The sequence below is a fragment of the Rutidosis leptorrhynchoides genome, chromosome 8, assembly GCF_046630445.1.
Source record: "Rutidosis leptorrhynchoides isolate AG116_Rl617_1_P2 chromosome 8, CSIRO_AGI_Rlap_v1, whole genome shotgun sequence".
In the NCBI taxonomy this organism is placed as follows: domain Eukaryota; kingdom Viridiplantae; phylum Streptophyta; class Magnoliopsida; order Asterales; family Asteraceae; genus Rutidosis; species Rutidosis leptorrhynchoides.
The window spans coordinates 320336282-320408370 of record NC_092340.1 but is presented as its reverse complement, the minus strand read 5'-3'; the positions used below and the strand labels follow the sequence as shown (position 1 = coordinate 320408370).

The following is a 72089-nucleotide window of genomic DNA, read 5'->3' as shown; positions in this document are numbered from 1 at the left end:
GACAAATCAAGATCGTGTCATTATAATATCTTTCTTAGAACATTAACTATGTTCATCCAAAACTCCATACCTACGAATTCTGGACCATTATCCACTTGACTTAAGGTCGGGAAGAGAAAACGAAAGCATGAAGCTCCGAAATATAATGGAGAATATAAAGACCGATAACAACCCCGAAATTACAAACCGTGTATATCAATGCGTATAGCAATATAAAGACACGGGAGAATGAAAAATACTATAACCCCAAGGTAATAGTAGAAGAAAATAACTTCCTCTTGTGGCAGATGAAAAAGAAGAATGAAGGATACGATAGCCAGGAAAATATCAAGAATTAGAATTGGATTAAGCATTTTCACAATCTATTGGGATGTATGAAATAAGAAAGAATATTATAGGAGTGGTAAAAATAAATGAAACAGAAGAGGTCAATTAATAACGAAATATCAGACATAGCAATCGAGGCAGATTACGCATTTAATCAAAGGAAATCCTAATTTCCTTAAATTCCGAAGAATCAAATCTTATTTAAATTATGAATATTTTCTATTCCTTAAATTCTGGAAATCAATCGTTACTACATCAAGAGATAAGACGAATCTCTATTCTCCATTTCACTCTATTACGATAACTTCTCTCATACGCTTCGAGTAATCGGATTGTTTTATCTGTATTATTCAATGGTGATAAAATTCTATTTACCAACTCATATTCGTCATGAAAACATTTTTATTGTCAGCCATGACAGCCTCACTCAAATTTTGGGACGAAATTTCTTTAACGGGTAGGTACTGTGATGACCCGAAAATTTCTGACCAAATTTAAACTTAATCTTTAACGTTTTCGACACGATAAGCAAAGTCTGTAAAGTTGAATCTCAAAATTTTTGAACTATTCAATTACCTTTCGATTGTTCTCAACGATTCGCGAACAATTTTATGTAAATAGATACATATATATACCATAACTTGAAAACGTAACAAAGTGTTGAGTATATGATACTGTGCATTAAACTTATTGGTTTGATTATCTGATTGATATATTTAGATACAGAGTTAAAAGATTATGCCAAACGATTGAATTAAAAGATAATTATTGAGTCCCTTAAAGATTATGATATTATTACGGGTCTCTGTTGTAAGGTCCACGTTGATTTGGGAAATCATTCATTATTAACGGTATTCGGAATAAATGGTAAAGTGTTTGTTTAAATAACGTAATTTGGACACATACAATAATAAGGAATATCAACTGTTGGAATTAGATATATGAATAACTTGCGATATGTATTTTAAAACGTGTTTATTAATATTGAAAATATATATTTAACAATACGATAAAATATAATATTAACTTGGTCATAAAAATGAATTGTTATTATATATATATTAACAAATAGCGAGACGATGATTTATAGAAGTAAATGATCAAAATACTCGAAAGTTTAAGATATACTTTGAGTGGTATAGTTTAGGGATAATTTAAGGCTATATTTTGACAAAGGTACGTGACACGAAATGTAAAATACAAGTTTTCTCAGCGTACGAAAGGACATTTGAAAAACCGGAACTGGGACATAAGTCGAGTGATGACGTACGACTTATCGGAACAAAAATTACAAGTCAACTATGCATGTGAATTTAATATAATATATAATTAATTATATAAATTAAATATATTATATATATTATATAAAATTATGTCGACAAACAAAAAGTTAAAAGTTTGTGAGCTGGATCAGAGGGCCATGCGATCGCATGGCCTTGAAGCACAAATCCCATGCGATCGCATGGGGTACTTTTTCAGAAAAGGTTCTATAAATTGCACGATTTCAGTTCTGTTTTCTCACACTATTAATATTACTCAATAAGTATTTATTATTATTATTTATATTATTATTATTATTATTATTATTATTATTATTATTATTATTATTACTATTATTATTATTATTATTATTATTAAGATTAATATTATTATTAATCTTATTATTATTAATATTATTAATTAGTATTATACATAAAATACTACGACGAGGTCTTGAGCGTGTCACTTTCAAAATGGTTTTCAAGCGGGATAGAGCTAAGAAAATTATGGGTAATGTTCGGGGGTATATTTATGAATCAAACCAAGTGTTTATCATCTCCGTTACGTCTACGTACTTTTCTGAAATATTGAATCACAATATTGATACGTAAGCATTTATATTTTATCTTTTATATACTAATAGTGTATCCATGTCTAGTGTTCGAGTATATATATTTATACAAGCTTGTATGCTAAATTTCATCGTTAAACAGTTTATAATGAATCACGAATTAAATACATTACTGGTAAAAGGTATATGATATACATGTTTTTGGAAAGCTGGCGAAAAATCAATAACTTTTCATTTAGATATCGAATAATTTCGATGAACGGATTAAAAGATATGATCAACTGAATTATGATTAACGTTAATTGAAATTGCTTTTGAATTTATAATTAAGATTTAAACAACTTGTTTACGAGATTGATAAATTAGATTTTTGAACATTACCAACCGAGTAAATGAATCCTTATATAAGGTACGTCTCGTTTTGTTAAACAACTGTCAAAATTGACTTTTTGAAACGAATTTGGATAACTTTTGTATGTCGATATCGAGCATTAGGATTGTGATACACTATGACCTGACCTAGCTTGATACACATTTATTGACCAACATATGTTCTCTAGGTTGAGATCTACGGTTATTTGGTAATCCGAGTTTTGGTCACATTTTGGTGAACGACTTTATATGCTGCTAAGGTGAGTTTCATTGCTCCCTTTTTAATTGCTTTTGCAATCTATATTTTTGGGCTGAGAATACATGCAATTTATTTCAAACGCAATGGATACAAGTACATACTAAATTCTACACTGAGTTTGAACCGAAAATCCCTTAGCTTTAGTAACTAGTAGCTGCTAGTACATAGGATATGGACTGGTGGGCGCGAATAACAGTATATGGATCCATAGGGCTTGACATCCCCGTCCGAGCTAGAGCGCTAGCCTTTTAACGGACGTGTGTTATTTGAGTTTAGGACACGTTGGTTTGCGTGTATTAAAACGAATGGGGTATTTATCATTATAACGTTAAAGCTTAGTTACCAGGGTGCTCTGTTATGTAGAATCTATTGATAAATGTTTCTGGATGAAACAACTGAAATCTTGTGATCCACTTTTATATACAGATTATGCGAAACACTAAAACTTTGAACTCACCAACCTTTGTGTTGACACTTGTTAGCATGTTTATTCTCAGGTTCCTTAAAGGTCTTCCGCTGTTTGCTTAAATGTTATACAAGCTATGTGCATGGAGTCTTGCATGCTTTATTCAAGAAAATGTTGCATTCACAAAATCATCACCATGTATCTTATTTTGACTGCATTGTCAACGGAATTACTATTGTAAACTATTATTTACGGTAATTGTCTATATATAGAAATCATCATATGTCGAGAACCGTTGATTTAAATATTCATTGATGGTGTGCCTTTTCAAAAGAATGCAATGTTTACAAAACGTATCATATAGAGGTCAAATACCTCGCAATGAAATCGATGAATGACGTATTCGTCCATATGGATTTGGAGTGATCGTCACAATTTTATTCCCACTTTCTCTTGACTTGCTTCATTTTGGCCTCCTCGGCCGCCTGCTCTTTAACTCTCCCCTCAATCTGGTTTATGAGTTTGTGAGCCAATTGACTTGCCTTTTGTATGGAAGTGGGCTCGTTTAAACTCACATCCTCCTGAATCCTTTCTGGTAACCCTTTTACAAACGCGTCAATATGCTCTTCTTCATCTTCGAACACTCTTGGACACAATAGGCACAACTCTGTGAATCGTCATTCATATGTGGTAATATCGAATCCTTGCGTTCGTAGTTCTCTAAGCTCTACCTTGAGCTTATTGACTTCATTTCTGGGACGGTACTGCTCATTCATCAAGTGTTTAAATGCTGACCACGGTAGTGCATAAGCAGCATCTTGTCCCACCTGTTCAAGATAGGTGTTCCACCAGGTTAACGCAGTACCTGTGAAGGTATGCGTGGCGTACTTTACCTTGTCTTCTTCAGCACATTTGCTTATAGCAAACACAGATTCGACCTTCTCGGTCCATCGTTTCAATCTGACTGGTCCTTCAGTTCCATCAAATTCCAGAGGTTTACAGGCAGTAAAAGCCTTGTAGGAGCATCCTACACGGTTTCCTGTAAAGTTAACTCCACTGCTAGACCCTGAGTTATTGTTGTTGTTTTGCATTGCAACCTGTACTGTGGCTATGTTTGCAGCAAGGAATACACGGAAATCTTCTTCGCTCATATTCAAGTTCTGTCGAGTAGTCGGTGCCATTTCCTTCAAAAATAGCCAAAAGGGTTAAGTTAATCATATAGAATATTAGGAGTAGTCAATAGTATTTCGTAGCATAATATGAACTTATTTATAAAAACCTTTTCTTCATATTAGCATTTTATAATTTTAGTTCGGGTAGTACCTACCCGTTAAAGTTCATACTTAATAGCTAGCGCAAAAATTAGCTACTACTATCGAAATAATATTCTATCATGAAAAACTAATTCATTAACACTTCACGCTTAAACTTTTGATACAATATTTTACAATCATACCATACCGCTATTTTACATGTAGCATAAAAGTACAAGCACGTTATCATACATATATTACACAGTATGATTATAACTCTTTATTCCGAATCACTTGTTTCTTCTTCCTCGGACTCGGTTCGTTTTGCTAATTTCCTAGGGATACATGGTGCTCCTCTAATACGAGCCGTCCTTTTCACAAATGGTTTAGAAAAACCTGGTGGCTTAGATGTTCCCGAGTTATAGTTAAAATTTAAGAAATACGGGTGTTTACGGTACACCCCCATCAGGGTATTTCATGTTAACATAGACTTCATCGGGGTTAGGATCAGGTTTCTCTATTTTGATGGCTTTTCCCTTATTGTTTTCTTTTGCTTTATTAAATTGAGCCTGGGTAATTTCTATAACATCATCGGAATCCTCATCGGGATCCGATTCATCAGAAATTTGGTAATCTTCCCAATATTTTTCCTCCTCAGCGGAAACACCACAAACCATTTTTAGTTTTGGTCCATTGGTTGAAGATTTTCTTTTATTTAACGGTTTTTCTGTGATTTTCATCATTTCCTCCTCCGGAACTTCTTCTTCTTCCGGTTCCTCTTCTTTCGGTTCCTGTTCTTCTTCCGGAATTTGTGAATCTTCCCAATATACATTCGACTCTTCATTATTATTAGGTGAGTCGATGGGATTTGTACTAGAGGTAGACATCTATCGCACAATATCAAACATGTTAAGAGATTAATATAGCACATAATATTTACATGTAAAAATATATAGTTTCTAACAAAAGTGTTAAGCAATCGTTTTTAAAGTAAACACAGTCGAAGTCCAGACTCACTAATGCATCCTAACAAACTCGGTTAGACACATTAATGCAAATTTCTGGTTCTCTAAGACCAACGCTCGGATACCAACTGAAATGTCCCGTTCATATCGATTATAAACGTTTCATATTAATTGGTTTCGTTGCGAGGTTTTGACCTCTATATGAGACATTTTTCAAGGACTACATTCGATTTTAAAAACAAACCATAACCTTTATTTTATCGATAAAGGTTTAAAAGCATAACGTAGATTATCAAGTAATGATAATCTAAAATATAACGTTTTACACACGACCATTACATAATGGTTTACAATAATATTACACATCGATTTAAATCTCTGAATGCGGTTTTTAAACAATATTATACAAGCATGCAGACTCCAATTCCTGCCTTTATTTAGCATGCAACAGCGGAAGCTCTTAATAATCACCTGAAAATAAACATGCTTTAAACGTCAACTAAAATGTTGGTGAGTTATAGGTTTAACCTATATATTTATCAAATCATAATAATAGACCACAAGATTTCATATTTCCATTTCTCATAAACATCATGCATGCATAAAGCAATCTGCATAAAAATCATTCATACGATGAACACCTGGTAACCGACCTTAATAGGATGCATATAGAATATCCCCATCATTCCGGGACTCTCATCGGATATGATAAATCGAAGTACTAAAGCATCCGTAACTCGGATGAGGCTTGTTGGGCCAAATAGATCTATCTTTAGGATTCGCGTCAATTGGTGGCAATTATAATAAACATCAATTCTTAGACTACCAAGCTAAAAAGGGGCATATTTGGTTCGATAATTCAACATAGAATGTCATTTCGATTACTTGTGTCTATTTTATAAAACATTTAAAAAGAACTGCATGTATTCTCATCCCAAAAATAATAGATTTTAAAAGTGGGACTATAACTCACTTTCACGTATTTTCACTTCGTCGAAAAATAAGACTTGGCCACGGGTCGATTCATGAACCTATAACAAATATATATATATATATATATATATATATATATATATATATATATATATATATATATATATATATATATATATATATATATATATATATATATATATATATATATATATATATATATATATATATATATATATATATATATATATGATCGAAATATATTCACAACATATTTTATTACGTTTTAACGATTTAAGTTGTTAAGTTAGCAGTCCAACGTTAGTAGTCCGCAATTAGTAGTCCACAGTTAGTAATACATAAATCAATATATTTTCTCGAATCAATCCACGACCCAGTGTAGACAAGTCTCATACTCGATCACAACTCAAAGTATATATATTATTTTGGAATCAACCTCAATCCTATATAGCTAACTCGAGCATTACCGCATATAGAGTGTCTATGGTTATTCTAGATAATATATATAGATGACGTCGATATGATATGTCAAAACATTGTATACGTGTCTATGGTCTATCAAGATTACATAATATATGTTAGAATACATGTATAATACAATATAAGTTAGTTAAGTTATGGTTAGCATAGATTTGTTATAAATTTTCACGTAGCTAAAACAAGCAAAAATATCAAATTTTGTTTTACCCATAATTTCTTAGTTTTAAATCCGTTTTGAGTGAATCAGATTGCTATGGTTTCATATCAAACCAAAGATTAATAATCTAAATAGAAAAAGTATAGGTTTATAGTCAGAAATATAGGTTACAAGTCGTTTTTGTAAGAGGTAGTTATTTCAGTCGAAAGAACGACGTCTAGATGACCATTTTGAAAAACATACTTCCACTTTGAGTTTAACCATGATTTTTGGATATAGTTTCATGTTCATAAGAAATATCATTTTCTCAGAAGAACAACTTTTAAAACAAAGTTTATCATAGTTTTTAATTATCCATCCCAAAACAGCCCCCGGTTTTACTACGATGGCGTATATATTGTTTTACGGTGTTCTTCGTGTTTCCAGGTTTTAAATCATTAAGTTAGCATATCATATAGATATAGAACATATGTTTAGTTCATTTTAAAAGTTAAGTTAGAAGGATTAACTTTGTTTACGAACAAGTTTAGAATTAACTAAACTATGTTATAGTGATTACAAGTTTAAATCTTCGAATAACATAGTTATATATATATATATATATATATATATATATATATATATATATATATATATATATATATATATATATATATGAATCGAACAAGGTTATGAACACCATTACTACCTCAAGTATAGTAGGTAAACCTTCTGGAAATGATGAAAAAATAACTTGAGCTTTAAAGGATCTTTGATGGCTTGGAAGTTCTTGAAGTAGAATCATGACACAAAAATAAGTTCAAGTCAGATTACTACTTGAATTATGATATTTATAGTTATAGAAATCGAATCAAAGTTTAAATAACAAAGGTTTTTTATCTTAGATGATTGCTTGGAATGGATTAGAAAGCTTGGAAGTAGACTTGCAAACTTGAAAGTATTCTTGATTTTATGAAACTAGAACTTTTAGAATTTATGAAGAACACTTAGAACTTGAAGATAGAACTTGAGAGAGATCAATTAGATGAAGAAAATTGAAGAATGAATGTGTTTGTATGTGTTTTAGGTCATGGTATATGGATTAGATATAAAGGATATGTAAGTTTGTTTTCTTGTAAATAATTCATGAATGATTTATAATATTTTTGTAATCTTGCTAACTAATTCATACTAGATTACAAAGAATGGTTCCCACATGTTTGATGACTCATTAAGGCTGCTAAGGAGCTGATCATTGAGTGTATATACCATTAGTATATACAACTAGAAGCTGGGTATTGTACGAGTACGAGTACCGAACGAATACGAGTAGAATTCTTAATGAAAATGTATGAGAATGCTGTAACCAGTTTTGTTAAGTACAAGTATTTTGATATGTGTCATGAAGTCTTTCAAAAGTGTATTAACACATCTTAATACACTACATGTATATGCATTTTAACTAAGTCATTAAGTCATCGTTAGCCGTTACATGTACATGTTGTTTCGGAACCTTTAAGTTAACGATTTCGTTAAATGTAATAAATCCCATTGTTATTATATCTAATGAGATGTTAAATTGTTACATTATCATGATAACATGATGTACTAATATATTTTAATATGATATATAAATATTAAGACGTTATTACAACGATAATCGTTACGTATAGATATCGTTTTGAATTTCTTAAGTTAGTAGTCTTGTTTTATGTATAAAGTTCATTGTTAATATACATAATGAGGTACTTAATTATCATTTCATCATTTTAAACATATATATATATATATATATATATATATATATATATATATATATATATATATATATATATATATATATATATATATATGTTCATATATATAATATCATGTCATATACAAGTTATAACGTTCGTGAATCATCGGACAAACTGGGTGGTCAAACGTTAACACAAAATCCATTTCAATTAATCAAGTCTTAACAAGTTTGATTGCTTAAAATGTTGGAAACATTTAATCATGTAAATATAATTGTCATTTAATATATAATCATGGAAAAGTTCGGGTCACTACATTAGTATTACCGGAAGGTGTAGAAGATATGACGGTTTATTGTGATGCCTCATTAAATGGAATCGGGTGTGTTCTAATGCAAAGGGGTAAAGCCATCGCTTATGCCTCTCGACAATTAAAGGAGCACGAAAAGAGATACCCAACTCATGATCTTGAATTGGAGGTGGAGGTACATGCATTGAAAATTTAGCGCCACTACTTATATGGTGTCAAATGTACGATTTATTCGGACCATAAAAGTCTAAAGCATCTCTTTGACCAACGAGATTTGAATTATCGTCAACGAAGTTGGATGAATGTGGTAAAGGATTATGATTGTGAGATACTTTACCATCCGGGTAAGGCGAATGTGGTCGCGGATGCGTTGAGTCGAAAGAGTCAACATCCGGCGATACGAGTAGGATCGTTACGCATGATTATTACTAACGATTTTTTTGTAAAGCTTGGTGAGTTCCAAATTGAAGCTTTTGTTAACAACAGGCATGAGGAACGAATCGTGGGGCAAACGGAGTTTATTACCTTAGGCCCGCATGGTTTGTTGTCCTTTCAAGGACGAGTGTGGGTGCCTAGAATGGGAGATTTCTGACAAGTGCTACTTGATGAAGCACATAAGTCAAAGTATTCCATTCATCCGGGTGCAACAATGATGTACCTTGATTTAAGAAAAGAGTATTGGTGACTGGGCATGAAACGTGATGTTGTAAAGTATGTTGAACAATGCGTCACGTGTTTGCAAGTTAAGGCCGAACACCAAAAGTCGTATGGTAAGTTACAACCGTTGGAAGTCCCGAAATGGAAATGGGAGCACATTACCATGGATTTCATTACCAAGTTACTGAAGACGACAAGAACCCAATTTGATACGATTTGGGTGATAGTTGATCGGTTGACGAAGAGTGCTTTGTTTCTTCCCATTCGGGAAACGATATCGTCGGAGACCTTGTCAAAATTGTTTATTAAGTAGGTGATATCAAGGCATGGGGTTCCTATATCTATCATTTTGGATCAAGATACTCGTTTCACTTCTCGGTTTTGGAATAAGTTTCATGAAGATATGGGTACACAATTGAGAATGAGCACGGCATACCATCCTCAAACGGACGGTCAAACCGAACGTACGAATCAAACATTAGAGGATATGTTACTAGCCTGTATTATCAATTTCGGTGGTAGTTGGGATGAGCACTTACCTTTGGTGGAATTCTCGTACAATAATAGCTATCATGATAGTATTGGAATGCTACCGTATGAGATGCTTTATGGGCGTCGGGGTCGAACTCCCATAGGTTGGGGTGAAGTGGGGCAAAGAGAAATCGGGAGTACCGATTTGGTTCTAGAAACGAATAATAAAATTGAGATGATTCGGGCTCAACTTAAGGCGGCGCAAGATAGGCAAAAATCCTATGCAGATAAACGAAGGCGGCCGATAGAGTTTCAAGAAGGTGACACGGTGATGCTTAAAGTTTCGCCATGGAAAGGTGTTATTCGATTTCGAAGACGAGGAAAGTTAGCTCCTCGGTTTATTGGTCCTTTTAAAATTTTGGCTCATGCTGGTGAAGTTGCGTATCGTTTGGAATTACCCGAAGAGCTTGCGGGGATCCATAATACATTTCATGTTTCCCATCTCTGTAAATGTCTTGCGGATGATTTTTCATGGGTGCCATTAGACGAGATTGAACTAAACAACAAGTTAGAATATGTTGAGGAGCCGATTGCTATACTCGATGAAAAGCTGAAAAGGTTGAGAAACAAAGAGATTAAAATCTACAAAGTTTAATGGCGTCATCAAAAAGGTTCTGAGTTTACATGGGAACCCGAAGAGTTTGTATTATTGTACCTTCCGGCTTGTCATGCGGCTTGGATCGCGAGGACGCGCTTCGATTCAAGTGGGGGAGAGTTGTAACACCCCGTTTTCCTCATACATGGTATAAAGGTACGCATTTTACCTTGTAAACGTTTAATATTAACCGCGGACGATTGTATATAGTTTAAATGTTAGAAAATGTAGAAATGGGTGATCAGGCCTCTTGTCGCGTTCTGAGGCAATGTATCGCGTTTTAACACGTTGCGATATGCGACAGGTCAAACTGGAACGCGACGGCTAAAAATCCTTCGACTGTCCAAGTTATCGCGTTTTAAGGGTGTGTGTCGCATCCTGGCATCGCGAAACGCGACCATCTGTCGCGAAACGCGACAAAGTCGTTGTATTGACTTTTTTAACCCGTTTTTAATGTGATCTTTTGGGGTGTTTTGGTCTTTTCACTTGTGGTCGGTTTGGAGGACTTAAAAGCTGATGAAAGCTTACCCTAACCTCATTAAACACTTCTTCATCCACCCACATTCATTTTAGAGAGAGAGATTGAGTTCTAGTGAGAGAGAGCTCACTTCGAGGAGGAAGAAGACCAAATCTCGCCCAAGTCCACGTTTTAAAGTTGTTCCCTACGTCCCTAGCTACGTTGTGATTGTATTGGTAAGTCGTAACTCCGTGTTTTGAGTTTTAATTGGTTTATGGCTAGGGTTTGTTTCATTTGAGATTTGTAAGACCCATTTGGGGGTTAAATGGGTAAGTTTGGGTTAAATTGATGAAAGGAAACCTTAATGGTTACAATCTAGGGTTTGGTCATAAAAATTGAGGTTGTAGGTGCTAATTGTGTTGTTAGACCACTAATACACTTGTGTAATGTTGAAAGGTTGTTAATGAGTCTAAGTTTGACCGAAATTGTAAGTCTAAGTGTTAAATTGGGTCAAATGGGAAATGGTTGACCTAATTGGGTGTGATGGGTATGAAGTACCCTAAGTTTGTGTTAGTTGGTGTTTGTAGACCTTAATCGCTAGCTTTTAGTAATTAATGATGAGTCTTGGCCTTAAATGGGCGGTTTTGGTGTAAATGGGTCATTTAATGCATTTGAGTCATTAGATGCTCAAGAGTTAAGTGTTGGTGGTTGGTTCCACTAGTTTGTATGTTGACTTGGGTACTTAATGAATTAGGTACTTCGCTTGAAGCTTACGGAAGTGTTTAATCACCACCGACGTGATAAGGTGAGTGGAATAATTATGCGTGTACGTATATAATGTATTTATTTGTGTAGCGTGAAATGTGGGATAGTCGCGGTGTTTAAGACACCACATTCTACGTAACAAGTGGGATAGTCGCGGTGTTTAAGACACCACTCATGGGTTTATTTGACATGTGGGATAGTCGCGGTGTTTAAGACACCACATTGTCATGGGAGTGGGATAGTCACGGTGATTAAGACACCACTCATGGATTTGATTGACATGTGGGATAGTCGCGGTGTTTAAGACACCACATTATCATGGGGGTGAGTTAGTCGCGGTGTTAAGACATCACCCGGGGGATTAGTGATTACGAGGTGTTAAGTACGCTAATGGATGTTATGAACTCCGACTGTCTTTCGCGAGTACCGTTCCCTTGTACGATTGGTTAACCATGGTTGTGTGAATTTTGTATTAGCATATTAAATTGTGAACTATATGCTATTGGTCCTGCTAGCTTATTGTGAATTGCGGATAGTAGTTTATGCATGATGTTTGCATGGCCTTTGAATTGCTAACTTGTATACTGTATTGTGTAAGTGATTGCAAGTAAGTAGGTTATATATGTATATGTATAATTATTGCATTCACTAAGCGTTAGCGTACCCTTCTCGTTGTTTACTTTTTAGATGCAGGTGCGGAGAAGGGGAAAGGGGTTGTTGGGCACTAGATTTCCCTTGTTGGATGCTTGTTGAAGCTTTTGGAAGTCGACCTAGTGTTTTGAGTAGTTTAGCCCCAAACCATGCTAGGGTGTTGTTTGGATTAAAACTATCATGTTAATGGGTCGAACTTATATTACATATGATTAAAGGCCTTCGTGCCTCTTTGTAAACATTAAACTTGTTGTATTGTTTAAATGGGTTGTATGGAACGGTTTACGTTTTGTAACCATTTAATTGGGCATTAATGGTCTATTAATTCAAAAAAAAAAAAAATTGTCGTGTTAAATACGGGTTGGGTTGTTACATGTTAATTAATACTCATAGCATCAACATACATATGTTCATTACCACAAATTACATGTTAAATTGTTAATTATATGAAACTGTTCACATGTTCAGAAACAAATATGCACATGTGAACGAGAAACTATATATTTGATTATACAGGTAAAATATAAGTTTTTTCATATTATTTTAAATTCATTATTACTCTCCATAAACATTTATAGGTGATTCAATCTAAATACATGTGAAAATCTTTATAAATTCAAAGTTCTCGCAGTTCTCGATTTTTTTATGGTTCTCGTTTAAACTTTTGACTATATATATATATATATATATATATATATATATATATATATATATATATATATATATATATATATTATCTTTCATTTGGTAAAATGTTTATACCAATAGTTGATGTACAGATTGTCAACTACTGAAACAAAGTTTAAGGTGTGAAGCAAAATCATTTCCTTTAGCAACGCGCGGAGCCAGACTCTTTATTCGTTACTCCTACTACTATAAGTTAACTGCAACATTTTTTTAAATATTATTTTGGTTGTTGAATGTCTTCTTTAAAACCGAGTATATTTAATATACTTTTACAATTATTTTGTAAATCATCACTAATCTAGTCTAGTGCTCTGCTGTTGGTGTACATTAAAATCGAGTCAAAAATTAGGTTCTAAAAGTTTGAACACGATTACTGTACGCGGTCAGGTGGTGCCGTGGTGGTCCTAGTACTCACGTGCCTATTCTCTTCGTGGGTCACGTGACAAAGACTTTCTCTTTCTCTTCTTTTTAGGGATTTCCTTGTGAAATTTGGACTGAATAATCTAAGGGTCCCATAATCTAATCTAATCCTAAAATTCTAATACTGTTTTGTTTAGCCCAAAAGTTCTGCTTATGGGCTTTTATTTAGTTGATAGGCCCATGGCTGTTTTATTGGGCGCTTTTATGTTGTTTTTGTTTTAGATTATATTATACCAGTGAAATGACCCATGGAATCACGAGTTTATTTAAGCGAAATAATTTAATGATATGTTTTAGGTATTAAGTGAACGTTAATGCTAAAATTATTTAGTTTAATGACTCGTGGAACCACAGAGTCCGACTAAGAAACTCGTCAGCTGAACATTTCATCAAACACCTAAAATGCATATTAAACAATCAACATCCAATAATAAGAGATAATATTGGTTGTCATTTTATTTTAAAAGTGTAAATTAAAATATAAAATTAGAATTGGTTTCCTTATGTCTAGCTTTTATACCTTCTCGTACTCAATTCAAAATAATTAATTAAAATAATTCAAAATTATTTAATTTTAATAATTAAAATAATTATCAATAAGATTTAATAATAATAATTAATTAATTTAATTCAAAATTATTTAGATTAATGACATCATCCACCATACTTATATTTTTTTTCTTTTTAATTTTTTTAACAAAGAAATTAGCCTAATAATGACATCATCATTATAACATTTTAATATTAACTATAGATAGATAATATTAAGAGAAATTCTAGAAACATAAACGTTTTACTAACATTTTTTCACAAACTGACATGGAATGGTGAGTTGGCATCCCACTCATCTAATTCTCTATTTTATAATTAAATATTTAATTAATTTAATACGTATTTACATAGTCTTTAAATATGGATAATATTTACTAAATAATTAATTGTTTTTTGATAGCTAATATTACGTACGTAGTTTAACACCCTAAACCACCGTCTTTTTCTTCACGCTCGCAATTCATCGCCTTAATATGAATCGATCTTCATCTTCTTCACTAAACATAGATGAGTCATCTTACACATCTTCTCCTTTACATGATGATGGATTGTCATCGGGTACACAAGAATCTCTTAACGAAGAAAACGAGTAAGTCTCGTTATTGTTTTAATTGAATTCATAGGTATTTATAGTCTTTTTTCTGTTATTTTGCATTCATGTTGTAATTGAAAAGGGTTCATGAAAACCTGGATGATGATGATGATGGAAGTGATACTAGTTTTTGTGATAATGATAATAAGAATAATATGGATTTTCTTTCATTGATTCTAATATATAAACTTTGGTGACTGTAGGCATACGTTTACTAGCATTGAAGAAAAAGAGACATATTGTGAATTAAACTTAAATGAGGATGAATGTCATGAAGAAATTTCTCCTGAAGATAACCAAGGAAACAGTGATCATTGTGATCAAAATACTGAATTTGAAAGTCAAGAAGATGTCAATGTTTAAGAAAAATTTGAAAAAAATATGCACCATGAAGATAATATTTTAGAACCAAAAGTAGGTATGGTATTTGACACAGTTGAGGAACTAGCCAGCTTTTATGCAAATTATGGTAAGAAAACAGGATTTGGAGTTTCTAAAAGGTCTTCCCGAAAGTCTCTTGAGGATGAGGAGAAAAGGTATGCTACAATTTCGTGTCATCGAGCTGGAAAGTCACAATCAAAAACAAAAAATAGTTTAAATCCACGTCCTATTACGAAAACAGAATGTGGAGCGAGAATTAATGCAAAACGTGGAAGTGATAATAAGTGGTATGTTTCAAAAGTTCAACTTAAGCATAATCACCCCTTTAGCCCGAGCAAAGGACGATTTTATCGATGTAATCGGGTCATAAATGCTCGTGTGCGAAGGCAACTTGAAATCTTTCAAAGAGCAGGAGTAAGAATGAATAAGGGTTTCAATACATTGGTAGTGGAGAATAAAGGATATAAAAATATACCATTTACCGAAAAAGATTGTCGCAATTACATTGATAAAGTAAAACGGTTAAAGTTTGGGGAAGGGGATGCCGAAGCAATTCAAAGTTATTTTATGAAAGTTCAATCTACATTCCCTAACTTTTTTTATGCATGGGAGTTGGATGATGAAAATCGGTTGAAGAGTTTGTTTTGGGCAGATGGAAGGTGTAGGGCAGCTTATGAAGAATTTGGGGATGTTGTCACCTTTGATACAACTTATTTGACAAATAAGTATCACATGCCAATGGCTCCATTTGTAGGTGTAAACCATCATGGACAATCCGTATTGCTCGGTTGTGGATTGGTTTCAAATGAAGATACTAAGTCTTTTATATGGCTTTTTCAAACATGGCTTACATGTATGTATGGACGTGCTCCTGCAGCCATCATAACAGACCAAGATCAAGCAATGAAAAAAGCAATTGAAGTTGTATTTCCCGCTGTACGTCATAGGTACACCATTGAACATATGATTATGTTTCAAATTTTTAAAAACAATACTACTTATTTGTTATCTATAATTGTAGAATGAAATTAATACACTAGTGCATTTGATCATGTCATACTTGCAGGTGGTGTTTATGGCATATACTTAAAAAGCTACCTGACAAGCTTGGTAGGCATAAGAGATATAAATTAGTTAAGTACAAGCTTAAAAAACTTGTGTATGATACTTTTACTCCTGTTGAATTTGAAACCGCGTGGAATAATATGCTAGAAAAGTGCCACCTCAAAAATAATAGGTGGTTGAAAGGTTTGTTTGATGAAAGACAACGTTGGGTCCCTTGTTTTGTGAAAGATATTTTTTGGGCTGGGATGTCTACTACTCAAAGAAGTGAGAGCATAAATTCATTTTTTGATAAATATGTAAACAAAAAAAACGACATTGAAGCAGTTTGTTGAACAATATGAAAATGCATTAAGGGACAGGGCCGAAAAGGAAAATGTAGAAGATTTTAATTCTTACAATTCGTGGTATTCGCCAATCACCCGTTATGCCATGGAAGAACAAGTAAAGGCTGTTTTCACAAATTCTAAGTTTAAAGAGTTCCGAAATGAGTTAACGGGAAAAATGTATTGTGAGATTGGTTCTTCAAAATTAGAAGAGGAGTATTTACAATATGAAGTAGTTGAGGATATTATGATTGATGAAAATATAATAAAGAAGTTATTTACTGTTAGGTTGAAAAAGGCTGATTGTGTGGAAGAATGTGATGTTAAATGTGTTTGTCGTTTGTTTGAGTTTCGAGGAATGTTGTGTAGGCATGCACTTAAGGTACTCATTGGTAATAACATATATTCGGTACCAACTAGATATATCCTAAAAAGATGGAGAAAAGATGTGAAGAGGAAGCATATTAAGGTTAAGGTAAGTTATAGTGATTGGGAGGGCTCAGAAGTTGGAAGTCGTTATGATAAAATGTGTAGTACTTTCTCTGAAGTGGCAGACTTGGCATCAGAGTTTGAAGAAAAGTGCAGTCTTGTACTTAATAGAGTCAACGAATTAAAGAAGGAGGTCTTAGATGGAAAAAGTAATGATGGTAGTTTTGTCTCTACTCAAAAGGCGAGTCCTTCTAAGAAGGATAAAGTTACGATGTGCCGGTTCGGGGAAAAGGTCGTCCTCCAAATAGTAGGCTTAAGTCCAAGTCTGAGAAAGTCATTACCAAAATGCAGAAGAAAAATAAGGTATTATAACTATATTTTTCAATTCACTTAATTGTTTTCGAGTATATTGATAAATGCCCAATTGCAATTGTAGAAGTCACAAGGTTCTGATCATAAAGAAGTTGGTGGTTTTGATGATAATGGACCAGTGAAGAAACGCACAAAGAATGGGAAAGAGGTAATTTACTAACGAAGTAAATATGTACTATTAAACTTGTTTTATAGTACACTGACTATAACAATCCACCATGTTTTATATCGATTGTAGGCTATTCAAAATGTCTACCATGTTGAGAATGAATATAGTCATACGAAATATGCTAACTATCCGCATCACTATGGTGGATTTGTTCCGCATTATGCTAGTCAAGAGCCATACTATCCTTTGCCAATGAATCATATGTTTCACCAAGTATCACAACTACAACATTTAGGCGTCCAAGTGCAACAACCTTCACAAGTCAACTCTCTGAATGCAGCCTTTAAAGATCCAAATACGACATTTATCTATCCAAATACATCTGAATTTTTCGGTCCATAGTTGGAGTCTTGTTATTTAACTCGTATATTCAATATGCCACAATTTCCATTATAGACTGCTTTATTATCTACCGTGGATATTGTCTTGTGTGGATATTGTTTTTTATTTGTTCTAATCTTTGAGTTATTACTAGTTTATCATCTTGTAAGTTCATGGATCTTTATGGTCTCTGTTATTTAAAGTTGTTCTAAAGTATTACTCCTAATAAACACTTGACAATAAATGTATATGAGCTTGTAATATGGATGTTGCACTATAATGTACACCATAATGTAGGTACATGTATGAATATGATCTTATAATGAAGGTACTAATCCCTCAATTGTTTCCTGAATTTTCAACATAAATAGGCAAAAAGATATATATTGTGACATTTCATCAAACATGTAATGGGCACTAGAAAATTATACAGTTAGTTATTAGTGTGTTTGTAAACGATCCATATGACTAAGAAAGTTCAACAACAAAGTTATGAACTAATGAAGTGAACTGACGCTATTACGAAAATAAAAAAATAGTTTAAATTAATTAACCTACTTATACATGTGAATAATCCCAGAAGAAAGTTTCAAACACCATGAATTAATGTCTCCATTGATTAACAAATTAAGGTAATGTTTAGCTTCAGAATGATTCACAAATTTAACCCAAAAAAAATAAAAATCGTAGATGTTAATAATCGACTGTGACTCAAGAGTGTGTATAAATTTGGAGAAGAAATGTCCAAGTGGAAATATATAAGAAAATAAGAGAGATGTTATTTTATTTTTGGTTAATAGAATTAGTGGGATTGCCAACTCACCCTGCCATGTCAGTTTGTATACAAGTGTTAGTATAAATTGTTTATATTTCTAGAATTTCTCTAGACTGAGAAATTCTAGAAACACAAACGTTTTACTAACATTTTTTTACAAACTGACATGGAATGGTGAGTTGGCATCCCACTCATCTAATTCTCTATTTTATAATTAAATATTTAATTAATTTAATACGTATTTACATTGTCTTTAAATATGGATAATATTTACTAAATAATTAATTGATTTTTGATAGCTAATATTACGTACGTAGTTTAACACCCTAAACCACCGTCTTTTTCTTCACGCTCGCAATTCATCGCCTTAATATGAATCGATCTTCATCTTCTTCACTAAACATAGATGAGTCATCTTACACATCTTCTCCTTTACATGATGATGGATTGTCATCGGGTACACAAGAATCTCTTAACGAAGAAAACGAGTAAGTCCCGTTATTGTTTCAATTGAATTCGTAGGTATTTATAGTCTTTTTCTATTATTTTGCATTCATGTTGTAATTGAAAAGGGTTCATGAAAACCTGGATGATGATGATGATGGAAGTGATACTAGTTGTTGTGATAATGATAATAAAAATAATATGGATTTTCTTTCTTTGATTCTAATATATAAACTTTGGCGACTGTAGGCATACGTTTACTAGCATTGAAGAAAAAGAGACATATTGTGAATTAAACTTAAATGAGGATGAATGTCATGAAGAAATTTCTCCTGAAGATAACCAAGGAAACAGTGATCATTGTGATCAAAATACTGAATTTGAAAGTCAAGAAGATGTCAATGTTCAAGAAAATTTGAAAAAAATATGCACCATGAAGATAATATTTTAGAACCAAAAGTAGGTATGGTATTTGACAAAGTTGAGGAATTAGCCAGCTTTTATGCAAATTATGGTAAGAAAACAGGATTTGGAGTTTCTAAAAGGTCTTCCCGAAAGTCTCTTGAGGATGAGGAGAAAAGGTATGCTACAATTTCGTGTCATCGAGCTGGAAAGTCACAATCAAAAACAAAAAATAGTTTAAATCCACGTCCTATTACGAAAATAGAATGTGGAGCGAGAGTTAATGCAAAACGTGGAAGTGATAATAAGTGGTATGTTTCAAAAGTTCAACTCAAGCATAATCACCCCTTTAGCCCGAGCAAAGGACGATTTTATCGATTTAATCGGGTCATAAATGCTCGTGTGCGAAGGCAACTTGAAATCTTTCAAAGAGCAGGAGTAAGAATGAATAAGGGTTTCAATACATTGGTAGTGGAGAATAAAGGATATGAAAATATACCATTTACCGAAAAAGATTGTCGCAATTACATTGATAAAGTAAAACGGTTAAAGTTTGGGGAAGGGGATGCCGAAGCAATTCAAAGTTATTTTATGAAAGTTCAATCTACATTCCCTAACTTTTTTTATGCATGGGAATTGAATGATGAAAATCACATGACTTACTATACCATTTTGAAAATTTATCAGCCACATCTCACCAGATTTTGTGTCCCACTCAAACTTATTTAGTCCCTTAGACCCACTCAAACTTATTTAGTCCCGCTCAAATCTCATGGCCGCAATTCAAACCTCGTGACCCTAATTCCTTCAACGTCAGCACCTTCATGTTTTTTTTTTCCGCATATCTTTTGTCTTCGATTTAACGTCGATTTGCGTTAAATTCTCGTACAAAGTTACTTTAACACTTCCGTAACCATAAATCTTACTTTTAATCATATTCTAACTCAAACTCATCAAAAAATCATCCAAGGTAATAACGTTGAGAACCGATAACGCGTATAAAAATATACTTTGAATATAATTAGGCGTTATCATCTTTAATGAAGACGTATTACTAGTGGTGAATTCATGATCAAAATTCAAAGGTTCTTGAATTTTTTCCAGAACTAATACATTTGTCGGTTACTTTTATGAGTGTGAACTTCCAAAAAATCACAAAATCTTAATAATATATGAGTTTTATAGTTAAATTTAGTAGTGTTATATACAATTTGAAAGATATTTTGTTAAAAAAATAAATTCAAAACTAGTTGTGGTATGAGACACCCTCAACAACAAATAGAATCGCCATTGCATATTACTATTTTAATATATTTATTAGTGGAACTAGTCATTAATAATTTTTTTTTTTTTTGTGTGTGTTGCGAAAAGATATGTATTATATTTAAAGTTGATCTAGAATATCTAATTTTGTTAGAATATTTATTCAAAATCGATAACGTCTATTTGGTAGTAGGGATGTCAATGAATCGGATGATGCTGTATCTATATCCATATTCATTTAGTTTTTGTCCATTCATATCCATGTCCATATCCATTTAGTTTCAGATCAGCTATCCATATTCATATCTGTAGATTAAACGGGTTAATGGATATTCAATGAATATTAAAAAAATGTTATAATATTTTTTAATATGCGATTAAAATAAAAACGTAGTATAGAAAAAAATAAATATAACATGACATAATTAAAATCTATCCATAAGAATGTATAATTTTTGTCGAAGATTAACAAAATTTGTTAAGTTTATTATAAAACATATGTTATGAAAAATTAAATTTGAATTTTGTAAGTTTATTTTGTTAGATACGTGTTTTATTGTAATATATTATTATTGTTATTTCATTATAAGCTTGAAAACAACATGTAAATCTAACGGTAAATGAACTTGTAATAGTAGATATGTAAGCATATATCTATATTTATGAATTTGTATATGTATTTCGGATGGTAGTGGATATATCCATGAATGAAACTTTTCATCCATGTCCATATCAATATCCATTTAGATACATCCATATTTGAATCCATATCTATTTAGATTCATCCATATCCATCACGAAGCGGGTGAATTGAGTAGATATCCATCGAATGAATCAGGTGCTCATTACCATTCCTATTTGTTAGATCCAACGATCTATTTGACAAATCAATTAAACAAGACCCAAATATAAACCTACGCATTGTACAAACATATACTATTTGAAAACTACCACAAGAACTACGGTTGAAACTCCCTAAACCTACTTAAACCAACGTCAAAAAAGCTGTTGGCGAACCAGGAAAACTGATATGTTGCAATCTACAACCAAAATATATAATGGGACATTTTTTTTATAACGACAGATTTTATTAGGCTTCTAGTAAGCAACTAGAACTTATTATTTACTTTTAATATAATAATTATAATTATAATTATTATATTATTAATATTCAAATATGAATTCTTTTTACGAAATTAATTACGTCACATATGTATGCGAAAATACATGTCTCTATACATTTGTAAAAACAACGACAAGTTTCTTAGTTAAACGGGTAATTAAAATAAATGATTTTAGCAATTACATTCATTTAATACCTAAAACATGTCATTAAATTATTTCGTTTGAACAAACCCATAATTTTACGGGTCATTTCACTAGTAATTTAACATTAGAGAAATTCTAGAAATACAAACAATTTATACTAACACTTGTATACAAACTGACATGGCAGGGTGAGTTGGCAATCCCACTAATTCTATTAACCAAAAATAAAATAACATCTCTCTTATTTTGTTATATATTTCCACTTGGACATTTCTTCTCCAAATTTATACACACTCTTGAGTCACAGTCGATTATTAACATCTACGAATTTTTATTTTTTTTTGGGTTAAATTTGTGAATCATTCTGAAGCTAAACATTACCTTAATTTGTTAATCAATGGAGACATTAATTCATGGTGTTTGAAACTTTCTTCTAGGTTTATTCACATGTATAAGTAGGTTAATTAATTTAAACTGTTTTTTTATTTTCGTAATAGCGTCAGTTCACTTCATTAGTTCATAACTTTGTTGTTGAACTTTCTTAGTCATATGGATCGTTTACAAACACACTAATAACTAACTGTATAATTTTCTAGTGCCCATTACATTTTTGATGAAACTAACTGTATAATTTTCTAGTGCCCATTACATTTTTGATGAAATGTCACAATATATATCTTTTTGCCTATTTATGTTGAAAATTCAGGAAACAATTGAGGGATTAGTACCTTCATTATAAGATCATATTCATACATGTACCTACATTATGGTGTACATTATGGTGCAGCATCCATATTACAAGCTCATATACATTTATTGTCAAGTGTTTATTAGGAGTAATACTTTAGAACAACTTTAAATAACAGAGACCATAAAGATCCATGAACTTACAAGATGATAAACTAGTAATAACTCAAAGATTAGAACAAATAAAAAACAATATCCACACAAGACAATATCCACGGTAGATAATAAAGCAGTCTATAATGGAAATTGTGACATATTGAATATACGAGTTAAATAACAAGACTCCAACTATGGACCGAAAAATTCAGATGTATTTGGATAGATAAATGTCGTATTTGGATCTTTAAAGGCTGCATTCAGAGAGTTGACTTGTGAAGGTTGTTGCACTTGGACGCCTAAATGTTGTAGTTGTGATACTTGGTGAAACATATGATTCATTGGCAAAGGATAGTATGGCTCTTGACTAGCATAATGCGGAACAAATCCACCATAGTGATGCAGATAGTTAGCATATTTCGTATGACTATATTCATTCTCAACATGGTAGACATTTTGAATAGCCTACAATCGATATAAAACATGGTGGATTGTTATAGTCAGTGTACTATAAAACAAGTTTAATAGTACATATTTACTTCGTTAGTAAATTACCTCTTTCCCATTCTTTGTGCGTTTCTTCACTGGTCCATTATCATCAAAACCACCAACTTCTTTATGATCAGAACCTCGTGACTTCTACAACTGCAATTGGGCATTTATCAATATACTCGAAAACAATTAAGTGAATTGAAAAATATAGTTTTAATACCTTATTTTTCTTCTGCATTTTGGTAATGACTTTCTCAGACTTGGACTTAAGCCTACTATTTGGAGGACGGCCTTTCCCCCGAACCGGCACCGGATCACGAATCGTAACTTTATCCTTCTTAGAAGGACTCGCCTTTTGAGTAGAGACAAAACTACCATCATTACTTTTTCCATCTAAGACCTCCTTCTTTAATTCGTTGACTCTATTAAGTACAAGACTGCACTTTTCTTCAAACTCTGATGCCAAGTCTGCCACTTCAGAGAAAGCACTACACATTTTATCATAACGACTTCCAACTTCTGAGCCCTCCCAATCACTATAACTTACCTTAACCTTAGTATGCTTCCTCTTCACATCTTTTCTCCATCTTTTTAGGATATATCTAGTTGGTACCGAATATATGTTATTACCAATGAGTACCATAAGTGCATGCCTACACAACATTCCTCGAAACTTAAACAAACGACAAACACATTTAACATCACATTCTTCCACAAAATCAGCCTTTTTCAACCTAACAGTAAATGACTTCTTTATTATATTTTAATCAATCATAATAATATCCTCAACTACTTCATATTGTAAATACTCCTCTTCTAATTTTGAAGAACCAATCTCACAATACATTTTTCCCGTTAACTCATTTCGGAACTCTTTAAACTTAGAATTTGTGAAAACAGCCTTTACTTGTTCTTCCATGGCATAACGGGTGATTGGCGGATACCATGAATTGTAAGAATTAAAATCTTCTACATTTTCCTTTTCGGCCCTGTCCCTTAATGCATTTTCATATTGTTCAACAAACTGCTTCAATGTCGTTTTTTTGTTTACATATTTATCAAAAAATGAATTTATGCTCTCACTTCTTTGAGTAGTAGACATCCCCGCCCAAAAAATATCTTTCACAAAACAAGGGACCCAACGTTGTCTTTCATCAAACAAACCTTTCAACCACCTATTATTTTTGAGGTGGCACTTTTCTAGCATATTATTCCACGCGGTTTCAAATTCAACAGGAGTAAAAGTATCATACACAGCTTTTTTAAGCTTGTACTTAACTAATTTATAATTCTTATGCCTACCAAGCTTGTCAGGTAGCTTTTTAAGTATATGCCATAAACACCACCTGCAAGTATGACGTGATCAAATGCACTAGTGTATTAATTTCATTCTACAATTATAGATAACAAATAAGTAGTATTGTTTTTAAAAATTTAAACATAATCATATGTTCAATGGTGTACCTATGACGTACAGCGGGAAATACAACTTCAATTGCTTTTTTCATTGCTTGATCTTGGTCTGTTATGATGGCTGCAGGAGCACGTCCATACATACATGTAAGCCATGTTTGAAAAAGCCATATAAAAGACTTAGTATCTTCATTTGAAACCAATCCACAACCGAGCAATACGGATTGTCCATGATGGTTTACACCTACAAATGGAGCCATTGGCATGTGATACTTATTTGTCAAATAAGTTGTATCAAAGGTGACAACATCCCCAAATTCTTCATAAGCTGCCCTACACCTTCCATCTGCCCAAAACAAACTCTTCAACCGATTTTCATCATCCAACTCCCATGCATAAAAAAAGTTAGGGAATGTAGATTGAACTTTCATAAAATAACTTTGAATTGCTTCGGCATCCCCTTCCCCAAACTTTAACCGTTTTACTTTATCAATGTAATTGCGACAATCTTTTTCGGTAAATGGTATATTTTTATATCCTTTATTCTCCACTACCAATGTATTGAAACCCTTATTCATTCTTACTCCTGCTCTTTGAAAGATTTCAAGTTGCCTTGGCACACAAGCATTTATGACCCGATTACATCAATAAAATCGTCCTTTGCTCGGGCTAAAGGGGTGATTATGCTTGAGTTGAACTTTTGAAACATACCACTTATTATCACTTCCACGTTTTGCATTAACTCTCGCTCCACATTCTGTTTTCGTAATAGGACGTGGATTTTAACTATTTTTTGTTTTTGATTGTGATTTTCCAGCTCGATGACACGAAATTGTAGCATACCTTTTCTCCTCATCCTCAAGAGACTTTCGGGAAGACCTTTTAGAAACTCCAAATCCTGTTTTCTTACCATAATTTGCATAAAAGCTGGCTAGTTCCTCAACTGTGTCAAATAACATACCTACTTTTGGTTCTAAAATATTATCTTCATGGTGCATATTTTTTTCAAATTTTTCTTGAACATTGACATCTTCTTGACTTTCAAATTCAGTATTTTGATCACAATGATCACTGTTTCCTTGGTTATCTTCAGGAGAAATTTCTTCATGACATTCATCCTCATTTAAGTTTAATTCACAATATGTCTCTTTTTCTTCAATGCTAGTAAACGTATGCCTACAGTCACCAAAATTTATATATTAGAATCAATGAAAGAAAATCCATATTATTCTTATTATCATTATCACAACAACTAGTATCACTTCCATCATCATCATCATCATCCAGGTTTACATGAACCCTTTTCAATTACAACATGAATGCAAAATAACAGAAAAAAGACTATAAATACCTACGAATTCAATTGAAACAATAACGGGACTTACTCGTTTTCTCCGTTAAGAGATTCTTGTGTACCCGATGACAATCCATCATCATGTAAAGGAGAAGATGTGTAAGATGACTCATCTATGTTTAGTGAAGAAGATGAAGATCGATTCATATTAAGGCGATGAATTGCGAGCGTGAAGAAAAAGATGGTGGTTTAGGGTGTTAAACTACGTACGTAATATTAGCTATCAAAAATCAATTAATTATTTAGTAAATATTATCCATATTTAAAGACTATGTAAATACGTATTAAATTAATTAAATATTTAATTATAAAATAGAGAATTAGATGAGTGGGATGCCAACTCACCATTCCATGTCAGTTTGTAAAAAAATGTTAGTAAAACGTTTGTGTTTCTAGAATTTCTCAGTCTAGAGAAATTCTAGAAATACAAACAATTTATACTAACACTTGTATACAAACTGACATGGCAGGGTGAGTTGGCAATCCCACTAATTCTATTAACCAAAAATAAAATAACATCTCTCTTATTTTCTTATATATTTCCACTTGGACATTTCTTCTCCAAATTTATACACACTCTTGAGTCACAGTCGATTATTAACATCTACGAATTTTTTTTTGGGGGTTAAATTTGTGAATCATTCTGAAGCTAAACATTACCTTAATTTGTTAATCAATGGAGACATTAATTCATGGTGTTTGAAACTTTCTTCTGGGTTTATTCACATGTATAAGTAGGTTAATTAATTTAAACTGTTTTTTTATTTTCGTAATAGCGTCAGTTCACTTCATTAGTTCATAACTTTGTTGTTGAACTTTCTTAGTCATATGGATCGTTTACAAACACACTAATAACTAACTGTATAATTTTCTAGTGCCCATTACATGTTTGATGAAATGTCACAGTATATATCTTTTTGCCTATTTATGTTGAAAATTCAGGAAACAATTGAGGGATTAGTACCTTCATTATAAGATCATATTCATACATGTACCTACATTATGGTGTACATTATGGTGCAGCATCCATATTACAAGCTCATATACATTTATTGTCAAGTGTTTATTAGGAGTAATACTTTAGAACAACTTTAAATAACAGAGACCATAAAGATCCATGAACTTACAAGATGATAAACTAGTAATAACTCAAAGATTAGAACAAATAAAAAACAATATCCACACAAGACAATATCCACGGTAGATAATAAAGCAGTCTATAATGGAAATTGTGACATATTGAATATACGAGTTAAATAACAAGACTCCAACTATGGACCGAAAAATTCAGATGTATTTGGATAGATAAATGTCATATTTGGATCTTTAAAGGCTGCATTCAGAGAGTTGACTTGTGAAGGTTGTTGCACTTGGACGCCTAAATGTTGTAGTTGTGATACTTGGTGAAACATATGATTCATTGGCAAAGGATAGTATGGCTCTTGACTAGCATAATGCGGAATAAATCCACCATAGTGATTCGGATAGTTAGCATATTTCGTAAGACTATATTCATTCTCAACATGGTAGACATTTTGAATAACCTACAATCGATATAAAACATGGTGGATTGTTATAGTCAGTGTACTATAAAACAAGTTTAATAGTACATATTTACTTCGTTAGTAAATTACCTCTTTCCCATTCTTTGTGCGTTTCTTCACTGGTCCATTATCATCAAAACCACCAACTTCTTTATGATCAGAACCTTGTGACTTCTACAATTGCAATTGGGCATTTATCAATATACTCAAAAACAATTAAGTGAATTGAAAAATATAGTTATAATACCTTATTTTTCTTCTGCATTTTGGTAATGACTTTCTCAGACTTGGACTTAAGCCTACTATTTGGAGGACGACCTTTTCCCCGAACCGGCACCGGATCACGAATCGTAACTTTATCCTTCTTAGAAGGACTCACCTTTTGAGTAGAGACAAAACTACCATCATTACTTTTTCCATCTAAGACCTCCTTCTTTAATTCGTTGACTCTGTTAAGTACAAGACTGCACTTTTCTTCAAACTCTGATGCGAAGTCTGCCACTTCAGAGAAAGCACTACACATTTTATCATAACGACTTCCAACTTCTGAGCCCTCCCAATCACTATAACTTACCTTAACCTTAGTATGCTTCCTCTTCACATTTTTCTCCATCTTTTTAGGATATATCTAGTTGGTACCGAATATATGTTATTACCAATGAGTACCGTAAGTGCATGCCTACACAACATTCCTCGAAACTCAAACAAACGACAAACACATTTAACATCACATTCTTCCACACAATCAGCCTTTTTCAACCTAACAGTAAATGACTTCTTTATTATATTTTCATCAATCATAATATCCTCAACTACTTCATATTGTAAATACTCCTCTTCTAATTTTGAAGAACCAATCTCACAATACATTTTTCCCGTTAACTCATTTCGGAACTCTTTAAACTTAGAATTTGTGAAAACAGCCTTTACTTGTTCCTCCATGGCATAACGGGTGATTGGCGGATACCACGAATTGTAAGAATTAAAATCTTCTACATTTTCCTTTTCGGCCCTGTCCCTTAATGCATTTTCATATTGTTCAACAAACTGCTTCAATGTCGTTTTTTTGTTTACATATTTATCAAAAAATGATTTATGCTCTCACTTCTTTGAGTAGTAGACATCCCCGCCCAAAAAATATCTTTCACAAAACAAGGGACCCAACGTTGTCTTTCATCAAACAAACCTTTCAACCACCTATTATTTTTGAGGTGGCACTTTTCTAGCATATTATTCCACGCGGTTTCAAATTCAACAGGAGTAAAATTATCATACACAGCTTTTTTAAGCTTGTACTTAACTAATTTATATCTCTTATGCCTACCAAGCTTGTCAGGTAGCTTTTTAAGTATATGCCATAAACACCACCTGCAAGTATGACGTGATCAAATGCACTAGTGTATTAATTTCATTCTACAATTATAGATAACAAATAAGTAGTATTGTTTTTAAAAATTTAAACATAATCATATGTTCAATGGTGTACCTATGACGTACAGCGGGAAATACAACTTCAATTGCTTTTTTCATTGCTTGATCTTGGTCTGTTATGATGGCTGCAGGAGCACGTCCATACATACATGTAAGCCATGTTTGAAAAAGCCATATAAAAGACTTAGTATCTTCATTTGAAACCAATCCACAACCGAGCAATACGGATTGTCCATGATGGTTTACACCTACAAATGGAGCCATTGGCATGTGATACTTATTTGTCAAATAAGTTGTATCAAAGGTGACAACAACCCCAAATTCTTCATAAGCTGCCCTACACCTTCCATCTGCCCAAAACAAACTCTTCAACCGATTTTCATCATCCAACTCCCATGCATAAAAAAAGTTAGGGAATGTAGATTGAACTTTCATAAAATAACTTTGAATTGCTTCGGCATCCCCTTCCCCAAACTTTAACCGTTTTACTTTATCAATGTAATTGCGACAATCTTTTTCGGTAAATGGTATATTTTCATATCCTTTATTCTCCACTACCAATGTATTGAAACCCTTATTCATTCTTACTCCTGCTCTTTGAAAGATTTCAAGTTGCCTTCGCACACGAGCATTTATGACCCGATTACATCGATAAAATTGTCCTTTGCTCGGGCTAAAGGGGTGATTATGCTTGAGTTGAACTTTTGAAACATACCACTTATTATCACTTCCACGTTTTGCATTAACTCTCGCTCCACATTCTGTTTTAGTAATAGGACGTGGATTTAAACTATTTTTTGTTTTTGATTGTGACTTTCCAGCTCGATGACACGAAATTGTAGCATACCTTTTCTCCTCATCCCCAAGAGACTTTCGGGAAGACCTTTTAGAAACTCCAAATCCTGTTTTCTTACCATAATTTGCATAAAAGCTGGCTAGTTCCTCAACTGTGTCAAATACCATACCTACTTTTGGTTCTAAAATATTATCTTCATGGTGCATATTTTTTTTCAAATTTTTCTTGAACATTGACATCTTCTTGACTTTCAAATTCAGTATTTTGATCACAATGATCACTGTTTCCTTGGTTATCTTCAGGAGAAATTTCTTCATGACATTCATCCTCATTTAAGTTTAATTCACAATATGTCTCTTTTTCTTCAATGCTAGTAAACGTATGCCTACAGTCACCAAAGTTTATATATTAGAATCAATGAAAGAAAATCCATATTATTCTTATTATCATTATCACAACAATTAGTATCACTTCCATCATCATCATCATCATCATCCAGGTTTTCATGAACCCTTTTCAATTACAACATGAATGCAAAATAACAGAAAAAAGACTATAAATACCTACGAATTCAATTGAAACAATAACGGGGCTTACTCGTTTTCTTCGTTAAGAGATTCTTGTGTACCCGATGACAATCCATCATCATGTAAAGGAGAAGATGTGTAAGATGACTCATCTATGTTTAGTGAAGAAGATGAAGATCGATTCATATTAAGGCGATGAATTGCGAGCGTGAAGAAAAAGACGGTGGTTTAGGGTGTTAAACTACGTACGTAATATTAGCTATCAAAAATCAATTAATTATTTAGTAAATATTATCCATATTTAAAGGCTATGTAAATACGTATTAAATTAATTAAATATTTAATTATAAAATAGAGAATTAGATGAGTGGGATGCCAACTCACCATTCTATGTCAGTTTGTAAAAAAATGTTAGTAAAATGTTTGTGTTTCTAGAATTTCTCAGTCTAGAGAAATTCTAAAAATACAAACAATTTATACTAACACTTGTATACAAACTGACATGGCAGGGTGAGTTGGCAATCCCACTAATTCTATTAACCAAAAATAAAATAACATCTCTCTTATTTTCTTATATATTTCCACTTGGACATTTCTTCTCCAAATTTATACACACTCTTGAGTCACAGTCGATTATTAACATCTACGAATTTTTTTTTTGGGTTAAATTTGTGAATCATTCTGAAGCTAAACATTACCTTAATTTATTAATCAATGGAGACATTAATTCATGGTGTTTGAAACTTTCTTCTGGGTTTATTCACATGTATAAGTAGGTTAATTAATTTAAACTGTTTTTTTATTTTCGTAATAGCGTCAGTTCACTTCATTAGTTCATAACTTTGTTGTTGAACTTTCTTAGTCATATGGATCGTTTACAAACACACTAATAACTAACTGTATAATTTTCTAGTGCCCATTACATGTTTGATGAAATGTCACAATATATATCTTTTTGCCTATTTATGTTGAAAATTCAAGAAACAATTGAAGGATTAGTACCTTCATTATAAGATCATATTCATACATGTACCTACATTATGGTGTACATTATGGTGCAGCATCCATATTACAAGCTCATATACATTTATTGTCAAGTGTTTATTAGGAGTAATACTTTAGAACAACTTTAAATAACAGAGACCATAAAGATCCATAAACTTACAAGATGATAAACTAGTAATAACTCAAAGATTAGAACAAATAAAAAACAATATCCACACAAGACAATATCCATGGTAAATAATAAAGCAGTCTATAATGGAAATTGTGACATATTGAATATACGAGTTAAATAACAAGACTCCAACTATGGACCGAAAAATTCAGATGTATTTGGATAGATAAATGTCGTATTTGGATCTTTAAAGGCTGCATTCAGAGAGTTGACTTGTGAAGGTTGTTGCACTTGGATGCCTAAATGTTGTAGTTGTGATACTTGGTGAAACATATGATTCATTGGCAAAGGATAGTATGGCTCTTGACTAGCATAATGCGGAACAAATCCACCATAGTGATGCGGATAGTTAGCATATTTCGTATGACTATATTCATTCTCAACATGGTAGACATTTTGAATAGCCTACAATCGATATAAAACATGGTGGATTGTTATAGTCAGTGTACTATAAAACAAGTTTAATAGTACATATTTACTTCGTTAGTAAATTACCTCTTTCCCATTCTTTGTGCGTTTCTTCACTGGTCCATTATCATCAAAACCACCAACTTCTTTATGATCAGAACCTCGTGACTTCTACAATTGCAATTGGGCATTTATCAATATACTCGAAAACAATTAAGTGAATTGAAAAATATAGTTATAATACCTTATTTTTCTTCTGCATTTTGGTAATGACTTTCTCAGACTTGGACTTAAGCCTACTATTTGGAGGACGACCTTTTCCCCGAACCGGCACCGGATCACGAATCGTAACTTTATCCTTCTTAGAAGGACTCGCCTTTTGAGTAGAGACAAAACTACCATCATTACTTTTTCTATCTAAGACCTCCTTCTTTAATTCGTTGACTCTATTAAGTACAAGACTGCACTTTTCTTCAAACTCTGATGCCAAGTCTGCCACTTCAGAGAAAGCACTACACATTTTATCATAACGACTTCCAACTTCTGAGCCCTCCCAATCACTATAACTTACCTTAACCTTAGTATGCTTCCTCTTCACATCTTTTCTCCATCTTTTTAGGATATATCTAGTTGGTACCGAATATATGTTATTACCAATGAGTACCGTAAGTGCATGCCTACACAACATTCCTCGAAACTCAAACAAACGACAAACACATTTAACATCACATTCTTCCACACAATCAGCTTTTTTCTACCTATCAGTAAATGACTTCTTTATTATATTTTCATCAATCATAATAATATCCTCAACTACTTCATATTGTAAATACTCCTCTTCTAATTTTGAAGAACCAATCTCACAATACATTTTTCCCGTTAACTCATTTCGGAATTCTTTAAACTTAGAATTTGTGAAAACAGCCTTTACTTGTTCTTCCATGGCATAACGGGTGATTGGCGGATACCACGAATTGTAAGAATTAAAATCTTCTACATTTTCCTTTTCGGCCCTGTTCCTTAATGCATTTTCATATTGTTCAACAAACTGCTTCAATGTCGTTTTTTTGTTTACATATTTATCAAAAAATGAATTTATGCTCTCACTTCTTTGAGTAGTAGACATCCCCGCCTAAAAAATATCTTTCACAAAACAAGGGACTCAACGTTGTCTTTCATCAAACAAACCTTTCAACCACCTATTATTTTTGAGGTGGCACTTTTCTAGCATATTATTCCACGCGGTTTCAAATTCAACAGGAGTAAAAGTATCATACACAGCTTTTTTAAGCTTATACTTAACTAATTTATATCTCTTATGCCTACCAAGCTTGTCAGGTAGCTTTTTAAGTATATGCCATAAACACCACCTGCAAGTATGACGTGATCAAATGCACTAGTGTATTAATTTCATTCTACAATTATAGATAACAAATAAGTAGTTTTGTTTTTAAAAATTTAAACATAATCATATGTTCAATGGTGTACCTATGACGTACAGCGGGAAATACAACTTCAATTGCTTTTTTCATTGCTTGATCTTGGTCTGTTATGATGGCTGCAGGAGCACGTCCATACATACATGTAAGCCATGTTTGAAAAAGCCATATAAAAGACTTAGTATCTTCATTTGAAACCAATCCACAACCGTGCAATACGGATTATCCATGATGGTTTACACCTACAAATGGAGCCATTGGCATGTGATACTTATTTGTCAAATAAGTTGTATCAAAGGTGACAACATCCCCAAATTCTTCATAAGCTGCCCTACACCTTCCATCTGCCCAAAACAAACTCTTCAACCGATTTTCATCATCCAAATCCCATGCATAAAAAAAGTTAGGGAATGTAGATTGAACTTTCATAAAATAACTTTGAATTGCTTCGGCATCCCCTTCCCCAAACTTTAACCGTTTTACATTATCAATGTAATTGCGACAATCTTTTTCGGTAAATGGTATATTTTCATATCCTTTATTCTCCACTACCAATGTATTGAAACCCTTATTCATTCTTACTCCTGCTCTTTGAAAGATTTCAAGTTGCCTTCGCACACGAGCATTTATGACCCGATTACATCGATAAAATCGTCCTTTGCTCGGGCTAAAGGGGTGATTATGCTTGAGTTGAACTTTTGAAACATACCACTTATTATCACCTCCACGTTTTGCATTAACTCCCGCTCCACATTCTGTTTTTGTAATAGGACGTGGATTTAAACTATTTTTGTTTTTGATTGTGACTTTCCAGCTCGATGACACGAAATTGTAGCATACCTTTTCTCCTCATCCTCAAGAGACTTTCGGGAAGACCTTTTAGAAACTCCAAATCCTGTTTTCTTACCATTATTTGCATAAAAGCTGGCTAGTTCCTCAACTGTGTCAAATACCATACCTACTTTTGGTTCTAAAATATTATCTTCATGGTGCATATTTTTTTCAAATTTTTCTTGAACATTGACATCTTCTTGACTTTCAAATTCAGTATTTTGATCACAATGATCACTGTTTCCTTGGTTATCTTCAGGAGAAATTTCTTCATGACATTCATCCTCATTTAAGTTTAATTCACAACATGTCTCTTTTTCTTCAATGCTAGTAAACGTATGCCTACAGTCACCAAAGTTTATATATTAGAATCAATGAAAGAAAATCCATATTATTCTTATTATCATTATCACAACAACTAGTATCACTTCCATCATCATCATCATCATCATCCAGGTTTTCATGAACCCTTTTCAATTACAACATGAATGCAAAATAACAGAAAAAAGACAATAAATACCTACGAATTCAATTGAAACAATAACGGGACTTACTCGTTTTCTTCGTTAAGAGGTTCTTGTGTACCCGATGACAATCCATCATCATGTAAAGGAGAAGATGTGTAAGATGACTCATCTATGTTTAGTGAAGAAGATGAAGATCGATTCATATTAAGGCGATGAATTGCAAGCGTGAAGAAAAAGACGGTGGTTTAGGGTGTTAAACTACGTACGTAATATTAGCTATCAAAAATCAATTAATTATTTAGTAAATATTATCCATATTTAAAGACTATGTAAATACGTATTAAATTAATTAAATATTTAATTATAAAATAGAGAATTAGATGAGTGGGATGCCAACTCACCATTCCATGTCAGTTTGTAAAAAAATGTTAGTAAAACGTTTGTGTTTCTAGAATTTCTCAGTCTAGAGAAATTCTAGAAATACAAACAATTTATACTAACACTTGTATACAAACTGACATGGCAGGGTGAGTTGGCAATCCCACTAATTCTATTAACCAAAAATAAAATAACATCTCTCTTATTTTCTTATATATTTCCACTTGGACATTTCTTCTCCAAATTTATACACACTCTTGAGTCACAGTCGATTATTAACATCTACGAATTTTTTTTTTTTGGGTTAAATTTGTGAATCATTCTGAAGCTAAACATTACCTTAATTTGTTAATCAATGGAGACATTAATTCATGGTGTTTGAAACTTTCTTCTGGGTTTATTCACATGTATAAGTAGGTTAATTAATTTAAACTGTTTTTTTATTTTCGTAATAGCGTCAGTTCACTTCATTAGTTCATAACTTTGTTGTTGAACTTTCTTAGTCATATGGATCGTTTACAAACACACTAATAACTAACTGTATAATTTTCTAGTGCCCATTACATGTTTGATGAAATGTCACAATATATATCTTTTTGCCTATTTATGTTGAAAATTCGGGAAACAATTTAGGGATTAGTACCTTCATTATAAGATCATATTCATACATGTACCTACATTATGGTGTACATTATGGTGCAGCATCCATATTATAAGCTCATATACATTTATTGTCAAGTGTTTATTAGGAGTAATACTTTAGAACAACTTTAAATAACAGAGACCATAAAGATCCATGAACTTACAAGATGATAAACTAGTAATAACTCAAAGATTAGAACAAATAAAAAACAATATCCACACAAGACAATATCCACGGTAGATAATAAAGCAGTCTATAATGGAAATTGTGACATATTGAATATACGAGTTAAATAACAAGACTCCAACTATGGACCGAAAAATTCAGATGGATTTGGATAGATAAATGTCGTATTTGGATCTTTAAAGGCTGCATTCAGAGAGTTGACTTGTGAAGGTTGTTGCACTTGGACGCCTAAATGTTGTAGTTGTGATACTTGGTGAAACATATGATTCATTGGCAAAGGATAGTATGGCTCTTGACTAGCATAATGCGGAACAAATCCACCATAGTGATGCGGATAGTTAGCATATTTCGTATGACTATATTCATTCTCAACATGGTAGACATTTTGAATAGCCTACAATCGATATAAAACATGGTGGATTGTTATAGTCAGTGTACTATAAAACAAGTTTAATAGTACATATTTACTTCGTTAGTAAATTACCTCTTTCCCATTCTTTGTGCGTTTCTTCACTGGTCCATTATCATCAAAACCACCAACTTCTTTATGATCAGAACCTTGTGACTTCTACAATTGCAATTGGGCATTTATCAATATACTCGAAAACAATTAAGTGAATTGAAAAATATAGTTATAATACCTTATTTTTCTTCTGCATTTTGGTAATGACTTTCTCAGACTTGGACTTAAGCCTACTATTTGGAGGACGACCTTTTCCCCGAACCGGCACCGGATCACGAATCGTAACTTTATCCTTCTTAGAAGGACTCGCCTTTTGAGTAGAGACAAAACTACCATCATTACTTTTTCCATCTAAGACCTCCTTCTTTAATTCGTTGACTCTATTAAGTACAAGACTGCACTTTTCTTCAAACTCTGATGCCAAGTCTGCCACTTCAGAGAAAGCACTACACATTTTATCATAACGACTTCCAACTTCTGAGCCCTCCCAATCACTATAACTTACCTTAACCTTAGTATGCTTCCTCTTCACATCTTTTCTCCATCTTTTTAGGATATATCTAGTTGGTACCGAATATATGTTATTACCAATGAGTACCGTAAGTGCATGCCTACACAACATTCCTCGAAACTCAAACAAACGACAAACACATTTAACATCACATTCTTCCATACAATCAGCCTTTTTCAACCTAACAGTAAATGACTTCTTTATTATATTTTCATCAATCATAATATCCTCAACTACTTCATATTGTAAATACTCCTCTTCTAATTTTGAAGAACCAATCTCACAATACATTTTTCCCGTTAACTCATTTCGAAACTCTTTAAACTTAGAATTTGTGAAAACAGCCTTTACTTGTTCTTCCATGGCATAACGGGTGATTGGCGGATACCACGAATTGTAAGAATTAAAATCTTCTACATTTTCCTTTTCGGCCCTGTCCCTTAATGCATTTTCATATTGTTCAACAAACTGCTTCAATGTCGTTTTTTTGTTTACATATTTATCAAAAAATGAATTTATGCTCTCACTTCTTTGAGTAGTAGACATCCCCGCCCAAAAAATATCTTTCACAAAACAAGGGACCCAACGTTGTCTTTCATCAAATAAACCTTTCAACCACCTATTATTTTTGAGGTGGCACTTTTCTAGCATATTATTCCACGTGGTTTCAAATTCAACAGGAATAAAAGTATCATACACAGCTTTTTTAAGCTTGTACTTAACTAATTTATATCTCTTATGCCTACCAAGCTTGTCAGGTAGCTTTTTAAGTATATGCCATAAACACCACCTGCAAGTATGATATGATCAAATGCACTAGTGTATTAATTTCATTCTACAATTATAGATAACAAATAAGTAGTATTATTTTTAAAAATTTAAACATAATCATATGTTCAATGGTGTAACTATGACGTACAGCGGGAAATACAACTTCAATTGCTTTTTTCATTGCTTGATCTTGGTCTGTTATGATGGCTGCAGGAGCACGTCCATACATACATGTAAGCCATGTTTGAAAAAGCCATATAAAAGACTTAGTATCTTCATTTGAAACCAATCTACAACCGAGCAATACGGATTGTCCATGATGGTTTACACCTACAAATGGAGCCATTGGCATGTGATACTTATTTGTCAAATAAGTTGTATCAAAGGTGACAACATCCCCAAATTCTTCATAAGCTGCCCTACACCTTCCATCTGCCCAAAACAAACTCTTCAACCGATTTTCATCATCCAACTCCCATGCATAAAAAAAGTTAGGGAATGTAGATTGAACTTTCATAAAATAACTTTGAATTGCTTCGGCATCCCCTTCCCCAAACTTTAACCGTTTTACTTTATCAATGTAATTGCGACAATCTTTTTCGGTAAATGGTATATTTTCATATCCTTTATTCTCCACTACCAATGTATTGAAACCCTTATTCATTCTTACTCCTGCTCTTTGAAAGATTTCAAGTTGCCTTTGCACACGAGCATTTATGACCCGATTACATCGATAAAATCGTCCTTTGCTCGGGCTAAAGGGGTGATTATGCTTGAGTTGAACTTTTGAAACATACCACTTATTATCACTTCCACGTTTTGCATTAACTCCCGCTCCACATTCTATTTTCGTAATAGGACGTGGATTTAAACTATTTTTTGTTTTTGATTGTGACTTTCCAGCTCGATGACACGAAATTGTAGCATACCTTTTCTCCTCATCCTCAAGAGACATTCCGGAAGACCTTTTAGAAACTCCAAATCCTGTTTTCTTACCATAATTTGCATAAAAGCTGGCTAGTTCCTCAACTGTGTCAAATACCATACCTACTTTTGGTTCTAAAATATTATCTTCATGGTGCATATTTTTTTCAAATTTTTCTTGAACATTGACATCTTCTTGACTTTCAAATTCAGTATTTTGATCACAATGATCACTGTTTCCTTGGTTATCTTCAGGAGAAATTTCTTCATGACATTCATCCTCATTTAAGTTTAATTCACAATATGTCTCTTTTTCTTCAATGCTAGTAAACGTATGCCAACAGTCACCAAAGTTTATATATTAGAATCAATGAAAGAAAATCCATATTATTCTTAATATAATTATCACAACAACTAGTATCACTTCCATCATCATCATCATCATCCAGGTTTTCATGAACCCTTTTCAATTACAACATGAATGCAAAATAACAGAAAAAAGACTATAAATACCTACGAATTCAATTGAAACAATAACGGGACTTACTCATTTTCTTCGTTAAGAGATTCTTGTGTACCCGATGACAATCCATCATCATGTAAAGGAGAAGATGTGTAAGATGACTCATCTATGTTTAGTGAAGAAGATGAAGATCGATTCATATTAAGGTGATGAATTGCGAGCGTGAAGAAAAAGACGGTGGTTTAGGGTGTTAAACTACGTACGTAATATTAGCTATCAAAAATCAATTAATTATTTAGTATATATTATCCATATTTAAAGACTATGTAAATACGTATTAAATTAATTAAATATTTACTTATAAAATAGAGAATTAGATGAGTGGGATGCCAACTCACCATTCCATGTCAGTTTGTAAAGAAATGTTAGTAAAACGTTTGTGTTTCTAGAATTTCTCAGTCTAGAGAAATTCTAGAAATACAAACAATTTATACTAACACTTGTATACAAACTGACATGGCAGGATGAGTTGGCAATCCCACTAATTCTATTAACCAAAAATAAAATAACATCTCTCTTATTTTCTTATATATTTCCACTTGGGAATTTCTTCTCCGAATTTATACACACTCTTGAGTCACAGTCGATTATTAACATCTACGATTTTTTTTTTTTTTTTTGGGTTAAATTTGTGAATCATTCTGAAGCTAAACATTACCTTAATTTGTTAATCAATGGAGACATTAATTCATGGTGTTTGAAACTTTCTTCTGGGTTTATTCACATGTATAAGTAGGTTAATTAATTTAAACTGTTTTTTTATTTTCGTAATAGCGTCAGTTTACTTCATTAGTTCATAACTTTGTTGTTGAACTTTCTTAGTCATATGGATCGTTTACAAACACACTAATAACTAACTATATAATTTTCTAGTGCCCATTACATGTTTGATGAAATGTCACAATATATATCTTTTTGCCTATTTATGTTGAAAATTCAGGAAACAATTGAGGGATTAGTACCTTCATTATAAGATCATATTCATACATGTACCTACATTATGGTGTACATTATGGTGCAGCATCCATATTACAAGCTCATATACATTTATTGTCAAGTGTTTATTAGGAATGATACTTTAGAACAACTTTAAATAACAGAGACCATAAAGATCCATGAACTTACAAGATGATAAACTAGTAATAACTCAAAGATTAGAACAAATAAAAACCAATATCCACACAAGACAATATCCACGGTAGATAATAAAGCAGTCTATAATGGAAATTGTGACATATTGAATATACGAGTTAAATAACAAGACTCCAACTATGGACCGAAAAATTCAGATGTATTTGGATAGATAAATGTCGTATTTAGATCTTTAAAGGCTGCATTCAGAGAGTTGACTTGTGAAGGTTGTTGCACTTGGACGCCTAAATGTTGTAGTTGTGATACTTGGTGAAACATATGATTCATTGGCAAAGGATAGTATGGCTCTTGACTAGCATAATGCGGAACAAATCCACCATAGTGATGCGGATAGTTAGCATATTTCGTATGACTATATTCATTCTCAACATGGTAGACATTTTGAATAGCCTACAATCGATATAAAACATGGTGGATTGTTATAGTCAGTGTACTATAAAACAAGTTTAATAGTATATATTTACTTCGTTAGTAAATTACCTCTTTCCCATTCTTTGTGCGTTTCTTCACTGGTCCATTATCATCAAAACCACCAACTTCTTTATGATCAGAACCTTGTGACTTCTACAATTGCAATTGGCATTTATCAATATACTCGAAAACAATTAAGTGAATTGAAAAATATAGTTATTGTGACGATCGCTCCAAATCCATATGGACAATACGTCATTCATTGATTTCATTGCGAGGTATTTGACCTCTATATGATACGTTTTGTAAACATTGCATTCTTTTGAAAAGGCACACCATAAATGAATATTTAAATCAAAGGTTTTCAACATCTGATGATTTCTACATATAGACAATCACTGTAAATAATAGTTTACAATAGTACTTCCGTTGATAGTACAGTCAAAATAAGATACATGGTGATGATTTGGTGAATGCAACGTTTCCTTGAAAAATATGCCATGTATGACTCCATGCACATAGCTTGTCTAACATATAAGCAAACAGCGGAAGACTTCTAGAAACCTGAGAATAAACATGCTTCAAGTGTCAACACAAAGGTTGGTGAGTTCATAGTTTTAATATTACACATAATCCGTATATCAATGTGGATTACAAAAGTTCTGTTATTTTATTCAAAACGTTTATCAATAGGTTTTACATAAAAGGTGGATCACAAGATTTCAGTTGTTTCATCCGAAACGTTTATCAATCGGTTCTACAAAATTGAGCACCCTGGTAACTAAACTTTAATGCTTATATAATTTGTACCCTTTGTATAATCATCTTAATAATACACGCAAACCAACGTGTACGCTTCTCAAATAGCATACGTCCGTTAAAAGGCTAGTGCTCTAGCTCGGAAGGGGATATCAAGCCCTATGGATCCATATACTACTACTCGCGCCCACCAGTTCTTATAACTGGCAGTTAACAGTTACCAAAGCTAAGGGATTTTCGGTTCAAACTCAGTGTAGAATTTAGTATGTACTTGTATCCATTGCGTTTAAAATAAAGTGCATGTATTCTCAGCCCAAAAATATAGATTGCAAAAGCAATTAAAAAGGGAGCAAATGAAAATCATGCATATAAATATTGTATATCGGTTAATAAAGCATTTGCATGTATTCTCAGCCCAAAAATGTAGAGAGTAAAAGGGATCATATGAAACTCACTGTTTAATATTGATATACAATATTGTAGGAAAACACGTAGACGCATCGGAGATGATAAACACGAGGTTTGCTTCACAAAAATACCCCCGAACATTACCCATAACCTCCTTGGTAATAACCCATATTTTCCTTAGCTCTAGCTCGCTCGGAAACTCGTTTTGAAAGTGACACGCTCAAGACCTCGTCGTAGTATTTTATGTATAATATTAATACTACTAATAATAATAATAAGATTAATAATAATATTAATCTTAATAATAACAATAATAATAATAATAATAATAATAATAATAATAATAATAATAATAATAATAATAATAATAATAAATACGGAGTAATATATGTGTGTGTGTTTTTTTTTTTCTTTCTTTACTCGGCAGAAAATGTTGCAATTTATAGAACCTGGCCTGAAATCTGGAGTCATGCGACTCGCATGGAAATGGCCTTCTGGCCATGCGACTCGCATGAGGACCAGGGACAGCTCACATTGTTTTGGCTCCTAGCTTGTCGACATAATATAAAATAAATATAAATATATAAATAATTAATATAATTATTTATATATTATATTTTATTCTTGTGCATAGTAGACTAGATATTTTTGGTCCGTTGCGTCGGGCGTTTCTTCTTGACTCGGGTCCCGGTTCCAGATTTTCAAACGCATTTTCGTACGCTTAGAAAACTAGCATTTTACGTTTTGTAACACGTACACTTGTCAAAATATAGACTTAGATTATCCCTAAATTATACTTCTCAAAATATAACTTATACATTTGAGTGTTTTGGTCATTTACTTCTATAAATCATCGGCTCACTATTTTTTTGAAATACATTTTAAAATAGTGTTTACTGTAGCAAAGTTACTGTAGCAAAGTCAATTTTTACTGTAGCAATTCACTGTAGCAAAGTCAATTTCGCTGTAGCAAATAGTGATTTTCGAAAACACTGTAGCATTTTGGGTACTGTAGCAATTTGAAAATGTTACTATCGTTTACTAAATAACTTGAAATTATATATATGTATATATTTTTTTTAATATACATAAATCAGTTTTTAAATACACATTGGAAGTTATTTATAAATAAATTTTAATAATAAATATTTCAACTTATCATATATATTCAAATAGATATTTAAACCAATAAATTTCATGTACGGTATCAAATAATTAATACATTGTTACCTTTTCAAGTTATAGTATATATGTATCTATTTACATATAATTGTTCGCGAATCGTCGAAAATAACCGAAGGGTATTTAAATATATAAAAGTAGTTCAAAAATTTTGAGATTCAGTTTTACAGACTTTGCTTATCGTGTCGAAAATGTTAATCATACAAAGATTAAGTTTAAATTTGGTCAAAAATTTCCGGGTCATCACAGTTATAATACCTTATTTTTCTTCTGCATTTTGGTAATGACTTTCTCAGACTTGGACTTAAGCCTACTATTTGGAGGACGACCTTTTCCCCGAACCGGCACCGGATCACGAATCGTAACTTTATCCTTCTTAGAAGGAATCGCCTTTTGAGTAGAGACAAAACTACCATCATTACTTTTTCCATCTAAGACCTCCTTCTTTAATTCGTTGACTCTATTAAGTACAAGACTGCACTTTTCTTCAAACTCTGATGCCAAGTCTGCCACTTCAGAGAAAGCACTACACATTTTATCATAACGACTTCCAACTTCTGAGCCCTCCCAATCACTATAACTTACCTTAACCTTAGTATGCTTCCTCTTCACATCTTTTCTCCATCTTTTTAGGATATATCTAGTCGGTACCGAATATATGTTATTACCAATGAGTACCGTAAGTGCATGCCTACACAACATTCCTCGAAACTCAAACAAACGACAAACACATTTAACATCACATTCTTCCACACAATCAGCCTTTTTCAACCTAACAGTAAATGACTTCTTTATTATATTTTCATCAATCATAATATCCTCAACTACTTCATATTGTAAATACTCCTCTTCTAATTTTGAAGAATCAATCTCACAATACATTTTTCCTGTTAACTCATTTCGGAACTCTTTAAACTTAGAATTTGTGAAAACAGCCTTTACTTGTTCTTCCATGGCATAACGGGTGATTGGCGGATACCACGAATTGTAAGAATTAAAATCTTCTACATTTACCTTTTTGGCCCTGTCCCTTAATGCATTTTCATATTGTTCAACAAACTGCTTCAATGTCGTTTTTTTGTTTACATATTTATCAAAAAATGAATTTATGCTCTCACTTCTTTGAGTAGTAGACATCCCCGCCCAAAAAATATCTTTCACAAAACAAGGGACCCAACGTTGTCTTTCATCAAACAAACCTTTCAACCACCTATTATTTTTGAGGTGGCACTTTTCTAGCATATTATTCCACGCGGTTTCAAATTCAACAGGAGTAAAAGTATCATACACAGCTTTTTTAAGCTTGTACTTAACTAATTTATATCTCTTATGCCTACCAAGCTTGTCAGGTAGCTTTTTAAGTATATGCCATAAACACCACCTGCAAGTATGACGTGATCAAATGCACTAGTGTATTAATTTCATTCTACAATTATAGATAACAAATAAGTAGTATTTTTTTAAAAAATTTAAACATAATCATATGTTCAATGGTGTACCTATGTCGTACAGCGGGAAATACAACTTCAATTGCTTTTTTCATTGCTTGATCTTGGTCTGTTTTGATGGCTGCAGGAGCACGTCCATACATACATGTAATCCATGTTTGAAAAAGCCATATAAAAGACTTAGTATCTTCATTTGAAACCAATCCACAACCGAGCAATACGGATTGTCCATGATGGTTTACACCTACAAATGGAGCCATTGGCATGTGATACTTATTTGTCAAATAAGTTGTATCAAAGGTGACAACATCCCCAAATTCTTCATAAGCTGCCCTACACCTTCCATCTGCCCAAAACAAAATCTTCAACCGATTTTCATCATCCAACTCCCATGCATAAAAAAAGTTAGGGAATGTAAATTGAACTTTCATAAAATAACTTTGAATTGCTTCGGCATCCCCTTCCCCAAACTTTAACCGTTTTACTTTATCAATGTAATTGCGACAATCTTTTTCGGTAAATGGTATATTTTCATATCCTTTATTCTCCACTACCAATGTATTGAAACCCTTATTCATTCTTACTCCTGCTCTTTGAAAGATTTCAAGTTGCCTTCGCACACGAGCATTTATGACCCGATTACATCGATAAAACCGTCCTTTGCTCGGGCTAAAGGGGTGATTATGCTTGAGTTGAACTTTTGAAACATACCACTTATTATCACTTCCACGTTTTGCATTAACTCCCGCTCCACATTCTGTTTTCATAATAGGACGTGGATTTAAACTATTTTTTGTTTTTGATTGTGACTTTCCAGCTCGATGACACGAAATTGTAGCATACCTTTTCTCCTCATCCTAAAGAGACTTTCGGGAAGACCTTTTAGAAACTCCAAATCCTGTATTCTTACCATAATTTGCATAAAAGCTGGATAGTTCCTCAACTGTGTCAAATACCATACCTACTTTTGGTTCTAAAATATTATCTTCATGGTGCATATTTTTTTCAAATTTTTCTTGAACATTGACATCTTCTTGACTTTCAAATTCAGTATTTTGATCACAATGATCACTGTTTCCTTGGTTATCTTCAGGAGAAATTTCTTCATGACATTCATCCTCATTTAAGTTTAATTCACAATATGTCTCTTTTTCTTCAATGCTAGTAAACGTATGCCTACAGTCACCAAAGTTTATATATTAGAATCAATGAAAGAAAATCCATATTATTCTTATTATCATTATCACAACAACTAGTATCACTTCCATCATCATCATCATCATCCAGGTTTTCATGAACCCTTTTCAATTACAACATGAATGAAAAATAACAGAAAAAAGACTATAAATACCTACGAATTCAATTGAAACAATAACGGGACTTACTCGTTTTCTTTGTTAAGAGATTCTTGTGTACCCGATGACAATCCATCATCATGTAAAGGAGAAGATGTGTAAGATGACTCATCTATGTTTAGTGAAGAAGATGAAGATCGATTCATATTAAGGCGATGAATTGCGAGCGTGAAGAAAAAGACGATGGTTTAGGGTGTTAAACTACGTACGTAATATTAGCTATCAAAAATCAATTAATTATTTAGTAAATATTATCCATATTTAAAGACTATGTAAATACGTATTAAATTAATTAAATATTTAATTATAAAATAGAGAATTAGATGAGTGGGATGCCAACTCACCATTCCATGTCAGTTTGTAAAAAAATGTTAGTAAAATGTTTGTGTTTCTAGAATTTCTCAGTCGAGAGAAATTCTAGAAATACAAACAATTTATACTAACACTTGTATACAAACTGACATGGCAGGGTGAGTTGGCAATCCCACTAATTCTATTAACCAAAAATAAAATAACATCTCTCTTATTTTCTTATATATTTCCACTTGGACATTTCTTCTCCAAATTTATACACACTCTTGAGTCACAGTCGATTATTAACATCTACGAATTTTTTTTTTTTTGGGTTAAATTTGTGAATCATTTTGAAGCTAAACATTACCTTAATTTGTTAATCAATGGAGACATTAATTCATGGTGTTTGAAACTTTCTTCTGGGTTTATTCACATGTATAAGTAGGTTAATTAATTTAAACTGTTTTTTTATTTTCGTAATAGCGTCAGTTCACTTCATTAGTTCATAACTTTGTTGTTGAACTTTCTTAGTCATATGGATCATTTACAAACACACTAATAACTAACTGTATAATTTTCTAGTGCCCATTACATGTTTGATGAAATGTCACAATATATATCTTTTTGCCTATTTATGTTTAAAATTCAGGAAACAATTGAGGGATTAGTACCTTCATTATAAGATCATATTCATACATGTACCTACATTATGGTGTACATTATGGTGCAGCATCCATATTACAAGCTCATATACATTTATTGTCAAGTGTTTATTAGGAGTAATACTTTAGAACAACTTTAGATAACAGAGACCATAAAGATCCATGAACTTACAAGATGATAAACTAGTAATAACTCAAAGATTAGAACAAATAAAAAACAATATCCACACAAGACAATATCCACGGTAGATAATAAAGCAGTCTATAATGGAAATTGTGACATATTGAATATACGAGTTAAATAACAAGACTCCAACTATGGACCGAAAAATTCAGATGTATTTGGATAGATAAATGTCGTATTTGGATCTTTAAAGGCTGCATTCAGAGAGCTGACTTGTGAAGGTTGTTGCACTTGGACGCCTAAATTTTGTAGTTGTGATACTTGGTGAAACATATGATTCATTGGCAAAGGATAGTATGGATCTTGACTAGCATAATGCGGAACAAATCCACCATAGTGATGCGGATAGTTAGCATATTTCGTATGACTATATTCATTCTCAACATGGTAGACATTTTGAATAGCCTACAATCAATATAAAACATGGTGGATTGTTATAGTCAGTGTACTATAAAACAAGTTTAATAGTACATATTTACTTCGTTAGTAAATTACCTCTTTCCCATTCTTTGTGCGTTTCTTCACTGGTCCATTATCATCAAAACCACCAACTTCTTTATGATCAGAACCTTGTGACTTCTACAATTGCAATTGGGCATTTATCAATATACTCGAAAACAATTAAGTGAATTGAAAAATATAGTTATAATACCTTATTTTTCTTCTGCATTTTGGTAATGACTTTCTCAGACTTGGACTTAAGCCTACTATTTGGAGGACGACCTTTTCCCCGAACCGGCACCGGATCACGAATCGTAACTTTATCCTTCTTAGAAGGACTCGCCTTTTGAGTAGAGACAAAACTACCATCATTACTTTTTCCATCTAAGACCTCCTTCTTTAATTCGTTGACTCTATTAAGTACAAGACTGCACTTTTCTTCAAACTCTGATGCCAAGTCTGCCACTTCAGAGAAAGCACTACACATTTTATCATAACGACTTCCAACTTCTGAGCCCTCCCAATCACTATAACTTACCTTAACCTTAGTATGCTTCCTCTTTACATCTTTTCTCCATCTTTTTAGGATATATCTAGTTGGTACCGAATATATGTTATTACCAATGAGTACCGTAAGTGCATGCCTACACAACATTCCTCGAAACTCAAACAAACGACAAACACATTTAACATCACATTCTTCCACACAATAAGCCTTTTTCAACCTAACAGTAAATGACTTCTTTATTATATTTTCATCAATCATAATATCCTCAACTACTTCATATTGTAAATACTCCTCTTCTAATTTTGAAGAACCAATCTCACAATACATTTTTCCCGTTAACTCATTTCGAAACTCTTTAAACTTAGAATTTGTGAAAACAGCCTTTACTTGTTCTTCCATGGCATAACGGGTGATTGGCGGATACCACGAATTGTAAGAATTAAAATCTTCTACATTTTCCTTTTCGGCCCTGTCCCTTAATGCATTTTCATATTGTTCAACAAACTACTTCAATGTCGTTTTTTTGTTTACATATTTATCAAAAAATGAATTTATGCTCTCACTTCTTTGAGTAGTAGACATCCCCGCCCAAAAAATATCTTTCACAAAACAAGGGACCCAACGTTGTCTTTCATCAAACAAACCTTTCAACCACCTATTATTTTTGAGGTGGCACTTTTCTAGCATATTATTCCACGCGGTTTCAAATTCAACGGGAGTAAAAGTATCATACACAGCTTTTTTAAGCTTGTACTTAACTAATTTATATCTCTTATGCCTACCAAGCTTGTCAGGTAGCTTTTTAAGTATATGCCATAAACACCACCTGCAAGTATGACGTGATCAAATGCACTAGTGTATTAATTTCATTCTACAATTATAGATAACAAATAAGTAGTATTGTTTTTAAAAATTTAAACATAATCATATGTTCAATGGTGTACCTATGACGTACAGCGGGAAATACAACTTCAATTGCTTTTTTCATTACTTGATCTTGGTCTGTTATGATGGCTGCAGGAGCACATCCATACATACATGTAAGCCATGTTTGAAAAAGCCATATAAAAGACTTAGTATCTTCATTTGAAACCAATCCACAACCGAGCAATACGGATTGTCCATGATGGTTTACACCTACAAATGGAGCCATTGGCATGTGATACTTATTTGTCAAATAAGTTGTATCAAAGGTGACAACATCCCCAAATTCTTCATAAGCTGCCCTACACCTTCCATCTGCCCAAAACAAACTCTTCAACCGATTTTCATCATCCAACTCCCATGCATAAAAAAAGTTAGGGAATGTAAATTGAACTTTCATAAAATAACTTAGAATTGCTTCGGCATCCCCTTCCCCAAACTTTAACCGTTTTACTTTATCAATGTAATTGCGACAATCTTTTTCGGTAAATGGTATATTTTCATATCCTTTATTCTCCACTACCAATGTATTGAAACCCTTATTCATTCTTACTCCTGCTCTTTGAAAGATTTCAAGTTGCCTTCGCACACGAGCATGACCCGATTACATCGATATAATCGTCCTTTGCTCGGGCTAAAGGGGGTGATTATGCTTGAGTTGAACTTTTGAAACATACCACTTATTATCACTTCCACGTTTTGCATTAACTCTCGGTCCACATTCTGTTTTCGTAATAGGACGTGGATTTAAACTATTTTTTGTTTTTGATTGTGACTTTCCAGCTCGATGACACGAAATTGTAGCATACCTTTTCTCCTCATCCTCAAGAGACTTTCGGGAAGACCTTTTAGAAACTCCAAATCCTGTTTTCTTACCATAATTTGCATAAAAGCTGGCTAGTTCCTCAACTGTGTCAAATACCATACCTACTTTTGGTTCTAAAATATTATCTTCATGGTGCATATTTTTTTCAAATTTTTCTTGAACATTGACATCTTCTTGACTTTCAAATTCAGTATTTTGATCACAATGATCACTGTTTCCTTGGTTATCTTCAGGAGAAATTTCTTCATGACATTCATCCTCATTTAAGTTTAATTCAAAATATGTCTCTTTTTCTTCAATGCTAGTAAACGTATGCCTACAGTCACCAAAGTTTATATATTAGAATCAATGAAAGAAAATCCATATTATTCTTATTATCATTATCACAACAACTAGTATCACTTCCATCATCATCATCATCCAGGTTTTCATGAACCCTTTTCAATTACAACATGAATGCAAAATAACAGAAAAAAGACTATAAATACCTACGAATTCAATTGAAACAATAACGGGACTTACTCGTTTTCTTCGTTAAGAGATTCTTGTGTACCCGATGACAATCCATCATCATGTAAAGGAGAAGATGTGTAAGATGACTCGTCTATGTTTATTGAAGAAGATGAAGATCGATTCATATTAAGGCGATGAATTGCGAGCGTGAAGAAAAAGACGGTGGTTTAGGGTATTAAACTACGTACGTAATATTAGCTATCAGAAATCAATTAATTATTTAGTAAATATTATCCATATTTAAAGACTATGTAAATACGTATTAAATTAATTAAATATTTAATTATAAAATAGAGAATTAGATGAGTGGGATGCCAACTCACCATTCCATGTCAGTTTGTAAAAAAATGTTAGTAAAACGTTTGTGTTTCTAGAATTTCTCCAAAGTCTATTATAAATGTTACCAAACATAAGACATTGAAATCCAACGAATGAGAGGAAGTGCTAATAAGACATATCACTCATATTTCGACGGTTACAAGTTTACGATTAATTTTTCCTACAAACTTATTTCGTATCCCTTACATAAACTAAACGATATTTTCCTTTTAGACCATATTTGATAACATCGTGCTAAACATAAAAACCTTTTTATGGAAGTTGAACAACACAAGCATGACTACAAAGTTCTCTTTCCCCTTCAACTTGCATTGGTTCAAACGTCTCCCATCGGTTGTTTGTAGCCGAAGTATCGAACCTGTGAACCATCGAGATCGTACAACACGAAGACTGGTTCCCAGGTAATCGATACCCGGCCATAAAATAAAGATACGTTCCAATCGGTGCCATCGTGAGGCAAATTCGTTCCAACGACGACTCTGAACTCCCTCCTTCATTCGGGCACGAAAAAGAGAGTAAATTCTTCTTTCTCGACCCTTCAATCGGGTACCATAAATGTAGGTCACGATCATACGTCTCAATTTGACCTTTCCATACATTAAGACAATCACCAGAACTAATCAGCTCATCGTCTATCACGACAATTTGATTAGGTGGAATGTCTAATTGCCACATCCCCCTTACATGGTCCCACCTTCCTTTTTTCACGTCATACACTTCAGCTGAACAACGATCCATAAAAGGCATTTGGTTCACACTATATGTAAATCCCCCGATGACATGGAATTTCTTTTGATATGTTACACCCACACACTTATATCTTTCCGTACTCATATTTGGTAACGGTGTCCAATCGTTTAGTGACAAGTCATACACCTCGGCTGACGAGAGTACACTCATCGCCCTATCTGAAGTGGACTGACCCCCCGCGACATATATTTTATTGTCACAAACAGAACATGCAAAATCGTACCTTGGTGTTATAAGTGGTGCACAATTAAACCATTCTTTAGTTAAAACATTATAGCGTGACACTTGTGATTGTACACCAAGACCATGGTCTATAAGTTTAACATTATTTTCGTTAACTTTAACTTTTTTGTAAACGCTACCACCAACAATGTAAATTGAGGAGCCAACCGAAACCATTGCAAACCCTTTTAAAATGTGGTTTTCGCCCAAATTAGGGACCAAACACTCGTGGCTCCACGTGTTTATTGATGGGTCATAACATCCCATCACACACGAAACGTTAGTGTCGTTTATGTTCTCCTTGTAGGAAAATATTGCGTATATTCCATAACGCGGTTCAGATTTTTCAGACGGGGTTTGGATCGCGACAGATGATGTTCGAGGGAACTTTTCCGTCGTAGGAGAGGTGGGGGAAGATGGTGAGGTGAGTGAACTCATTGAAGCAACAATTTAAGATATGAAGATTAATTGTTGATGCCTAGGCTTTGATTATGGTTGTCAAAGTTTCAATTTAACTACATGAAATTGGAAAATTTTAAAAAATGCTTGGTGGAGATTACAATAAACTTTGATGAAGAAAACTATGTTTTCCTTGTAATAATCTTTGTGAGTTAAAATGCTCATCTTGTGAGCCTTTTCATGAAGTATAATTCCAAAAGTTGGTGGTTAGTTAGAGGAAATATCCAAAAATCTACTTGGATTTAGTTCCTAGTCAAAATCGAAGAATACTTTGTATTCTTAAGACTTCTATCATTAAGTTGTCTTGTTGGTTTTGAAAACATATTTCTATTCTATTTGTCAAAATAAAGTTCAGGTAAAAGCTTATAAAATAGATATAATATAATTTTTTGTTAGTTGATTGCTCCATAATTCCACAAAGTATTTGTCTATATATGAATAAGTTGATTGAGTGTATTAGTTTGCACAAATCTATTGCTTCAGAATCTTTAAATTATTTTAAATATTTAGATCATTCTAATAATAAATTATTCTGTTTCTTAAACATAGCTTAAGAGAATGAATCATTCATTTTTGTCCAATGCCATATCCTGATATGCTTTAAATGGTCTTTCCTAACTTCAAATTAGTGACAAAAAGTGTAAGGATGTCACTTTGTTATCTTTACACTTGAAGATAGTATGTAGTTGTGTATTTGGGGAGTGATTTTCACATTAATCCAAATAATACTCAATTCGTTTAAATTTATCTATACTTCACTTTTATCTTTTAATAATATTATTAAGATAAAAGATGATTATTATATAAAGGATAAAATACTGAAAACGTGATTGTTGTGCTCAAATCTTTATTATCAAGATTCAGTTTGCTTTTTTTATTGTCTTGATAACAACAACAAAAGAATATGTTTGGGCTAGTCCATTTTTATAAAGGCTCAAGATCAACTCAATGTCTTGATAGCAACAACAAAAAAGTGTGTTTGGGCTAGTCCATTTTTTACTACGTATATGATATTATTGGGTTGAACGTTGAAGAAGTATTAAAATGATAGATAAGCAATTTTTCTTTTCTGTTTCATTTTTTTAACGAAAAAATGGGAATATATAAAACAATGAAGCTCCATCAAAATGATGAAAACTCCATAAACAGATATACGAGACATCATAAACCTAAGCAAACCAACCGAAGGTAAGCTTGAAAACAAAAGCCAAAATCTATCTATTATCTAATAAATCTCTCTAATGATAATGTCATAAATAAGAATTATTCAGTCTTAAAAAAATGTCAAAAATAAATAGAAAAATTTTAAACTATCATGATGAGGTCATTAAGAAAATTAATTATATTTGATAATAATATTAACATGTTAATTGTATAATATATGAAGCATTACGTACAACATTATGATGATAAAACACCCTCATGATCATATGTACAATATTGAATCATTATGCACAACTTTGTGATAAAATACCTTCATGACCATATGTACAAACTTATTGTACAATCTTTTACAAAACACCTCATAAACACATGTGCAAAGTTAGAAGCATATTGTACAACATCATATAATAATTGTATTTAAATTTTCAAAAAAAAAAAAATATATTCAAAAGACATTTGTTATTATTAATAATTATTATTAAAAATATAAATACTCAATTTTTAAGGCAAACTTTATTATTATTATTTATTATAATTATAATTATAATTATAATTATAATTATAATTATAGTTATAATTATAATTATTATACTATTATTATTCAAATATGAGTTCTCTTTACGGGATTAATTACGTTACATATGTACGCGAAATACATGTCTCAATAAAATGTTGTAATATAGACTTTTATGACAAGGAAAATAGTAATTGTGATGAAAATTGAAAGATGGTGGTGGGAGAATAAATGTAGTTCATTTATTATGACAAGTTAAGTACATCAGTATGTTTGTAAAAACAACGAGAAGTTTCTTAGTCTACGGGTAATAAACACGTAGTTCTATGGGTAATTTCACTAGTAAATAACATATAAAACAAATTAAGTGTTGCGAATAAGCACCCAAAGGATTACAATATCAAATAAAAAATTGATTGTTTGGCATAACTTGTAACAAGAAGCATCTTTGAAAAACCATTATCTTGATACTTCACACAACGTAGGGGAGACATGAGATATATATCAATTATAATGGGGTTGAATGGTCTTATTTCATTATTTATTAGCCCTCCATAACTCGCTTGTACAAATCAACTTGTACTTTAATAGAACGCCCTTTAGATCATGTTTACAAATACTTTTCAGTTTCAGGATAGAAATCGGAAATAAAAAGACAGAAGAAGTTACTTTTGGATATGGCGGATTACCAATAGACAGTTTCTAGTTGATAAACCGCTATCGGGATATCCGGTGCAAGTATACTAATGAATTCAAGTTTTGATAACACGTAAGGCCTTCGAGCGGTGATCAACACGTAAGTTCCACTATTTCGACAGTGTGCACACAAGTCTTCGATGCGTCACGTAAGCCCTATATGCCATCTTTAGATAGTCAAGGTCCAAGTCTTCGGGGTTGACTGGCCAACTAGATTATTGTGATGACCCGAAAATTTCCGACCTAATTTAAACTTAATCTTTATATGATTTCGACACGATAAGCAAAGTCTGTAATGTTGAGTCTCAAAAATTTTAGAACTATATTCATGTAATCAAATACCCTCTGACTGTGCTCGACGATTCACGAACATTTATGTGTATATATATATGTATATATAATATATAGTTATATTAATTGAAAACATTAATGAAGTATTAAATGTATAATACTTTACATGAACGTATCTGTTTCAATATATTTAACGACGGAATTATAAAATAATATCAAATGATTGAGTTATCAGATACATTGTGTTATGATTACGGGTCTCTGTTGGGAGGTCCACTATGATTTAAGAAATCTTTCCCTTTTAACGATATTCGAAATAATTGGTAAAGTGATTTTACAAGTGAGAACTGTAGTGACCCGTCCTAATCCATCTGGACGAATACATTACATTTGGTTACATCGCGAGGTACTTGACCTCTATATGATACATTTTACAAACATTTCATTCGTTTTTAAAAGACATACTTTCATTACGTCGGTAGTTGGCGGCATGCATACCATTTCATAATATATCCAACTATCATTGACTTAATAATAATCTTGATGAACTCAACGACTCGAATGTAACGTCTTTTAAAATATGCCATGAATGACTCCAAGTAATATCTCTAAAATGAGCAAATGCACAGCGGAAGATTTCTTTCAAACCTGAGAATAAACATGCTTTAAAATGTCAATCAAAAGGTTGGTGAGTTCAATAGTTTAACATAAATAATCATTTCCATCATTTTAATAGACCACAAGATTTTCATTTCCATTTCTCATAAATATACGTCCCATGCATAGAGACAAAAATAATCATTCATATGGATTGAACACAGGGTAACCGACATTAACAAGATGCATATAAGAATATCCCCTATCATTCCGGGACATCCATCGGACATGATAAAACAATATCGAAGTACTAAAGCATACGGTACTTTGGATGGTGTGAAGACCCGTCCTAATCCATCCAGACGAAGTCCATATCGATTATAAACGATTCACAACAGTTGATTACATCGCGAGGTACTTGACCTCTATATGATACATTTTACAAACATTGCATTCGTTTTTGAAAAGACAATCTTTCATTACATCGAAAGTTGACGGCATGCATACCATTTCATAATATATCTAAACTATAAATGACTTAATATTAATCTTGATGAACTCAACGACTCGAATGCAACGTCTTTTGAAATATGTCATGATTGACTCCAAGTAATATCTTTAAAATGAGCAATTTCACAGCGGAAGACTTCTTTCATACCTGAGAATAAACATGCTCTAAAGTGTCAACCAAAAGGTTGGTGAGTTCATTAGTTTAGCATAAATAATCATTTCATAATTTTAATAGACCACAAGATTTCATATTTCCATTTCTCATAAACATACGTCCCATGCATAGAGACAAAATATCATTCATATGGATTGAACACCTGGTAAACGACATTCACAATATGCATATAAGAATATCCCCATCATTCCGGGATCCTCCTTCGGACATGATATAAATTTCGAAATACTAAAGCATCCGGTACTTTGGATGGGGCTTGTTGGGCCCGATAGATCTATCTTTAGAGTTCGCGTCAATTAGGGTGTATGTTCCCTAATTCTTAGATTACCAGACTTAATAAAAAGGGGCATATTCGATTTCGATAATTCAACCATATAATGTAGTTTCGATTACTTGTGTCTATTTCGTAAAACATTTATAAAAATTGCGCATGTATTCTCAGCCCAAAAATATAAAGGGTAAAAAGGCAAATGAAACTCACCATACTGTATTTTGTAGTAAAAATACATATGACGTCATTGAACAAGTATAGGGTTGACCTCGGATTCACGAACCTATATCATTTATATGTATATTAACACACATAATTGTAATCGAACAATTTATATATCGTTATTAGCGATATAATTGTTTTATGCTTCATTAATTCCTTTATTAATATTAATAAAATAATTTCTTATTAAGGTAGTTTAATAATTTATTTATAAAAATAAGAACTTTACATTAGTGTCTTTATGATAAAAAATATAAATTTTAATTAATAACATTTTATTGATAGAATATAGTAATATGTAATATTGATATAATTGTAAAAAATATCTATTTGTAATAATACTAATAAGAATGATAATAATAATAATGATAGTAATACTAATATTAATGTTAATTTTAAAAATGATAATTTTAATAAAGATAATAACGATAATCTTAATAATAATGATAATAATAATGTTAATAAAATCATGTTAGTGAATATAATAATAATGTTAATGATTATTTTATTAACACTAATAATAATAATAATAATAATAATAATAATAATAATAATAATAATAATAATAATAATAATAATAATAATAATGATAATGATAATGATAATAAAAAGAATAATAATAAGAACTACCTTAAGGAGTTCTCCCAAAAAAAATTTGCAGAGACCGGGCTCGAACTAATGACCTCTCGTTTAACCAAAGCACACTAAACCATTCGACTACCATTTACTTTTCTGTTTTAATTATTAATCGAAATCTATTTAACCCATTTTTTTATGTTTTCTCCTTCCGCTTTTCTTTTTATCATCAACACCCATTTTCATTTCTATTCATCGTCATTCTTGTTCATCATCATCATTAATTAATCGTTTCATCATCTTCATCAGGTATACATTTCATCATAATCATCATCGAACCTTCATTATATCATAATCATACGTATCCTTATCATCCTAACTTTTAAATCAAGTGATGGATAATGGGTTTCGGCCCAATATCATAAACAAACACGGCCCAAATTATGTATTATCTAATCCCAAATAACAAACTCGTGGCTACTGCAACTTTACCACAATCGAAATAGAAGTCCAGGTTCATTAGTTTATATTTATTAGGCGTATATTAATGTAGTATCGGTTTTGGTTGTTTTAACAGGAAGAATAAAAGTAGTAGTAACATAAAAGTTGCAGTTTAATGGATGGTGGATCAAAGGTGGGTTTCATGTGGTAGTGATCGAAGGAGATGGCAGTTTAGGGCTATTTTGATGGAGTAAAACAGTAACGAGTAATCATCGTGAACTGGAGGAAAGAAGAAAAAAAAATGGTTGAGGGTTTTGTCGGTTATTAGCTAAAATAGAAACCAATTTTAACAGCGAGCATTAAAGCAAAAATTACTGAGTTGGTATGGTTTCTGTGGGGTTTACAGCAAAAAGGAACAAGAAACCAAAAGTGGGAAAACTCGAATAGCAGCAGTGGTACACGACATCATTCCATTCATTATCCTAATTAACTTTACTCTTACTTTGACATGTGGGTGGGGTTTGGCTAGCATTAAAATATCAACACCCTCCACATAACAAAATGGAACGTTCCTTTATTGATTCCACTTGGTCGGCCAATAATAGAAATAAAAGGAAGTGTAAACTTCTCACTAATCTTTAGCAACTCCTTATCACCACATTATCATTATACATCTTCGACTAACATAAAAACTGTATAGTAGCGAACATCGTAGTGGCTGTGAGGGTTAATCAAAGAAACAATGAAGGTTATGGTGTTTGCTTGTGATGGTGAAGATGGTTGAGCTGTAGTGGTGATACAAGCTGATGGTGGTGGCTGTTTGAGGAGTTTAGGGTGGCGAGTGAGTGTTGATTCTCCGTTTGTTTGATAGAAAATGGAAATAGTAGTGGTAGCCACAAAGAAGATAACAGGTTCATTGGGTTTTGTGGTAGTGGTTTTGAAGGATTTATAATGGTTAGTTTGCTTTCGGTTTCAAAACAGAAAAAGAAGAGAGATGTGGTGAAGTGGTGTTTGATTGTGGCCGTTCATGATCCTAAATAGAAACTGATAGTACGTAGTAGTATTAGTTTCAAGATGGTGATCGTATGGTGGTAACGATGGTGCTTTCCGGCAGCGGTGGTGTAGTCGATTATCAAGAGTTGATAAAAATGGTGATGGGTTTTAAATGTCAAGTAGGATCAAGGTAGTAGTGGCTCGGTTTATCATATAATGAATAAGAGGAAACTATATGCATATATTATATGTGTAATTTAGTGTCAGTGGAATGAAAAGGGATCAAAGTATCCTAATTAACTTTTGTGATGTATATTTGATAGATGTTGATAGATAGTGAAGTGAAACCGAAAGTGGAAACAAGCATAGTGATCCTATTACAATCAAGTGATAATGAAAGGAAACTAACCAATCAAGCACAGTAATCTATATCATTCAATCATATTATGTCATGGTTCACAGATATATAATAGATAGATAAATGTTAAAGTCAAGTAACACAAACAAGAATATATATATCGTACAGATTTTATGCATGGATATTACATAAAGTTAAAGTGATAGTAATCAATAATTATATAAACTTTCAAAAGAATACAGTTGTTAAGTGAAATCTTTCTACCGACCGTTAATCACGAACTGTGTATCGTCCACTATTTGAAATCAGTGGCGGATAAAAGTGTTCAGAAAAATCCCAAATTTTTAGATTAACTATATTTATTTATTTTGGTCATTATGGTATAAAATTTGATCCTTAATTTGTTAAATAAAAATTACATCAACTGTCCCTCTCATTTCTGGGTAAAATATAAAAAGTGTTAAAACTTAACAAATAGTTCCTAAATACATTTTTAATAAGCCTAAAATTTATAGAACTCATTTTCGTATCACCGTTTATTTTAAATTTTCATAAGTTTGAATTTAATTTGCTCAATATCAATCGAAACATCAAACGAGTATTACAATCATTTAATATTTATTTTTAATATACTTTATTTATATATAGAGATATATTTTAAATAATAATTATTATAATATCCTATTTTTATTTTATTAATTTTTAATAACAACAATATTTAATACTTCAAATATTATTTTGAATTATTATATATATATATATATACATACACACATATCTTTTTACAATTAATTGTTCGTGAATCATCGCGAGCAGTTGAAGGTCATCTGAATATATGAAACAGTTCAAACATTTTTGAGACTCAACCTAACAGACTTTACTTAACGTGTCAAAATTATAATAAGATTAAGTTTAAATTTGGTCGGAAATTTCCGGGTCGTCACAGATGGGGTTTGTTAAGCCCAATAGATCTATCTTTAGGATTCGTGTCAATTAGGGGTGCACTAATTCTCAAAATTAGTGATGTTCCCTAATTCTTAGGCTACCAAGCAAAAAGAGGCATATTCGGCTTCGATCATTCAACCATATAATGTAGTTTCGATTACTTGTGTCTATTTCGTAAAACAGTTATAAAAGCAGCGCATGTATTCTCAGTCCCAAAAATATATATTGCAAAAGCATTTAAAAAGGGAGTAATGAAACTCACCCTACAATATTTTGTAGTAAAAATATTCATATGACGAAACTGAACAATGCATGGTTGGCCTCGGATTCACGAACCTATATCAAGCATGTATATTAACACATATAATAATATTCAAATAAATATATATTTTGATATTATTACTATACTTGTGATATTAAATTTAATATTAATAATTACTTAAATATATTTATTTTATATATATTCTATTAAATTATCATAATCTATCATATACTTTATTAAAATATTTTGGATAAGTACTTAGTATTAATATTCTTAAATACTCATAATTTTTAATATATAACATTTTTTAATAAATTCGAGTTATATTAAAACGTAAATGAAAAAAAAATATTTTATTAGTAAAAGTAGTATACATATTATGTATACTTCTATATAATTAAAGTTTGTATCTAATTTATAATATCTATCTTTTTAGTTTAATATCATAAAAATATAGTTATATTTTATATACAAAATATATTTAAAACTAAGTTATAGTTAGTAATATTAATTATAATAATAATAATGATAAAAATAATACTAATTTTAATAAAAAGATAAGTTTAAAATTAGTGATACTTTTAGTAATAATGATTATAATAATAGTAGTACTGATAATAATAATAACTATAATAATGATTTTACTACTAATGATAATAATGATAATAATTTTTAAAATAATAATACTAGTAATGATAATGATATTAATAATAAGGATAATACTAATAATAATAATAACAATAATAATAATAATAATAACAATAATAATAATAATAATAATAATAATAATAATAATAATAATAATAATAATAATAATAATAATAATAATAATAATAATAATAATAATAATAATAATAATAATAATACCTTAACGAATAGCTTCCTAAAAAGATGTCACAGCCCGGGCTAGAACCCGAGACCTCTCGTTAAACACAAACGTCTCTAACCATTGATCTATCTACTGTTTTGTGATTTAATACCCAACCTATATCTATATATCGAATACATTTATCTGTTTTCATCATCTTCTTCTAAAACTTAATCAAGCAGAGGTATAAACAACCATAACAACAATTAAATTGTTGCGTTTAGGTCCTGTAATCGAACAAACACATACGTATCATCATCATTCACCAATTCCTATCGTGACATAAAATCATTATCATCATATTAATCTGAAATCTTTCATTATACGTCTACATAAACCTCATCACCATCTTCTTATCCTAACATAATCAACATCATCATCATAATCATTTTCCATAATCATGATCATAACCGTGCTCATCATTAACTTTGTCCATATCATCATTGTGACTCATCTCCATTTAATCAACATTCATATTATCATTATCAATAATATTATGTATTATAATACCCATCTCAATGTCATTTATGTCTGAAGAAGAAATAGAAATCGTGTTGCACAAACATGGGGTTTGGGCTTGGATTCAAACAGAATCAATAGAGTTCCTGTTACGGCCCAACAGACTAACCCACAGGCCTCGGCCCAAGACAAGGAGATGAATAAGCGGCCCAACAGTTCTAGCAACTCAAGAATAATTCGGCCCAAAACAAATCCCATGGCCCAAAGAAACTATATGAAACGGCAGCTTTGTTTAAGGATTCGTTTCTATCAAATTTTCCCACAATGATAATTAAATGATTAACAGCAAGAAAGTGTCGACCACTTGTACCTCATACATTTATCACCATTACTTTAATATCACTATCAAATGTTGCATTACCCCATGATCATACGCAAATTTCTCAAAGTAAAATAGTGTACATCTCTTTTTGGAACCCCCCGTGTCGGCCACGAATTTTTTTTATCCCACAAGATAATTTTTGATAATGCTCTATATATATTTATTCTAATCTAAGTTGACAATTCATTAACTTGTAAACATATATCTCATTATTGGTAGTTGTCTGATACCTAATTGGGTTTCGAAGGAATAAAAAAAAATATATAAACGCGACCTGCAGAAGAAAAGGTAAATCAAATGGGTTTGGTGGTTGAGGTTAGACGAGGGTGGTGATTCTCCGTTGGTTGTGTCGAACAAGAAGTTAGTGATGATCATGAATTATTGGTTGATCAAAATATATTAAGGGTATCGATTGTTTTATAAGTGGTGAGGGTGGAAGTGATGGTAGTTTTCGAAGGTGGCGAGTTTGGGTTATTGAAACCGTAAACAGAAAACAAGTGGTTCATAGGTGAAACAAGTGGGTTCTTGAATAGAATAGAAACATGAATATAAGTGAATCTATAGCATTATCAAATCATCGTTACCTTTATGTTATCGTCACTCATCATCTTCATTTTCTCACCATAATCGTGGTTATCACCTTCATCGCCTCATCACTCATGATCGTTATCATCCCTTCCTGTTAACTCTTCTAGCTGCAGTTATAAGAACAAGTTTGTATAGCTATTGTTGCAGCAATAATACAGCGAATAAAGTAAAAAAAAAATGGCGAGTGTGGTGATTTAATAGGTGGTTTGTGGTAATCGCTGGTGTTGGGTTTCGATTAGAAACACATAGATTTAGGAAGTGGTTTTTAAGGTGATGGTGATCTCGGTGGTTTGAAGAAGACGAGATGATGGTGGTTAATTGTATCCCATATGGTGGTGGTGGAGGTTTACATAGAGTGGCGGATGGGTTGGTGTTCATGGTGGTCGAATGGTGATAAGGGTATTGAAGTTTTACTACCAAGATATGAAGATTATGAAGTTAAATGATTGTGTGACTAACATGTAGCACTCGTTTGTTTTGTAATCAAATTGGTGTCGACAGGATATTCGAGCAAGAGATGAAGACAGATGAAAGAAGTAAGAGTACATAAAGCATGAGCACGATGGGTAACAGAATTTGGATTGTTCCTGTGATTAAATTTCTGATTGGTACTCGATGAATCAATTATCTACAGCATTGAAAAGAATTGACAATAGAAATCGTTCCTGTGTTTAGGTTTATATATATATCAGATATAATTTTTAAATAAAAAATGTGTATAAATATGTAATTATATAAATATATAACTATATTTATATATATGTATATCTGTATATGTAATTTCATATGTATATAACAGTATTTTGTATATTTATATGTATTTATATATATCTGTGATTATATATTTGTTTATGTAATTTAATTTTAACTAATATTATTAATTGTTAATATATTAATGATAATAATATTGTTAACATTTATAATAATAAGAATACTAATATTAATAACAATAATAATAATAATAGAAAAGAATAATAGGTTTAATTATGAAAATGATAATAATAATATCATTACTTACAATACTAAATTATATATTTCAAATAAAAATAATAATTTTAATAGTTCTGATATTAATATTAATAATAATAATACTAATTATACTAATATTATATTATTAATGATAATAATAATATTAATAATAACAATATTATAACAATTGATATATATATATATATATATATATATATATATATATATATATATATGTATATATATATATATATATATATATATATATATATACATTTCAAATGATATTAATAATACTAGTATTGACATTAATATTGAAAGTAATGGCAATTTTATTATAACATCTATAGTTATACATGTATTACATATATGTATTGTTACTTTTGTAATATTTATTATTCATATAATATATCCTATAATAACTTTTATTTATTATCCATTATTTCTAAGATTACATTATATTAGAAATCACATATGTTTATAATTAGATTCACTTTTAATAATAACTTAATGATTCTGTTTTATTATTTTACATTTTTAATTTTATATATATATATATATATATATATATATATATATATATATATATATATATATATATATATATATATATATATATATATTTAATTACATATTTACTTACAAAACAAATTGTTCGTGAATCATCGAGAATAGTCAAAGTCAAATGCATTCATGAAAAATAGTTCAACATTTTGAGACTTAACTTTACAAACTTTGCTTATCGTGTCGAAATCATATTAAGATTAAAGTTTAAATTTGGTCAGAAATTTTCGGGTCGTCACAGTACCACCCGTTAAAGAAATTTTGTCCCGAAATTTGAGTGCGGTCGTCATGGCTAACAATAAAAATGTTTTCATGACGAATATGAATTGATAAATAGAGTTTTATCATTATTTATTAATATAGATAAAACGATTCGATTATGTGAAGCGTACGAGTGAAGCTGTCACAAAAGATTGAGATAGAGATTTAACTTTTGACGTGGACACGGTGGATTTCTGGAATTCAAGGAATTTAGAGAAAATCTTTGAAATCTATATAAGATTTGATTCTTCAGTAATTAAGGAAATTAGAATCCTCTTTGGTTAAATGCGATGATCTGTTTCGATTGTTCTGTCAGATATTTCACTATAATTCCACCCCCTTCATTTCCTTTATATTTTGGAGTTCCATCCTTTTGTTTTCTCTTCCCGACTTTAAGTCAAGCGAATAATGGTCCAGAATTCGTAGGTATAAAGTTTCAAATGAACATGACTAACGTTCTAAGTGATAGATTGTAATAGTACGATCTTGATTGGTTAAATTACCAGAATTCAGGAGAAAAGATAGAACTATCAAGAAAATATGTTCTTGATTTTTTTTATAGGTTAGATAGAATGTAAGAGTCGTGTAACATGGCACATGATGACGTTATAGTCTGTGAATCATCATGTTTCATTAGAAACTCAGCATGACTTACTGTAATATAATCACGTTGATCAAGTGTCATTATATTATACTAACTCATGCATCAATTTCCAACACTACTTCAAAACATTCATATTTTAAATTTTGAAGATTTACAGAGTATATAAACTAAAACAGTTTCCTTTTATGAGATAACACAGATAGCGCGGAGAGATAATTAATATCGGACGAGAATATTTATGAAGATATCTTCAGAAATATTGAGGATATTTATAATGAAAGATATGATGATATCTTAGAATTTCTAATATCGTTGAATGATGATGAAGATTTGTCCGAAAAAGTGTAGAGTCAGGAGCAATGTATTCGTTAATGACTTCAGCAGATACTGAATTATTTGGATTCTTTGAAGGCAGGTTTTGTCTTTGTAATGTGTCTATGGCCTCCTTCATGGTTTGTTCAATTCATTTTTCAGTACCAAATTTTTCGTGCTTTACCTACACACTATTCTTTATCATCAAACTTTTGACTGTTACGACTGTCTATAGTTTCTACTACTTCATTCAGCTTTTTCAAGCTTCAGGGTATTGATTCGTAGACTGGGTGCTTTTCAAAATTTCAGAAGGGAAGATCATAGTTCTAAGAGATAAATGTTATATGTATACATATAGCTGTTGATGTAAACATGCTGCGAGATTTCAAAATACTGATTGCTGATTCTCGGTAATTGGTATGGAAATTCCCGTTATAAGGTGCGAATGAGTATATGATAGGGTGCAACGAATATAATGATTTTTCTGAAAATCAAAGATCAACACAGTTGTTGGTAAGTTTACTGTTAATGTGGTGGAATGTAAACGGTTCCCCGGTAATGATGATGAATGGGTAATCTTTATAATAAGATTTATTCGAATGAAATAATTGAAGCTTGATTTGTTGGAGCTGTGACAAAATTGGCTAATTTGGAAAGGGATTGTAAAGTTATTTTCGGTAATAACAACGCCAAAGGAGCTAGTACATATACGTGTTAAACGTTTACTCAGGTTCCGAGTGTTTTTAGGTGCATAACTATATGTATCAATCTTTTCTTTCGTAGATGAAGTGCGGTTAGTTCATCCTCTCGATTGAGGTGTTTTCAAGAATCATGAAAGGTTTGAACGCTGATTGAAATCGTCAAGATACGAATAAGGTTTAAGATGAAATCAAGTGGTTGTAAGTAGGATAGTAAATGACCGTTGAATCAGATTCGAAGAATATACAGTGTAACTTATTAATGTGAAATCTAAATATTCCTCGGGTATTACCTACCTGTTAAAATATTTTCACCATTAACAGTTTGTACAAAAGAATTTTTAATTACAATCTTTATGAAAATATACATAGATATATATTTTATTCAGATGTAATCATGGATTTAATGAGTTAATATGATATTAAACTCATATGATTTTCGGTTTGAGCTAGAATAAGTAATCTCTAAAACTATTAGGAACCACACATTCTTCGCAGAATATTTCTTCAATGAAGTTATGGATCAATACTTCATCGTTCATTGTTGTTGGTACTCCTTGGTATCTATGGTGCGTATGATGTTGGTGTTCGTGGGACAGATTGTGATGTTGAGGTGTGGGATGCGGATGTTGCTGTTGGTGCCAGTGATGTTGCTGAAGCTGGTACGTTTTGCACCATATTTTTCAAGGCTATAACTCGGGTGCGAAGCTCGTTGACTTATTACTCCGGAATGATTGTCGGTAGGAACGAGCTAATGAATAAGGTTTAGAATTTTAGATAGAATATAATCGTGGCGGGATATTCAGGAAATGAGGGTGAAAATGGTGTTTTGGATAGGTTCGCCGGTAGGTGCTTCAGGTTCTTCGCCAAGAGGAAAATTTGGTTGGTGGAAAGAAATTGCCTTCTTCTCATTTCCATTGATTAAGTCGACTACGAACTCATCAGATGAATTGGGGATGGCTAATTGATTGATTCATTCTGGTGACGCTGCTTCCGGAGCTTAGGTGAACATCCATGTCGGAATAGCAGGGAGGTTCCGAAGAACTTGAACTAGTGACGAGTTCCATTTCATACGATTGAGTAAAAGATTTTTCGATAGGAAATGATTTCCGACTATTAGATGATATTCTAACTACTTATAATACTTATTTATAGCATAAAGATTTCGCAGATTACAGAGAAAATTTCGAAAGCTGTCAGGCAAAGGTAGCAGTAACAGATACGCTAAGATATGAGTTTTGTCTATACACTATCTATGCAATAGAGGCAGTAAGATGTGTCTAGACTAAGATTGATAAGCAAGTGATTTCCTAAGAATGATAAACAGGAAATTTTTCGACACGAAATGATAAGCAAGACTTTTGACATGCAGACACGGTCGAAGTCCAGACTCACTAATGCATCTTAACAACTATCAGTTAGACACACTAATGCAAGACCTGGTTCGCTAAGACCACCGCTCTGATACCACATGTAGTGACCCGTCCTAATCCATCTGGACGAATACATTACATTTGGTTACATCGCGAGGTACTTGACCTCTATATGATACATTTTACAAACATTTCATTCGTTTTTAAAAGACATACTTTCATTACATCGGAAGTTGACGACATGCATATCATTTCATAATATATCCAACTATCATTGACTTAATAATAATCTTGATGAACTCAACGACTCGAATGTAACGTCTTTTAAAATATGCCATGAATGACTCCAAGTAATATCTCTAAAATGAGCAAATGCACAGCGGAAGATTTCTTTCAAACCTGAGAATAAACATGCTTTAAAGTGTCAACCAAAAGGTTGGTGAGTTCATTAGTTTAACATAAATAATCATTTCCATCATTTTAATAGACCACAAGATTTTCATTTCTATTTCTCATAAATATACGTCCCATGCATAGAGACAAAAATAATCATTCATATGGATTGAACACCTGGTAACCGACATTAACAAGATGCATATAAGAATATCCCCTATCAGTCCAGGACATCCATCGGACATGATAAAACAATATCGAAGTACTAAAGCATCCGGTACTTTGGATTGGGTTTGTTAGGCCCAATAGATCTATCTTTAGGATTCGCGTCAATTAGTGGTGCACTAATTCTCAAAATTAGTGATGTTCCCTAATTCTTAGGCTACCAAGCAAAAAGGGGCATATTCGGCTTCGATCATTCAACCATATAATGTAGTTTCGATTACTTGTGTCTATTTCGTAAAACAGTTATAAAAGCAGCGCATGTATTCTCAGTCCCAAAAATATATATTGCAAAATCATTTAAAAAGGGAGTAGTAAAAATATTCATATGACGAAACTGAACAATGCAGGGTTGGCCTTGGATTCACGAACCTATATCAAGTATGTATATTAACACATATAATAATATTCAAATAAATATATATTTTGATATTATTACTATACTTGTGATATTAAATTTAATATTAATAATTACTTAAATATATTTATTTTATATATATTCTATTAAATTATCATAATCTATCATATACTTTATTAAAATATTTTGGATAAGTACTTAGTATTAATATTCTTAAATACTCATAATTTTTAATATATAACATTTTTTAATAAATTCGAGTTATATTAAAACGTAAATGAACAAAAAAAAATTTTATTAGTAAAAGTAGTATACCTATTATATATGTAGTGACCCGAACTTTTCCATGTTTATATATTTTAAATAAAATTGATATTTACATGATTAAATGTTTCCAACATGTTAAGCAATCAAATTTGTTAAGACTTGATTATTTGAAATGAGTGTCATGTAGACAATTGACCACCCAAGTTGACCGGCGATTCACGAACATTAAAACTTGTAAAAACTATATATATATATATATATATATATATATATATATATATATATATATATATTTAACATGATATTATGATAAGTAAGTATATCACTAGGTATATTAACAATGAGTTATATACAAAAATGAGACTACTAAGTTAAGAAACTCGAAACGATATATATAACGATTACCGTTATAACAACGTCTTACTAAATACATATGTATCATATTAAGATATTGTTACACTATATTTAACATAATAAAATGATAATTATATATATCATTAAGTATATTAACAATGAACTACATATGTAAAATAAGACTACTAACTTAAGAATTTCGAAACAATATATATACGTAACGATTATCATTGTAATAGTATTTTAACACATATATATGATGTTAAGATCCATGTTATCATGTTAACATAACAATTTAACATCTCATTTAAGTATAATAACAATGAATTAATTACATTTAACAAGATCGTTAACTTAAAGGTTTCAAAACAACACTTACATGTAACGACTCAGTTAAAATGTATATACATGCAGTGTATTTAGATGTATTAGTACACTTTTGAAAGACTTCAAGACACATATCAAAGTACTTCTACTTAACAAAAATGCTTACAATTACATCCTCATTCATTTTAATCAACAATTCTACTCGTATGCACCCGTATTCGTACTCGTACAATACACATCTTCCAGATGTATATACTATTGGTATACACTTCAATGATCAGCTCCTTAGCAGCCCATGTGAGTCATTAAACATGTGGAAACTATCATTTATCAACTAGCATGAAATATCTCATAAAATTACAAAAAATATTATAAATCATTCATGAATTATTTACATGAAAACAAACTTACACATCCTTTATATCTAATCCATATACCAACGACCAAAAACACCTACAAACACTTTCATTCTTCAATTTTCTTCATCTAATTGATCTCTCTCAAGTTCTATCTTCAATTTCTAAGTGTTCTTCATATATTCTATAAGTTCTAGTTTCATAAAACCAAGAACACTTTCAAGTTTGCAAGATTACTTCCAAGCTTTCTAATCCATTCCAAGTAATCATCTAAGATCAAGAAACCTTTGTTACTTACAGTAGTTTATCTCTCTAATTCAAGGTAATACTCATAATCAAACTTTGATTCAATTTCTATAACTATAAAAATCTTAATTCGAGCAGAAATCTTACTTGAACTTGTTTTCGTGTCATGATTCTACTTCAAGAACTTTCAAGCCATCCAAGAATCTTTTGAAGCTAGATCATTTCTTGTAACTTCCAGTAGGTTTACCTACTAAACTTAAGGTAGTAATGATGTTCATAACATCATTCAGTTCATACATATAAAGCTATCTTATTCGAAGATTTAAACTTGTAATCACTATAACATAGTTTAGTTAATTCTAAACTTGTTCGCAAATAAAGTTAATCCATCTAACTTGACTTTTAAAATCAACTAAATACATGTTCTATATCTATATAATATGCTAACTTAATGATTTAAAACCTGAAAACACGAAGAACACCGTAAAACCAGACATACACCGTCGTAGTAACACCGCGGGCTGTTTTGGGTTAGTTAATTAAAAACTATGATAAACTTTGATTTAAAAGTTTTTCTTCTGGGAAAATAGTTTTTCTTCTGAACATGAAACTATATCCAAAAATCATGGTTAAACTCAAAGTGCAAGTATGTTTTTCAAAATGGTCATCAAGACGTCGTTCTTTCGACTGAAATGACTACCTCTTATAATATTGACTTGTAACCTATATTTCCGACTATAAACTTTAACATCCTCAATCGGGCCTAGCTGTAAGATTATAGATTGCCCTTAAGTTTGTATTGTGTTACTATATGCTTTTATTGTTATTTAATATTTATTATTAAATAATGATGTGGTTAGGACCAGTTTGTGACAAGGGTCACAGAACAGGTTTGTTTATTTAATTTGGACTTCGTTTGGGTTGCCAAATGTTGTACGAAAGATATCAGATAACTGATAAATACCTGTGTGTTGCACAATGTGGGAAATTAACCTAAATTAAGTAACTAGTCTGTGTGTTCTTCTTCCCATTTCTAGAAAATTCCCAAATACACTCCGTACTCTCATCTCTTCCAACTACCAAACCCTAATTTCCCATAGTTGATCTTGAGCTCGAATTGGTCTTGAAATCACGTTCTTTACACTCGACTGATTCTTTTAAGGTATGAATCATGAGCCTTCATGATCAATTTAGTGTTAAAATGGTGTTTTTAAGTGTATTTGTTCAAAAGCTTGATTTTGTGTCAAAATCCATGGATTTGATGTTGTTATGGTCCAAACTTTGTGGGTTTATAGTCTATGACATGTAGTAATTGAGTTGTGGTAAGTTTTGGTGTCGAAAACGAGCTCTAGATCCAGTTTTGGTGAATTTAGCTTGAAGTCTGTAGGTTATGTTCAGAATCTGCAGATGATGAACACAGTTGGCCGACTGTCGGTTGACAGTCGACCGACTGATGTAGTGGAGCGACTGACTGGCGAGTGAACCGACCGATTGAGTTTGACTTTCGGCCGATTGTGGAAATACCAAATAAGTCGACCGACTGGTAAGGTCAGTCGACCGATTGTACAGACAGTCGACCGACTGTAAGAGCCAGTCGACCGACTGAGTGTCTAGAGCAGAATATTTTACCTAAGTGTTAATTTTTTAGCCGTTATGCTGCCCGTTTGTATTTTGATGTTTATGATGTAAATTTTGAAAGGAGAAAATTTTTAGCGGACAGTTTTCTGACAAAATTTTCTGTATTGTGTTAATTGTGTTTATGGACATAAACTAACTCGTGTATATGTATTTCTCAGGAGAAAAGTAGAAAGAGAAGGTTCAGTGATTAGATAGCTGAACACCTTCTCGTTTGCTGGTAATCGGTGAGTGGGACTAACTGGAGAATATAGTATATAGTAGCATGTTATATTATGATTGCCATGCTTGTTAGATATACTTATTGTTGTGGTTAGTTAGTTGTTGTGATGACTGCATATTGGTTGATGCTTGTCTGCTGGAGCCCAGTGCGTCCCTATTGTGTGGTGGCCTCGGTAGGAGAGATCAACCTGTGGGTTGGGTTCCTCATGTGGTGGCCTAGACAATCGTGGTGTATATATATGTGAATGACGCGTCCATCGCGTGTGGATTATATATATACATACGGTGGTGGAGGAACTTCTGGTAAGCCCCAGTCCGATCAGCTGGTGGTTAATGGTTTGGCCGAGCCGCCAGAGTCTCTGTAGACGGCACTTGGGTGATGTTTGTGTGTTAGACTATTGTGACATGATTAGTATAACACTTATGTATGCTATGGTCTGTAGTTAGTCGTACTCACTTAGCTTCGTGCTAATTCCCCTCCATCTCCTCCCTGCAGGTTGATAGCT

The 72089-nt window shown here is 32.0% G+C and overlaps 7 protein-coding genes and 1 pseudogene across 7 annotated transcripts; 2 read left to right on the top strand and 6 right to left on the bottom strand.

Annotated features, from left to right (window-relative positions):
- The first annotated feature begins 15359 nt into the window (after nt 1–15359).
- LOC139864457 (protein FAR-RED IMPAIRED RESPONSE 1-like) lies at nt 15360–18020 on the top strand. Its single transcript, XM_071853038.1, has 5 exons — nt 15360–16267; nt 16387–16708; nt 16755–17429; nt 17574–17657; nt 17748–18020. Exons 1-5 carry the CDS (start codon nt 15360–15362, stop codon nt 18018–18020), a joined length of 2262 nt encoding a protein of 753 aa, XP_071709139.1.
- Nucleotides 18021–19683: 1663 nt separating this feature from the next.
- On the top strand, nt 19684–20349 carry LOC139864456 (protein FAR1-RELATED SEQUENCE 4-like). The gene has a single exon (XM_071853037.1). The coding sequence runs from the start codon at nt 19684–19686 to the stop codon at nt 20347–20349; it is 666 nt and encodes a 221-aa protein (XP_071709138.1).
- Nucleotides 20350–27525: 7176 nt separating this feature from the next.
- LOC139864455 (protein FAR1-RELATED SEQUENCE 4-like) lies at nt 27526–30192 on the bottom strand. The gene is made up of 6 exons (XM_071853036.1): nt 29285–30192; nt 28959–29166; nt 28516–28845; nt 28046–28426; nt 27889–27972; nt 27526–27798 (listed from the first exon to the last, which is right to left on the bottom strand). Exons 1-6 carry the CDS (start codon nt 30190–30192, stop codon nt 27526–27528), a joined length of 2184 nt encoding a protein of 727 aa, XP_071709137.1.
- Nucleotides 30193–31861: 1669 nt separating this feature from the next.
- LOC139864453 (protein FAR-RED IMPAIRED RESPONSE 1-like) lies at nt 31862–33263 on the bottom strand. The gene is made up of 4 exons (XM_071853035.1): nt 32896–33263; nt 32382–32814; nt 32225–32308; nt 31862–32134 (listed from the first exon to the last, which is right to left on the bottom strand). The coding sequence occupies exons 1-4, from the start codon at nt 33261–33263 to the stop codon at nt 31862–31864; spliced, it is 1158 nt and encodes a 385-aa protein (XP_071709136.1).
- A 2939-nt stretch (nt 33264–36202) lies between these two features.
- Nucleotides 36203–39413, bottom strand: LOC139864452 (protein FAR1-RELATED SEQUENCE 4-like). Its single transcript, XM_071853034.1, has 5 exons — nt 39298–39413; nt 37940–39073; nt 36723–37845; nt 36566–36649; nt 36203–36475 (listed from the first exon to the last, which is right to left on the bottom strand). The coding sequence occupies exons 1-5, from the start codon at nt 39411–39413 to the stop codon at nt 36203–36205; spliced, it is 2730 nt and encodes a 909-aa protein (XP_071709135.1).
- Nucleotides 39414–40542: 1129 nt separating this feature from the next.
- Nucleotides 40543–45400, bottom strand: LOC139864451 (protein FAR-RED IMPAIRED RESPONSE 1-like). Its single transcript, XM_071853033.1, has 4 exons — nt 44685–45400; nt 43444–44566; nt 40906–40989; nt 40543–40815 (listed from the first exon to the last, which is right to left on the bottom strand). The coding sequence occupies exons 1-4, from the start codon at nt 45398–45400 to the stop codon at nt 40543–40545; spliced, it is 2196 nt and encodes a 731-aa protein (XP_071709134.1).
- Nucleotides 45401–47260: 1860 nt separating this feature from the next.
- LOC139864450 (protein FAR1-RELATED SEQUENCE 4-like) lies at nt 47261–50465 on the bottom strand (annotated as a pseudogene).
- A 466-nt stretch (nt 50466–50931) lies between these two features.
- Nucleotides 50932–52089, bottom strand: LOC139864449 (F-box/kelch-repeat protein At1g16250-like). The gene has a single exon (XM_071853032.1). The coding sequence runs from the start codon at nt 52087–52089 to the stop codon at nt 50932–50934; it is 1158 nt and encodes a 385-aa protein (XP_071709133.1).
- Between the last annotated feature and the right edge of the window lie 20000 nt (nt 52090–72089).

What these genes read in the sequence shown, in the direction of transcription:
- LOC139864457 (XM_071853038.1), top strand. Translation starts at nt 15,360, where the DNA reads ATGGTATTTGACACAGTTGAGGAACTAGCCAGCTTTTATGCAAATTAT. An exon ending in TTTCCCGCTGTACGTCATAG is followed by an intron (nt 16,268 to 16,386) that starts GTACACCATTGA and finishes TCATACTTGCAG; the next exon opens with GTGGTGTTTATGGCATATAC. An exon ending in AAAAAAACGACATTGAAGCA is followed by an intron (nt 16,709 to 16,754) that starts GTTTGTTGAACA and finishes AGGGCCGAAAAG; the next exon opens with GAAAATGTAGAAGATTTTAA.
- LOC139864456 (XM_071853037.1), top strand. Translation starts at nt 19,684, where the DNA reads ATGGTATTTGACAAAGTTGAGGAATTAGCCAGCTTTTATGCAAATTAT.
- LOC139864455 (XM_071853036.1), bottom strand. Translation starts at nt 30,192, where the DNA reads ATGGTATTTGACACAGTTGAGGAACTAGCCAGCTTTTATGCAAATTAT. An exon ending in TTTCCCGCTGTACGTCATAG is followed by an intron (nt 29,167 to 29,284) that starts GTACACCATTGA and finishes TCATACTTGCAG; the next exon opens with GTGGTGTTTATGGCATATAC. An exon ending in TTGATGAAAGACAACGTTGG is followed by an intron (nt 28,846 to 28,958) that starts GTCCCTTGTTTT and finishes ACATTGAAGCAG; the next exon opens with TTTGTTGAACAATATGAAAA.
- LOC139864453 (XM_071853035.1), bottom strand. Translation starts at nt 33,263, where the DNA reads ATGTCTACTACTCAAAGAAGTGAGAGCATAAATTCATTTTTTGATAAA. An exon ending in AAATGCAGAAGAAAAATAAG is followed by an intron (nt 32,309 to 32,381) that starts GTATTATAACTA and finishes TTGCAATTGTAG; the next exon opens with AAGTCACGAGGTTCTGATCA. An exon ending in GCACAAAGAATGGGAAAGAG is followed by an intron (nt 32,135 to 32,224) that starts GTAATTTACTAA and finishes TATCGATTGTAG; the next exon opens with GCTATTCAAAATGTCTACCA.
- LOC139864452 (XM_071853034.1), bottom strand. Translation starts at nt 39,413, where the DNA reads ATGAATCGATCTTCATCTTCTTCACTAAACATAGATGAGTCATCTTAC. An exon ending in ACCATTGAACATATGATTAT is followed by an intron (nt 37,846 to 37,939) that starts GTTTAAATTTTT and finishes TCATACTTGCAG; the next exon opens with GTGGTGTTTATGGCATATAC. An exon ending in AAATGCAGAAGAAAAATAAG is followed by an intron (nt 36,650 to 36,722) that starts GTATTATAACTA and finishes TTGCAATTGTAG; the next exon opens with AAGTCACAAGGTTCTGATCA.
- LOC139864451 (XM_071853033.1), bottom strand. Translation starts at nt 45,400, where the DNA reads ATGAAAACAGAATGTGGAGCGGGAGTTAATGCAAAACGTGGAAGTGAT. An exon ending in TTTCCCGCTGTACGACATAG is followed by an intron (nt 44,567 to 44,684) that starts GTACACCATTGA and finishes TCATACTTGCAG; the next exon opens with GTGGTGTTTATGGCATATAC. An exon ending in GCACAAAGAATGGGAAAGAG is followed by an intron (nt 40,816 to 40,905) that starts GTAATTTACTAA and finishes TATCGATTGTAG; the next exon opens with GCTATTCAAAATGTCTACCA.
- LOC139864449 (XM_071853032.1), bottom strand. Translation starts at nt 52,089, where the DNA reads ATGAGTTCACTCACCTCACCATCTTCCCCCACCTCTCCTACGACGGAA.